Source organism: Pelobates fuscus, chromosome 3 (assembly GCF_036172605.1).
Source record: "Pelobates fuscus isolate aPelFus1 chromosome 3, aPelFus1.pri, whole genome shotgun sequence".
Taxonomy (NCBI): Eukaryota; Metazoa; Chordata; class Amphibia; order Anura; family Pelobatidae; genus Pelobates; species Pelobates fuscus.
This window is the reverse complement of record NC_086319.1, coordinates 401,146,775-401,209,651: the sequence shown is the minus strand read 5'-3', so window position 1 is coordinate 401,209,651 and position 62,877 is coordinate 401,146,775. Positions and strand designations below refer to the sequence as shown.

The 62,877-nt window shown below is 44.2% G+C and overlaps 2 protein-coding genes across 2 annotated transcripts; both read right to left on the bottom strand.

Annotated features, from left to right (window-relative positions):
- Positions 1-3,786: 3,786 nt before the first annotated feature.
- Positions 3,787-13,181, bottom strand: LOC134601523 (1-phosphatidylinositol phosphodiesterase-like). Its single transcript, XM_063446033.1, has 3 exons — positions 13,139-13,181; positions 5,547-5,611; positions 3,787-4,982 (listed from the first exon to the last, which is right to left on the bottom strand). Exons 2-3 carry the CDS (start codon positions 5,580-5,582, stop codon positions 4,125-4,127), a joined length of 894 nt encoding a protein of 297 aa, XP_063302103.1. The 5' UTR covers positions 5,583-5,611; positions 13,139-13,181; the 3' UTR covers positions 3,787-4,124.
- Positions 13,182-29,182: 16,001 nt separating this feature from the next.
- LOC134601930 (vomeronasal type-2 receptor 26-like) lies at positions 29,183-30,917 on the bottom strand. Its single transcript, XM_063446437.1, has 2 exons — positions 30,893-30,917; positions 29,183-30,108 (listed from the first exon to the last, which is right to left on the bottom strand). The coding sequence occupies exons 1-2, from the start codon at positions 30,915-30,917 to the stop codon at positions 29,183-29,185; spliced, it is 951 nt and encodes a 316-aa protein (XP_063302507.1).
- Positions 30,918-62,877: the final 31,960 nt, after the last annotated feature.

The window sequence follows — 62,877 nt, the reverse complement described above, 5'->3', positions numbered from 1 at the left end:
GGTATGGAAAGGGTATAATCCAAGTAGTTGGTTTGGTAGCTGGTATGAATGGTTTGGAGGGCTTAAGGCAGTGGTAGGTGGAGTCCTACTGATTTTAATGTTGTGTCTAGTCCTGCCGTGTCTTATACCCTTAGTAGTTAGGTCTGTGCAAAGCCTGATAGGAAATATAGCAGAGAGGAAGGCTGCTGCACAGATAATGGCGATTTATAAGTATAAGGCTTTAGATCAGGGAGAACCAATGCAGGAAGATGAGTGTTAAAAGATTCACATCATAAGATAAGTCTGGTCTGGTTCAAGGTAACTTGCGGTGTATGCAAACCAAGGTTAAAGTGATGCCTCAAGTAATTGTAAAATATCAAGAGGCATCAAAGGGGGGAATGTGGTGGAATCTCGGTAAAAATAAATTTAGTAGGCCGAGATTACCACGTGGCATGTGTACGTGCATATGCTGACGTATCGATCAGTTGGTTGCACGAGGCAAGATACGATCAGTAGTGTACGGAGCATGTGCAAGAATACAGGATGTAGTATTCCCCCTCCTCCATTGTGCTGGACAAGCCATGCGGTCAAACAGGAAGTTAATTCTTATTTGTGTTGATTGGTTAAGAGAATGTGCGGGTGGAGCTTAATATGGGAGGAGTTATGTGCCTATATAAGGAGCCTGCACTATTGTCCGGGGCTCAGAACTTGTGGTATTTTGGTGACGTTAGTCCCTCTGAGTCCCGATCGGTGATCCAATAAAGAATCTCTTCCTTCCTGAAGAAACCTGTGTCCATCTCTCTGTGCTTGGCTTCCGTCAGTTTCTCCGGTATCAATAGCAGACACACATGGAGTGACAGACCATAGCAGACACACATGGAGTGACAGACCATAGCAGACACACATGGAGAGACATACCATACCAGACACACATGGAGTGACAGACCATACCAGACACACATGGAGAGACAGACCATAGCAGACACACATGGAGAGAGAGACAGACCGGACCCTGACCTCCCAACTCCCTGACATGCAGATGAAGTCCCGCCCTCCACTCTTCAAGGCAGTGGCAGAACTACAATAGAGAGAGCCTTGTACAAGAGTGGCTTGATCCCTGTGACGGATCGCCTGGCACCCCGACCGCGTACCTCCATCAATCGCTGCTTCCTAGTACTAAAAATATTTTACACTTTTTTTTTAACAAAAAAAAGACACTTGTAAGTCAAATTTAGGTTTAGGAGACACAATTTATTGAAATAGTTTAACAATTTAAGAACATTAAGAAAATATATATGTAGGACCTTCACTACCCAATGTGCTTTATGGAAATTACTCACTCCTAGCCTGGAAAATGTGTTTAAATATTTCAAACAAAAAAAGAATATAAAAGAAATGTAAGACCACGTTTCAATCCAATGGGATATCCATTAATTGTGTTTTTGTGCTGTTGTTAACTGAAAGGTTCCACGAAATGTTCAAATACATTTTATAATTTTGTTAATTTTATAAATAATTATGGGTGTGCATTATTATTTTATTTATTACATTGTGCTTCTCGTTTACTATTTACGTTCGTTGTGTAGTCCGTGTCTCTTTTAATTATTAATTAATCCTAAATTCTAATTTACAAACATTTGTCTTTGATCTTTCATATTTTTAAATTGCTTTCTGTGCTGTGAGTGGGTTAAGAATAAATGTGACTTTGCAAAAATCTCGAGTGATGGTTCTGAATTATTGTCCCATCTCCCCCATTCCATTTGCCTCCCTTGCTTCTTTCATCCACTGTCTCAGTATGTAATTTGACCACTAATGTTTTGCTAACATGCCTTTCCTTACCTTTTGTAAGCTCCAGTTTTGTCCTGGCATTTGTCTTTTCCCATTCACTTTACCTTGTGCAATTTACCAACCCTTTCCGTCATATCACATTTATCCGCAGTCATTTTTTTTATTTGACCTTATTGCTCACTCTTGTCACTTGCCCTTGCCCAAAATAAACTTTCTTAGTTACTCTTTCCACGTCACTGGCGCCAGCTACTGCCTGTAATTGTGAAGGTGTACATTAAAGGGACACTATAGTCACCAAAACAACTTCAGCTTAATGAATCAGTTTTGGCATATAGATTATGCCCCTGCAGTCTCACCGCTCAATTCTCTGCTGTTTAGGAGTTACATCAATTTGTCTATACAGCCCTATGCACACCACCTTGCATGTGACTTACAGAGCCTTCCTAAAGACTTCCTGTAAAGAGTCATCTAATATTTACACTTCCGTTATTGCAAATTCTGTTAAAATTAGAATTTCTTATCTTCTGGTCTCTTAATAGCTTGCTAAACATTGCAGGAGCCTCCTGTATGTAATTAAAATTGGTCTAGGATTTCAATACATTTTTAGAAGTTATAAAACAAAGATTGCAATGTGTGAATTACGGTCTTTAAGCTAAAACTTTACAAAATCTGGCATGCTGAGATTACAAATTTTATAGTAGTCACAGGATTCAAAACCGCTATCCAAAGGAATATATTTGTAGAAAGTACATTCCCCAGACTATGTAACTAGGAGCATTTTGACACTTTTCATTTTACCATTTTATCACAAACCTAGATCAAATTAGTACGTGTCCCACTAGTGCAAACACCCAATATTTGTATTCTGCTATTCTTCTCGAGTAATGATGCCCCACATGTATACCTTTACCCCCAATCCTGCTTCTAATCCTACCACTAGCATTGTACCTGATCTAACCCTTAATTGATTCCTTAATCCAACCAGTAATGCAGCCCTTAATCCAACCCTCTGTAATCAAATCTCTAATCTAAGCCATAAATCAGCCTATAATCCAATTTCTAATCCAACCTCTAATCCTCCCATAACCCAGCCCTAATCCTACCCATAATCCTACCTATAATCCAAGTCCTAATCCCATCCTTTAGTCGCACCCCCAAATCTTACCTCTGAGGGATTCCCTTGCAGATGTCAGTACTGCCATCATCAGAGGGTCTTCCCAACTCACACCATGCCAAGGGCTCTGTGAGTACTGTTTACACAATGAGAGGGAGAGCTCCTACAGAGATCGGCAAAGCCCAGCAATGATCCAGGAGCAGATGGACATGCAGGGAGACCTCCCAAGGTCTTTTCAGACCCTGGGGGTCTCCCTGCCACTGGGTGGGACAGTGGCAGGCTGGGGGACACAATTGCATTTTTAAAATTACCTCAGGTGAGAACAATTGCTTAGCCATGGTATTTAAATTGATTTATTGGGCTATGAGCAGCTTTTACTTTGAGAACGGCTCATATCTCTTCTGTCAGTCTGTGGCCACTAACTGTGGCCCCAGCTGACAGAAAGGAACCTCAGGTATCAGGTTTCTTGGTACAAGCAGGAATTTACTGCATGATGGTCCGTCATGTGGTCCTAAAGTGGTTAACAAATATTTGTGAGGTTTGTAAAATATAATGAAATGTAGAGATCCACTCCTCTACATTGGGTGTCTTCATCTTAACTCCCTGTCAATCATTGTTATAAACTCTGTCTTTTGCATCTGGCAGTCAGCATAGAGAAAGTATATAGAGAAGAGAAGAAATTAAGCAATGTTTCTCTTTCTCCTCTCCATTTCCAGTCGTTGCCTTGCCTGGAATATGATGTAATTTGCTAAATCTTAAAAAAAAAGAAAAAAAAATGTTAGAAAAAGAAACTGGAGTGTTTCTTGAAACCCCCCCCCCCTTCCTACTACCCTCACCCCCAAATTACAAGTTATTTTTAATGTTTTGTTCAGTGGTGTAAATTCTAGCGAATTGACAGTTCTCCTTTAACACCACCATAACCACCATATGGGTGCAGGGACACATCAGTGGAAGAGTTACAGAAGCAAGGAGTTACCAGCAATGCGGTAATATGAGGGGGCTTCCAAGAAAGAATAAACTGTTATATGACAAATACACCTCACTCATACATCTATCCTTCCACTATTCCACTACAATCTTGGCGTGCCGATTATCGATATTGACTACCAGGCTCCTCACATTTAGAGAGCTGCATTGTGTGAGTGAATTGTGAGGTTGTTTCCTCCAAAAGAATAACTGTTTCCTGCCCCTAATTAAAAATGTTAGAACTTTTACTATATTCATGATTTTCTCATATTCTCTGTTACACCCAGTTGTTCAAGATAATTTCCCTGACAAGGTCTCCTCCAGGATAGTCCATGATAACTACACCTACTGACCTCCTCCTATTTACTGATGAATTTTTAGATTTTAAGTGCTCGTTTGCTCTAGGGTTAATTATTCGAGCTAATGTTTCTGGTGGGTAGAGAAGCCAGTGCACTCCAGATGTATATGTAAGATAGGTTTTCTTTGTATCACCATCTATGGCAACATTGAAATGCCTTTCCACCTCCCTCCACTTAACATCAGCATCACTGACTTCATAGTCATCTGAAATACTCATTGATCCAGGATAAGGTGGGCCAAAATTTGGACCGTCTGTTGATGAGAATTGCTGTAGAATAATGATCTTTCCCCTGGCCTCTCCTAGGGTAGGAAGACTATTTGTCCTGAGGAACCAACGTTCTCCTATATTTCCTACCACTTCAGCCACACTCTTGTAGAAACTTCTTGTGTTCTGGTATGGCTCGTACTCTTCCTTCACACGCATCAGAACTGTTTCTTTTGGATATTGGGTTAGAAATGTCACCGTTTCACGGAGAACTTGTGTGAAATCAGTGCGTTGGTAGGAAACTCCATGGAAAATAGGTAGGTGATCTTGATAATGTCGACACCGGATGTCCAGAAACCGAATTCCAGCTTTGTACTGGTCACCTAGTCTCCAACTCTGGCACTGAGCAAGTGACCCACCATAAAAGGCCATAGTGTCATGGGTGCCTGGGATTGCCAAGGAGGAAAGTGGCAGGTGATCTGGGAGACTGGCCATCCAATTTGGCCACGTTAGAGAAGGTTTTTCTGTGTTGTCAAATGCTGGAGTCTGTTCTGCTAGTACTTCAGCAATCTAAAGATATATGGGTTGTAGATGTTAATGTTATGCTTTCATCTTTTAAAATAGTGCCAAGAAGAAGCAAACTCATGTTCCCATTGATCATTAACTGCAAGTCCCAGGATTCTCCACCAGCCTCTATGTAATAATCATATCTAGTAGGGGTCCATGGGACTTTTCCTTATTGCTATCTGGAGCTATGTATTTTGCCTACCACAGTCTTAACCAAGTGATTATTAACCATTGATCCAGTACTACCAATTCCCCAATAATAAGTACAATGACAATGATTTATCTGACAAATCTCTGTTGCAAGATCACACATCTAACAAACGTCTTCTTCAACCACTCATGACCCTTAAAGTTCTCACACGTCTTCAACAAATTCCTATCACAGCAACTTCACTGTCTCTCTTTGCTCACAGTCCTCTTACAACAGTCAACACTTTGTTTCATCCCCTTATTCAGAATAGTTTATGTTAGAAAGTCCATATAGTTCAAAGAGCTTACAATCTAATATTTAGAATACAGGTTTAGCTATCAATATACACACAATGGAATTCTGACTTTTTCACTTACCAGTAAGTAGAGTAACAATGTGAATGGTGGAGTCATGGTGATAGCAGAATATGTTACAGGAACCCCTGAAAGGACAGAGATAAATTACATGTATGTTATGTTACGGTATGTCATGGTGTAACGGTGTGAGGGGGAGGCTGGCAATGTATCTGTACTGTGCTTGTGCAGGTCATGATGGTGTAGTGCAGGTGAGGGTGTAATATACAAGCTGTATTCCTTCTATACATGATATCATATTGGTTATATCCCTTCACTGCATGGTGTAGTATAGAATGTAAATTTGTTTGAGCAGAACCCCCAACACTCTCTGTTTATGTGCATCCAGCTTGTCTTGTTGAAAGTACATGTCTGCTAATCCAGCGATTGTACAGCGCTATGGCATTTGTTGCAAATTTATAAATAATAGTAATAAATAATGTGCCCCTCCTGGTGCAGTGAGCTTTCAATGCATGTATATGCTGTGCTCTCTATACACGGTGTAGTATAGGCTGTGATCTCTATATATGGATCAGTTTTGCACCGGGACCCCATGGATTGTGTGTACGCCACTGGGCCAGGGACTAATGACAGTATTTAGAAAAATTGGGCAGACTAGATGGGCCGAATTGTTCTTATCTGCCATCACATTCTATGTTTCCATGTTTCTATAATCCCCCAAACATGAGCCAAGACTTCATGAAGGGGTAAAGCAATGTCATTAATGGTAGCCACAGCTGGCCTTTTATGCAGGTCGCCATGCAATGGGCACACCCCCCTGGACCTGAGAGTAGACTACAGTACAAACAATCACACAATGGCATTGGCTCTCAGGTCCAGGACACTCCCACATAAAATAGAATAATCCTTCCTCTGTACCTGGGAGATAATTGGGTTAAGTACTGTAGTAAACTCAATTATCTCCAGGTACAGAAAACATGAACTTTTTCACAAAACTCCAAAAATACTTTAAAATACACAATAACATATTTTGCATAACCGAACCCCCATAGTCCATACATCCCCAGATAGCTGGGATCTGAGCAACCAACATATCAGAAAAGCGCTCAGATCCCACGAACATAGTCGAATCGTCACTGGGGTAAGGATTTTACCGACCGCTCTTGAGAGGCTTGTCCAAAATAGTTCCATAGTTTCAGAGATAGCTAGTTTGAGAGTTTTTAAACAAATAACAAGGTAAATGGATAAAAAGGTGAAAGGGTCCCCTGGCTTATGGGGCAGTGTTTGTTAGGGAGATCCAGTCGAACAAAGCTGCTGAACAGCACACTCCTGGCTTACCGCGAACAGAAGCAGGCATTCGTATGTTTTCACCACTGTTCGGGGCATTGAGTGGTCGCCTCAGAGTTCCAGGCACTCAACAACTAAGTCCCGCTGCCTGCTTTTGTGCGACAAGATGGCCCATGTTTTCTCCTCCACGTGGCATTCGATTATACGAACAGTGGCCACACAAAGAGAGCACTGAATTCTTGTGGTTTGTTCGAACTTAATGAGCTAGGGGGGTGGTCAGTGTTCGGTACTTAGTCTCCTCGAATAGTAGTAGAATAGGGGAATAAAATATTAAGTAAATGTCCAAACTGACTAGGAGAATGACTCTGGGGAATGCAAAATAGAAGTTTTGTTACACTCTCTATATGCGGTCTAGTATGGGTTGTGATCTCTATACATTGTGTAGTATAGATTGTGCTCTCTATACATGGTGTAGTATTGGCTGAGCTCCCTACACCCAGTGTAGTATAGACTGTGCTCTCTCTATACATTGTTTACTATAGGCTGTGCTCTCTATACACTATGTAGTATAGACTGTGCTCTCTGTACATATGTAGTAGAGGCTGTGCACTCTATACATGGCACAGTATAGGTTGTGCTCTCTATACACTGTGTAGTGTAGACTGTGGTCTCTCCACATGGTGTAGTATAGGGTGTGCTCTCTACCTGATGTAGTAAAGGCTGTGCTCTCTATACATGGTGTAGTATAGGCTATGCTCTCTATACATGGCATAGTATACGTGGTGCTCTCTATACACTGTGTAGTGTAGACCATGCTCTCTATTCATGATGTAGTATAGGATGTGCTCTCTATACATGGTTTAGTACAGACCTTACTCTCTAAACATGGTGTAGTATTTGCTGTGCTTTCTATACGTGGTGTAGTATAGACTGTGCTCCCTCTATACATTGTGTAGTATAGGCTGTGCTCTGTACACACGGTGTAGTATTGGCTGTGCTCTCTACACACAGTGTAGTATAGGCTGTGCTCTCTCTACATGGTGTACTACAAGCTGTGCTCTCTATACATGGTGTAGTATAGGCTGTGCTCTCTACACACAGTGTAGTATAGGCTGTGCTCTCTGTACATGGTATACTACAAGCTGTGCTCTCTATACATGGTGTAGTTTACACGGTTCTCTCTATACATGGTGTAGTACAGGCTGTGCTCTCTGTACATGGTGTACAACAAGCTGTGCTCTCTATACATGGTGTAGTATAGGCTGTACTCGCTATACATGGTACAGTATAGACTGCGCTCTCTATACATGGTGCAGTATAGGTGGTGCTCTCCCTATACTTGGTGTTGTATAGGTTGTCCTCTCTATAATTGGTGTAGTATAGGTGGTGCTCTCTATACACTGTAGACTGTGCTCGCTATACATGATGTAGTATAGGCTGTGCTCTCTATACATGGTATAGTACAGACCGTACTCTCTAAACATGGTGTAGTATTTGCTGTGTTTTTTATATCTGTTGTAGTATAGCCTGTGCACTCTCTATACACGGTGTAGTATAGGCTGTGCTCTGTACACATGGTGTAGTATAGGCTGTGCTCTCTCTATACACGGTGTAGTATAGGCTGTGCTCTGTACACACGGTGTAGTGTAGGCTGTGCTCTCTATACATGATGTAGTATATTCTGTGCTCTCTATACATGGTGTAGTATAGGCGGTGCTCTTTATATGGTGTAGTATAGGCTGTACTCTATAAACATGGTGTAGTATATGCTGTGCTCTCTATGCCTGGTGTAGTATAGAGTGTGTGCTCTCTATACATTTTGTAGTACAGTCTGTTATCTCTATACAAGGTGCAGAATATGCTGTGCTCTCTCTATAAATGGTGTACTACAAGCTGTGCTCTCTATCCATGGTGTAGTATAGGTGGTTCTCTCCCTATAAATGGTGTAGTATAGATTGTGCTCCCTATAAATGGTGCAGTATAGACTGTGCTCTCTATACATGGTATAGTATAGGCTGTGCTCTATCTGTACCTGATGTAGTATATTCTGTGCTCGCTATACATGGTGTAGCATAGGCTGTGCTCTGTACACACGGTGTAGTATAGGCTGTGCTTTTTATACACAGTCTAGTACAGGCTGTGCGTTTTGTACATGGCTGTAGTATAGGCTATATCTATAAATGGTGTAGTATAGGTGTGCTCTCTACACATGGTGTAGTATAGGCTGTGCTCTCTATACATAGTGTAGTATAATCTGTGCTCTCTATACCTGGTGTAGTATAGGCTGTGCTCTCTATACATGGTGTAGTATAGGCTGTGCTTTCTCTATACATGGTGTAGTATAGACTTTGCTCTCTATACATGGTGTAGTATAGGCTCTGCTCTCTATACATGGTGTAGTAAAGGCTGTGCTTTTTATACACAGTCTAGTCCAGGCTGTGCTTTTTGTACATGGCTGTAGTATAGGCTATATCTATACATGGTGTAGTATAGGTGTGCTCTCTATACATACTGTAGTATAGGATGTGCTTTCTATACATGGTGTAGTATAGGCTGTGCTCTCTATACATGGTGTAGTATAGGCTGTGCTCTCTATACATAGTGTAGTATAGGCTGTGCTCTCTATACATGGTATAGTATAGGCTGTGCTCTCTATACATGGTGTAGTATAGGCTTTGCTCTCTATACATAGTGTAGTATAGGATGTGCTCGCTATACCTGGTGTAGTATTGGCTGTGCTCTCTATACATAGTGTAGTATAGGATGTGCTCACTATATCTGGTGTAGTATAGGCTGTGCTCTCTATACATGGTATAGTATAGGCTGTGCTCTCTATACACAGTATAGTATAGGCTGTGCTCTCTATACACGGTATAGTATAGGCTGTGCTCTATACATGGTGTAGTATATTCTGTGCTCACTATACATGGTGTAGCATAGGCTGTGCTCTGTACACACGGTGTAGTATAGGCTGTGCTTTTTATACACAGTCTAGTACAGGCTGTGCTTTTTGTACATGGCTGTAGTATTGGCTGTGCTCTCTATACATACTGTAGTATAGGCTGTGATCTCTATACATGGTGTAGAATAGGCTGTGCTCTCTATACATAGTGTAGTATAGGCTCTGCTCTCTATACATGGTGTAGTATAGGCTGTGCTCTTTATACATGGTGTAGTATAGGCTTTGCTCTCTATACATGGTGTAGTATAGGCTGTGCTCTTGATTCATGGTGTAGTATAGGCTATGCTCTCTATACCTGGTGTAGTATAGCCTGTGCTCTCTATAAATAGTGTAGTATAATCTGCACTCTCTATACCTGGTGTAGTGTAGGCTGTGCTCTCTATACATGGTGTAGTATAGGCTGTGCGCTCTCTATACATGGTGTAGTATAGGCTGTGCTCTTTCTATACATGGTGCAATATAGACTGTGCTCTCTATGCATGGTGTAGTATAGGCTCTGCTCTCTATACATGGTGTAGTATAGGCTGTGCTCTTGATACTTGGTGTAGTATAGGCTGTGCTCTCTATACATGGTGTAGTATAGGCTGTGCTCTCGATACATGGTGTAGTATAGGCTATGCTCTCTATACATAGTGTAGTATAGGCTGTGCTCTCTATACATGGTGTAGTATAGGCTGTGCTCTCTATACATGGTGTAGTATAGGCTTTGCTCTCTATACCTGGGGTAGTATAGGCTGTGCTCTCTATACATGGTATAGTATAGACTGTGCTCTCTCTATACATTGTGTAGTATAGACTGTGCTTTCTATACATGGTGTAGTATAGGGTTTGCTCTCTATACATGGTGTAGTATAGGCTGTGCTCTCTAAACATGGTGTAGTATAGACTGTGCTCGCTATACCCGGTGTAGTGTAGGATTTGCTCACTATACCAGGTGTAGTATGATCTGTGCTCTCTATACCTTGTGTAGTATAGGCTGTGATCGCTATACATGGTGTAGTATAGGCTGTGCTCTCTCTATACATGGTGTAGTATAGACTTTGCTCTCTATACATAGTGTAGTATAGGCTCTGCTCTCTATACATGGTGTAATATAGGCTGTGCTCTCTATACATACTGTAGTATAGGCTGTGCTCTCTATACATGTGTAGTATAGGCTGTGCTCTCTATACATGGTATAGTATAGGCTGTGCTCTCTATACATGGTGTAATATAGGCTTTGCTCTCTATACCTGGTGTATTATAGGAAGTGCTCGCTATACCTGGTGTAGTATAGGCTGTGCTCTCTATACATAGTTTAGTATGGGCTGTGCTCTCTATACATGGTGTAGTATAGGATGTGCTCTCTATACATAGTGTAGTATAGGCTATTCTCTCTATACATAGTGTAGTATAGGCTATTCTCTCTATACATGGTGTAGTATAGGCTGTGCTCTCTCTATACATGGTGTAGTATAGACTTTGCTCTCTATACATAGTGTAGTATAGGCTCTGCTCTCTATACATGGTGTAATATAGGCTGTGCTCTCTATACATACAGTAGTATAGGCTGTGCTCTCTATACATGTGTAGTATAGGCTGTGCTCTCTATACATGATGTAGTATAGGCTTTGCTCTCTATACCTGGTGTATTATAGGAAGTGCTCTCTATACATGGTGTAGTATAGGCTGTGCTCTCTATACATAGTTTAGTATGGGCTGTGCTCTCTATACATGGTGTATTATAGGATGTGCTCTCTCTACATAGTGTAGTATAGGCTATGCTCTCTATACATAGTGTAGTATAGGCTGTGCTCTCTATACATGGTGTAGTATAGGCTTTGCTCTCTATACCTAGTGTAGTATAGGCTGTACTCTCTATGCATGGTGTAGTATAGGCTGTGCTCTCTATACATACTGTAGTATAGGCTATGCTCTCTATACATGGTGTAGAATAGGCTGTGCTCTCTATACATAGTGTAGTATAGGCTTTGCTCTCTATACATGGTGTAGTATAGGCTTTGCTCTCTATACATGGTGTAGTATAGGCTGTGCTCTCGATTCATGGTGTAGTATAGGCTGTGCTCTCTATACCTGGTGTAGTATAGCCTGTGCTCTCTATACATAGTGTAGTATAATCTGTGCTCTCCATACCTGGTGTAGTATAGGCTTTGCTCTCTATACATGGTGTAGTATAGGCTGTACTCTCTATACATACTGTAGTATAGGCTATGCTCTCTATACATGGTGTAGAATAGGCTGTGCTCTCTATACATAGTGTAGTATAGGCTTTGCTCTCTATACATGGTGTAGTATAGGCTTTGCTCTCTATACATGGTGTAGTATAGGCTGTGCTCTCGATTCATGGTGTAGTATAGGCTGTGCTCTCTATACATAGTGTAGTATAATCTGTGCTCTCCATACCTGGTGTAGTATAGGCTGTGCTCTCTATACATGGTGTAGTATAGGCTGTGCTCTATCTATACATGGTGTAGTATAGGCTGTGCTCTCTCTATACATGGTGCAATATAGACTGTGCTCTCTATACATGGTGTGGTATAGGCTCTGCTCTCTATACATGGTGTAGTATAGGCTGTGCTCTCAATACATGGTGTAGTATAGGCTGTGCTCTCAATACATGGTGTAGTATAGGCTGTGCTCTCTATACATGGTGTAGTATAGGCTCTGCTCTCTATACATCGTGTAGTATAGGCTGTGCTCTCGATACATGGTGTAGTATGATCTGTGCTCTCTATACCACCTGGTGTAGTATAGGCTGTGCTCTCTATACATGGTGTAGTATAGGCTGTGCTCTATCTATACATGGTATAGTATAGGCTGTGCTCTCTATACATGGTGTAGTATATGCTTTGCTCTCTATACCTGGTGTATTATAGGAAGTGCTCGCTATACCTGGTGTAGTATAGGCTGTGCTCTCTATACATAGTTTAGTATGGGCTGTGCTCTCTATACATGGTGTAGTGTAGGATGTGCTCTCTATACATGGTGTAGTATAGGCTATGCTCTCTATACATAGTGTAGTATAGGCTGTGCTCTCTATACATGGTGTAGTATAGGCTGTGCTCTCTATACATGGTGTAGTATAGACTTTGCTCTCTATACCTGGTGTAGTATAGGCTGTGCTCTCTATACATGGTATAGTATAGACTGTGCTCTCTCTATACATGGTGTAGTATAGACTGTGCTTTCTATACATGGTGTAGTATAGGGTTTGCTCTCTATACATGGTGTAGTATAGGCTGTGCTCTCTAAACATGGTGTAGTATAGACTGTGCTTGCTATACCCGGTGTAGTATAGGATGTGCTTACTATACCCGGTGTAGTATAGGCAATTCCCTTTCTGTATATGGTATCATAGAGAGTAGATGCCTTTTCTGTATATGGCATAGTGAAATTTGTGTCTTACCTGCAGTATGATGTTTTCGCTTCTCTCTGTCCACTGCATTTGCAGGCTTTGTTTTAAAACTTGCTGTTATCAGCAGAGGCCGGTTTTAGGGAGGGTTACATGGGCCAGGCCTGGGGGAGATAGAGAAAGCCAGAGGTGGTTTTAAAGCTCGGGGAGGGTGAGATAAGTGGTCGAGTTTGGAGAGATATAGTATTTGCAGAACAACATATGATCTTGCTGTATATTAAACGAACATAATGTGATTATTTTCATATATCTTCATTGTGATATCAGTGTAATGACAGTCATTCTCCATATTTCTTTCATAGCGATGAGTTGTGTATCCACATTGGACTATAACTCAGATCTTCCTCTATGTTTCATTAGCACACTAGGTTGCTGGAGTTTGCAGAAGACTATCTGTTAATTTACAGTCTCTTCCAAAGGTTGTTGGGCATGATGAGAGTTGCAAAACATGTTTTTTTAGGAGATGGGAAAGAATATCAACTCTCAGTCATTGAGTGATAATCCTGTGATCCTTAAAGACTGCACTGGCCATCACTTCCAGCAGGTAGTACAGGTCCCAGCCTGCTCACTCAATGCTTGGTGGGAGTTGTTTTCTTGTAATCATGTTGACAGAGTGGATATTGTTGGTTGGCAGCTGGCTCGCCTGGCATGGGAAGTTTATCAAACCAATGTACTGTGTATGCCCTGCCCTGGTCATATCAAGGGAACTGTGACCAGAGGGACTGGGTGTCACGTTCCGTTCCTGGCTGCGGATCATTCTGGTAATGGCTTCTGGTATCCAGTACTCCTTTTGCTATTCTTGTTTAATATTTCTTGGTTTTTGGTTTTCTATTCTATGTCTGGTTTTCTTTATGCTGGGATTTCTGGGTTCATTCCTATAGTTCGTCCCTGGATTTCCCAGTCTCCAGGTTTCCTTTAAATGTTTGTTTTATGTGCCACACCTGTTTGTTTCCATCTTTCATTATGTTTCAGTGTTCCTGCAGGCAGCGGCTCAAAGCTTCTGTCCTTTCTTGCAGGTAAGTGCTATATATGTGTTCTTAATCTGTGGTTATTTTAGCATACATTAGGCAGTGTAGGACCTGCCAGATATGGGGTACATTGGCGTTGTTGGCAGGCTTATGCAATGTATGATCATATAGTGTGACTAAAGCCCCATGATTTCCATATGTAGTACTTAGTTATTTCTCCTCTTGTTTTGCCTATGTTATCTTGTCGTGTCTTAGTTTGTATATACCTGTCCATGTTCAGTCCTGTCCAGTCATGCCCATGTTTAGTTAATGTTCCCTTATGTATTGTCATGTTTTGGGTTTAGCTTCCTATCCTTCTCTGGTTCTGGGTTCTACTAGTTATGTCTTGTTTTCATGTTTGGTGCCTGTTCTAGCTTTGTCTTGTTTCTAGTACTGGATACACCCTTGCTGCAGAGCCTCCCTATTCAGCTCCTGGGAGGTCTGCTTATTTCCTAGCTCCTAGTTCCTTGGATCAGCAGAAGCTGAATCAGGGTTCTGGTTGTGGCTGCACAAACGCTGGTGCTCAACACCAGGGGGCGTGCGGTTACCCTGCACCAGACCCTGCTAATCCACCTCCACGCTGAAGACTCCCATTTAACATCAGGCATATTGGGTCCCGGTCCATGCGCCGCCACCTAGACACTGTGTCTGGGTTCCGGGCACCGGACTACCACCCTGACACTGGGCAACCCTTAGCTCAGTGGTTACCAAACCAATCCTCACAACCCAGTAACAGTCCAGGTTTTGTCAGTATCTCCATTGGACTGAAAAAGTGAAATACGTAAATCCTGGACTGTTGCTGGGCCACTAAGACTAGTTTGGGATTCACTGATTTAGTCTAATAGCTAGTAAGAGGTTCATACTAGCCTTCATACTCATATTACCCTCCACTGTGCCACCCTGGGGTAAATAAGGGAAGAGGCCAGTTGCCCGATCCCTACTTAGTTATATGTTACCCTCCACCCAACACACATGGGTTGGAGGACACCATTACAGAGCCACAGTCAGTACAGAGAGTGAACACCGCAGCTTCTCTCTGCACCCTCATTGTATAGAATAAAAATTAAAATCAAGTATGTGGATTTCTGTGTGTGTGTACGTGAATGTGAGTGTATGTAATCTCTCTGACAAAAGGGGATGAGCAGGTGTGCTTCTGTGTGGACATGTGAATTGCGTTAAGCAAAATTCCTGAATATTATTGTTTAGAACTTAGAACCTTATAAAATACTTAAAAATATATATTTATTTAATTACATAGTTACATAGCTGAAAAGAGACTTGTGTCCATCAAGTTCAGCCTTCCTCACATATGTTTTTGCTGTTGATCCAAAAAAAGGCAAAAAACCTAGTCTGAAGCGCTTCCAATTTTGCAACAAGCTAGGGAAAAAAATTCCTTCTTGACCCCAAAAGAGCAGTCAGATATCTCTTTGGATCAAGCAGCTATTACCCCACTAATTAGAAATTATATCCCTGTATGTTATGTTTTTGCAAGTATCTATCCAATTGCTGTTTAAACATCTGTATAGACTCTGACAAAACCACCTCTTCAAGCAGAGAATTCCACATCCTTATAGTTCTTACTGTAAAAAAACCTTTTCTTTGCCTTAGATGAAATCTCCTTTCTTCCAGCCTAAATGTGTGACCTCGTGTCCTATGTATAGCCCTGTTTATGAATAGATTTCCAGATAATGGTTTGTATTGGCCCTGGATATATTTGTATAATGTTATGATGTCCCCTCTCAGACGCTATTTTTCTAAACTAAAGAGATTTACATTTTTTAACCTTTCTTCGTAACTAAAATGCTCCATTCCTTTTATCAATTTTGTAGCTCGTCAATGCAATTTTTCTAGTGCCATGATATCCTTCTTTAGAACGAGTGCCCAAAATTGCACAGCATATTCAAGGTGTGGTCTTACCAGCGATTTATAAAGAGGCAAAATTATATTTTCATCCCGAGAATTTATGCCCCAATTTATACATGACAAAATCTTACTGGCCTTAGCAACGGCAGATTGACATTGCATATTGCTGCCTAATTTGTTGTCTATATCAATTCCCAAATCCTTCTCGTGTGAGGTTATCCCTAATTAAATACCATTCCTCTCTACAAGGAGAGGAATATAGTAGTAGTTATACGCTGTTTTTTTTTTTTTTTTACTTCAGCACCACCACAACTTTTATACATTTTATAGCTTCAACCTAAATTAGCTGTATTAATGCATGCCCAATTGTTTATCATTTAAAAATATTTTTTTTTCAAAATTACTTAAAGGGACATCCATCACATCGAGATAAATAAGTCCATGGATCCTGATGGAATACACACCAAGTAATTAAAAGAGTTTAGTGGTGTACTAGCAAAGCCATTAACAGATTTATTTAACCAATCATTGTTAACAGGACTAGTCCCAGAAGATTGGAAGTTAGCGAATGTTGTGCCCATTCACAAGAAAGGTAGTAGGGAGGAGTCGGGCAACTATAGGCCAGTAAGCCTTACTTCAGTAGTGGGGAAAGTAATGGAAACCATGTTAAAGGATAGGATTGTTGTACATCTAAAAACACATGGATTTCAAGATCAGAGACAACATGGGTTTACTTCAGGGAGATCATGCCAAACTAATCTTATTGATTTTGATTGGGTAACTAAAATAATAGATCAGGGTGGTGCAGTAGACATTGCTTACCTAGATTTCAGTAAGGCTTTTGAAACTGTTCCAAATAGAAGGCTTATCAATAAACTGCAATCTTTAAGTTTGGATTCCAATATTGTTGAATGGGTAAGGCAGTAGCTGAGTGACAGGCAACAGAGGGTTGTAGTCAGGGCCGGCGCATCCATAAGGGCCTTAGGGCGCACCGGCTCTGGGGGCGCCAGATTTCAGTGATCGGCAGGAGGGAAGCGCTCCCTCCTGCCAGGTCACCTTCTGGACCCCCGGCGGGCGGCAGCGTTCTAATGAGAGGCGGCGAGGGAGCTCTAACCTGTCTGCTCTGCTCCCTCGCGCGCCGTTTGCTGATTCTGCGGGAGCCGGAATATGACGTCATGGGGGGGGGGAGGGGGAATGCGTATTTGCCTGTGTAGCCAGAACGTCAATATGTGATATGGAAAAACGAATACATTTAGAGAATATAATTAGAATGTTAATCAGGTGGCCAACAGCTGCAAGAAATCTCACGATAAAACATAGGACGAGGGGGGTGATTTCAGAGAAGTGTTTATGAGTGATCAAGCGAAATTCAACAACTCTTTATGGATACTCACTAAACGAATCCAGTTACTCTTTCAATATGAAATCTCATTAGATGACGTAGAATCTGCGGAGCATGGATTGTTATCATTTTATATACATATATACATTCTAGCTGTAAAAGTTTAAAAGGTTTAAAAGGTTAACTCAGCAATGTGATGGTTAAGTTAGGACAAAGCCACATGTTGCCTGTCATTCAAGGGGTAAACAAAACATTGTTATACCCACCCTTGCAACTTTTTTGGAGCTAACAACAGACAGGGCAAACTAAAGTATCTGCTACTGCATCTATACAATACATTACATCCTATAGCAGGGAACAAGTGAAGAGCAACTATAATCTTTTTGGGACAAAATAAATTGTATATAATCAGTAAAGGGTTAACTGGAAATTGTCATTCATCCATACACCCATTCATTCATCCATACATCCATTTATTTATCCATACACCCATTAATGAATTAATGAATTAATTAGCCCATGCATACACCCATGCAATCATCAATACACTCATTAATTAATTAATTAATTAATGAATTAATTAATTCATACACACATTCATTCATCAATACACCCATTAATTAATTAATTCACCCATCCTTTCATTCATTCATTCATTTATTCCCCCACACCCCCATTCAATCATCCATACACCCACCCATTCATACATCCATAAACCCATTCATTCATCCATACACCCATCCATTCTTTCATACATTCAGTCATTAATTTATTCCACCATGCACACATTCATTCAGTCATACACCCATTAATTAATTAATCCATTCCACCATGCTCACATTCATTCATTCATTCATACACCCATTAATTAATTAATTCATTCCACCATGCACACATTCATTCATCCACACACCCATTAATTAATTAATTTATTCATTCATTCCACTATGCTCACATTCATTCATCCATACACCCATTCATCCATCCATACACCCATTCATTCCACCATGCACACATTTTTCTGCCATTCTTCATGTCATTTCTGATTGCTTGCTTGTTTTTTTTCTTTCTGTAATATTCACTCAATACACATATTTTGTATATTTGTCACTGTCTCATTTAACCTACACTAGTTATGCAATGTCCTTGGGGTCTTCTGACATTAAATTATTTTAAAGGATAATTAAAGTTTATCAGCTAGAGTGATTAACTAGAACAGTTTCTAAAATAAAATTTAAATGGGATCTCTACCCTCTAAACGCTATACGCTACGAATGACCGGGGTCAGACGTCTGCCGGTAGCGTCTATCTTATATGAAGGTAGTGTCAGGCCTAAGCCTCCCGATGTCTCCTCATGCTTCCGGGTTTGACGGAGCTTAGCCACACCCCCATTGCCGCGGTCTGCTATTTAATGCGACCGCACCAGCTGATAGACGCTGGATTATTGAAACGCGTACCGCGCCAAACTCACCGGCTCACACACCTCGCTGAGACGACCACTCGCTACTAGACCGGACTGGAGGAATATTCAAGTCCCCAACATCTCTCCTCATCAAAGACAGATACCAGCACTCTCGGCAACCATTCACTGAAGCAACCGCCTCGGAGGAGAGCTGGGGACACAATCCCTCTACTTCTAGAAGTTAAGTAACTTACAGTCTCTGAGTTAAGAGCTAATAATGCTAAAGCTTTATTTCAACTTACTAAAGTCTGCTATCAAGTTCTCCAGCAAGCCTGTTACAGCTTTCCTCAAATCAAGTATTATTCAAGTTCAGCTGTACCTGTCTTGCTACAGATAATCTTATTTCTTCATACTAAAGTCTGCTATCAAGTTCTCCAGCAAGCCTGCTACAGCTTTCCTCAAATCAAGTATTATTCAAGTTCAGCTGTACCTGTCTTGCTACAGATAATCTTATTTCTTCATACTAAAGTCTGCTATCAAGTTGTCCAGCAAGCCTGCTACAGCATCCCTCAAAACAAGTATTATTTAGGTTTTGCTGCACCAGTCTTGCTACTGATAATTCCAATGTATATAATCTCATATAATTTGAACTGTTAACAAGAATAACGGACTCTAATGAATACTGAACCTTGTCAATGCTAAATGAAACAAACCGTTTATTATTTAAAGAAACAGTAACTGTATTTCTGGAACTGAAGTCTCAGTTCCATCTAAGTGTCTTAATAAAAGATCAAAGTCCTAAGAAATCTGCAGTTGTGTTCCACATCATTTACTGTGAACGTGACAGGTAGCCATAGAGGCCTATATTGAAGAGCCTGAAAATCGACAGAAACAGGATTTCCTTGCAAACAAATGAATTCCTCCCAGTGCCGCTCATTGCTGCCCGACAGTTGATCAGGTAAATGCAGGAGCAGTAGTTAAAAGTAACTGTCTCAAACCAACATTCATGTACTACGTCATGTACTCTCATACTAAAAAATGTACGTAGAGAGACACTCAAAGCACCAAACCCACTACATCTCATTGATTTGGTTATGGGGCTGTAAGTCTATGGGCAGTGTCACCATGTTTTCTGTAATATATTTTTCTAAGGCCTCTCCCAGGGAATATTTAGCCATCTCCTCTGACATTGCATGTATAATGCGGAAATTAGCCTTCCTCCATATTATCTATATAAATACATTGTTATTAGCAAATAGATAGACTGGCAATACTGAGGTGGGTTAGCCAGATCTCATAGATCTCATTGGATGTCTATACATTGACATCCATGTATAGATTTCTAAGGGGTGCTGGGGGGAAGCCTTTTTTTAAGTCAAAGTGCGCAAAAATGGCCTCAGATAAAACTGGCATCTGGCCCCGGTCATGCTTAGTTTATAGTGTTAAGGGGACAGAGATCCTGTTGCAAGTTTATATTAGAAACTCTTTTAGTTAATTATTCTAGCTGATAACCGTTAACCCCTCCCTCCATGACCACCACAGTGCCAGTTGAGCAGTCACTATTTGGGGTCTCTGCAAAATATGACCCCAGAAGATGACATAACCACTTTCAATGATAGAGAATACAATTTCAGCTATATATTGTGCTAGCAGAATTGCTCGCAAATGTCTAGATGTCTCTGAAGCTAAAAACAGCCCTTTCTTCCTCATCTCAGACAGTTCAGTCTGTGGCGTAACTGTGCCAATCAACACATAGACTAAAAGGATGTTTTCAGAGAAACCCTACTCTGGGCATCTCTTGAATTCAACCTAAGGGAAAGCAATGACTGCAAAGAGAGTTAGGGAGAAGAGACAGGTTATGTGTGAGAGCAGCGCCAGAAAGGAGAGAAAAAGTCACAATAATTTATTGCAGCAACCTTTGACAGGCATTCTGAGTATGGAGAAAGATAGCAACACATTTTTATTTACACAAAGCCAACATAAACTTTTAGAGACTTTTAACTTGTTATGTGAAGCAAGTCTTTTCAAGGGAGGTATGTCTTACAGCAAGTGTAACACCCACTGAAACATGATTGGTGGCCTCAGCAGGAGACAGGGGTAATGGAAATAAAATATAAGCATTTAATAATATTAAGGTAAACATGAGGCAAACCTTTATCTGTCATGTCAGGTACACTATAAATTCACATGACCTTTTATCCAAAGAATGCACTCACTTTTGCTTCTATTTCGTTAGTTTTTTTTGTTTTACGCCAATATAAATAAACTTGTTGGACAATACATGTTGGACAGTATAAATCCTTTTTTTTTTCAAATACCAATTTAATATTAGCCAATATTCAAAGGTTTATTTTTTCCCTTAATAATCTGCTATATTCAAGAGTAAGGCTGGAATGAGGTCCAATTTAGATAAAACACACTATTAGGAATTAAATTCAGTTACTCATTTGTAATAATTAAATGAACAATGTAGCAGAATGGGTTGTAGTTCAGTACCCCTTTTTGTGTGTGTATTTTGTTCTGTTTTATTGTATCCCTCCATTGCAACACTGTGTTCCTGTGATATTTCGTTTAGTTGTTCAGAACAACCCGGCCACCCAGGAGGGGAGTGTGGCACCAATTGACCCTATTAACCTTCTGCATATTTGGTTAACCGCAAATGCCCGAACCCCTGTGTGATCTTCAGGGTGTCCGTCGTTCGTATAGACGAACACGTGGCGGCGGCCATCTTGGCATACGAATGACACCAGCGGGGTTTGGTCGTCAAGTGTCTGGAATCCAAATCGGACACTCGACAGCACGAACACCGCTAAAACCTTCAACATCATAGAAGTTCTTGAAAACCCACCCAAATAGAGCGGTATTCTCTGAGAATAAGTATACGAACGAGGGGATTATGCCGAACCAAGTCACAAACACTCTAGCCCTGGGATTTCGCATGTTTTGGCTACTCGAACAAAGACCGACCGCACAGCCCTTTCCTGTGGAACTATCTTGGGCATACATCTCGTGTGCGGTCGGTAAAACTAAGACCTCCAGGAAATTGTCGAACCCCTGAACCAATCTGGGTGATTTTTCAGTATGTTGTTCACCCAGATCGGGGCTATCAGGGGATATGTAAATTATGGGTGTATGTTATGGTTTTGGGGTACATGCAAGAATTGGGGAAAAAAATATTGTTTTACAACTTATAGATAATTAAGTTATCTCTCATGCTGAGGGGAGGGAATATGTGTACTGTATCTGTGGCAAACCTAGCCACTTTTGGACTATAATATGGAAAGGTTGTCGGGAGGCTGTAATATGTGCCATGTATATTTGCTGTGTGTAGGTTATGTTATGGTAATTCGCATGCTGGCAGCCGTAAGCTACCAGCATACAAGTACTTCGTTCGGCGAACAGCGTTGATCTAAGCCGTTCGCCGAACGAATAAGGGCCCCCCGGGTAGATCACACACTTAGGGTCGTGTGGCACTTGTTAACCGATTGCAACAATGTTGGTAATTATAGGCTATTCTGGGTGGCCGTCGTTCGACTACCGACCATGCGGCGGTCGGCCATCTTGGATTCGTCTATTTCGCAGCGGTGTTTGGTCGTCGAGTGCCTGGAACTAAAAACGGCTACTCGATGATGCGAACACTTCCAAGCCATTCGGGAGCCCGGTTTTCGGTAGAATCGTTCCCCTAGATGCGTTCGACAGATTGAGGGGAACTTCTATACAAAACTGTATTTGTGCGGCGTTCGGTCATTTCAGCTGGGATCTGAGCGGTATTCTCACAAAAGGTGCGCTCAGACCCCAGCTATCTACCGAACGTTCGGTCATCTCAAAGTACCGAATAATGTGTAAAATGTGTATTTTAAAGTAAATTGTCGGTTCTGCTGCACGAGGGGATAATCCACTTAATCGTCCATTTTAGTGGGAGTATCCCTCTCGTGCAGCAATGCCTGTTGGGAAAAGAACAATGCATGTTGGGAGAAATCCCCTGAATTATCTATACAGAAACCCCTTGCATGGGGAACTGCTTAAATATGCCAGCTTGTGAATAAAGCCAGTTAGTTGACTCCCAAACTGTGTTTCGTCCGGTTATTGGGAGGATTTGAGGACTTGCCTTACTTTTCAGCGCTGACTGTGGATTTACTCTTGGAACCAGCGGAGATCGTGGTCTTTAATACCTGCCCTCTGCTACAATTGGTGGCAAGCGACGGGATCCGACCTTACAGCCGAAAGAGCGCAATTCGTGCAAATTGTAACTGCCGAATGAGAAAAAGGGAATGGCAAGCAGAATCCAATGAAAGAACCGACTACCGAAGTGAATGGAGACGGATTATTCTAAATTAAAGAGACAGACGCTAAAGGAACTACTGGAAGCCAGGGGTAAAGTAGCCAGCAGCAAACCTAAGGCTGTACTAATTGCCGAGCTGATGGAGGGAGACCAAGCCCGCAGCGCTACACCCCCAGCAGTCATGGAAGAAACTCTCTACGAGAGAGAAATGAGGACCAGGCTGGCATTTTTACCACAGCCTATATCAGTGGACATGTTGAACTTAGTAATGGCGAATGTGCAGGAGTACGTGATGGCACACAGCCCGCAGTATGCAGCATCTCGAGCAGGGACCGCGACGGAGTAATCCCACAGCCAGGTAAAACCCAAAGTTCCTTATCAAGCATTTAAAGTATTCTGCGAGGAAAAGGAGGAAATCGATGGGTTTTTACAAGATTTTGAGAGGCTATGCGATTTACATGACTTAGCACGGCCCACGTGGGTCCCCCTGCTGGCAAGTAAACTAGCAGGGCGGGCAGCCGACGCATACCGCGCTGTACCCAGCAAGGACAGCAAGGACTATGAGAAAGTAAAACGAGCGATACTAGAAAGGTATGCCATCACTCCAGAGGCATACCGGCGGAAATTTAGAGACCTGAAGAAACCAGATAAAGACTCACATGCCGAGTGGGCACACAAGCTGGACCAAGCATCCAAAGGGTGGATACAAGCGAGCCAAGCCACGACCATGGAAGGATTGCGGCAGTTACTGCTGCTGGAGCAATTCTTTGACGGGATAGCTCCAATGACCCAAGAATGGGTACGAGACAGGAAACCTCTCACCCTAACCGAGGCGGCACAATTGGCCGACCAGCATTTTGACGCAAGGAGGCATCAGATAACCCTCTCCAAGAGTTACCCGCGACCCACGGGGTCACCCAGCGTTCACGTTACCCCGGGTCCCACTACAACCCCTTTTCGCACGGCCCCAGGGAATATACCACCTGCTTCCCGGTACAATGGGCGTGCCAATATCCAGTGCCACTCTTGTAAACAGTGGGGGCATATAGCCCGGGAATGCACCCAAAATCGGGGCAGACCCACCTGGAACCAAGCCCGACCAAATCCAGCACCAAGGGCTGCAGCCCACTATTATCAGCGGGAACCAGCGGCCCAAGAGATGTGGAGTGTTCAACCAGAGGAACCACTAGGGGTATTACATGAGGTGATGTCGGTCAGAGCCACTGACAACAGGCAGCATCATCGCCAGCTGGGGAAAGAGTTACAGGGGCTTCGCGATTCCGGAGCCACACTCACCTTGATTGCACCCCACCTAGTTTCCGGGACCGCTCACACTGGTGGATCAGTGGCCGTGAGGGTAGCAGGGGGAGCAGTGTACCGTTTGCCCACTGCTAAAGTACATTTGAATTGGGGTGTGGGGGAGGGGGTTGTGGAAGTAGGTCTCATGCAAAACCTACCTGCCGATGTGGTACTGGGGAATGACCTGGGCCAGATGACATCTGCTTTTGTCCCGCAAGCTCCCTACCAAGAAGCACAGCCAGTCACCACCCGGCAACAAGCCCGCACCATGGCTCCACCTACACACTCTGAGGCTCAGGTAAGAGACCAAGACCCTCACCCGACACGTATGTCCTGGGATACCCCAGCTAAGTTTGAAGCCGAGGTAAAGGCAGATCCCACATTACAAGTGTATAGAGACAGGGTACACACTGGACAAGCGGGGACAGAGGGGGAGCGGTATACGTGGGAAAAGGGGCTACTATACCGCACTGCAGAACGGGGAGTGGGGGGGTCCGCCACAGTGACCACCAAACAGTTAGTGGTTCCCCAGAAGTACCGTCCCGAGCTACTTAAGATTGCTCACGATATTCCCTTATCCGGACATCTAGGAATGACTCGTACCCGATATAGATTGACACATGCATTTTTCTGGCCAGGGATTTCTAAAGATGTGAGACAATACTGCACGTCCTGTGATATATGTCAGCGAGTAGGCAAACGAGGTGACCGCCACAAAGCGAAATTATGTCCCCTCCCGATTATTTCCGAACCGTTCAGTAGGGTGGCCGTTGACATAGTGGGGCCACTATCCAAACCCAGTCCCTCCGGTAAAAAGTACATCTTAACTGTAGTGGACTATGCCACCCGATACCCCGAGGCCGTAGCTATCTCGAATATCCATGCCGAGACAGTAGCCGAGGCATTGATGAAAATATTCTCCTGGGTGGGGTTTCCCCAAGAAATAATATCCGATAGGGGCACCCAATTCACCGCCGAGGTCACCCAGCAACTATGGAGAGTATGTGGCATTAAGCCCATAATAAATTCCGCATACCATCCCCAGTCCAATGGCTTATGCGAGAGATTTAACGGTACGCTAAAACAGATGCTCCGTACGTTTGGCGAGGCACACCGAGACTGGGAACATTTTCTGCCCCATTTACTTTTCGCCTATAGAGAGGTACCCCAAGAGTCCACAGGATTTTCCCCTTTTGAATTGCTGTTCGGGACAAGGGTGCGGGGACTGTTAGATCTCATTAGAGAGCATTGGGAGGGAGAGAGTAGCACAGATGGAACCCCTATTGTATCCTACGTACTGGAATTCCGGGACCGCCTGGAAGCGCTGACTCAGGAAGTGCGCACCAACCTCCAGGCGGCCCAGCAACGCCAGCGCCGTTGGTACGATAAGGGAGCCAGAGACCGCAGCTTTCAGGTAGGGCAGAAGGTTTTGATTTTAAAACCTGTCCGCACAGACAAGCTGCAGGCCATCTGGCAAGGCCCATACCAGGTGGTGGAACAGAAGTGTGACACCACCTACGTGATTGGCCCCTGCTCAGGGGTAGGGAAGAGACCCATGCTCCATGTGAACATGCTCAAACCCTACCATGAGAGGATAGAGGACGTGGCGGCGATATGCGCCTCAGCCTCGGAGGATCAAGAGAATTTACCCCTACCTGACCTGTTGGAACAGGAGGAGCAGACCGAGCCCTCCAAGGGGGTTCAGCTGGGGGAGCGGCTAAGCCCACAGGAGCGTGCCCAGGTACAAGAGCTGATCGTAGCTAAAGGGGCTACCTTCTCCAATTTGCCGGGGTACACTCCGCTAGCCACCCACCGAGTTGAAACCCCAGGACAGCTACCCATGCGGCAGACTCCGTACCGCGTTCCTGAAGCAGTCAGGACTCACATGGAAAAAGAAATAGCGGAAATGTTGCAGCTAGGGGTGATCGAACATTCCGATAGCCCCTGGGCATCGCCGGTAGTGCTGGTACCCAAAAAGGACGGCACGACACGTTTCTGTGTCGACTACCGGAGGCTAAATGACAAAACGGTGTCTGATGCCTATCCGATGCCCCGGATAGACGAGCTGCTGGATAAGATGGCACGGGGTCAGTATCTCACTACCATAGATCTATGTAAGGGATACTGGCAGATTCCGCTAGCCGAGGATGCCATCCCTAAGTCGGCGTTTGTCACCCCGTTTGGCTTGTATCAATTTCGAGTCATGCCATTCGGGATGAAAAACGCTCCGGCGACGTTTCAGCGGATGGTAGATCGGCTACTGGATGGATTCCAGGAATACGCCTGTGCCTACTTAGACGATATAGCTATATTCAGTCAGACCTGGGCCGAGCATCTACAACACATAGGGGCCATACTAGATCGCATTGGAGAGGCAGGGTTGACGCTGAAACCCAGTAAATGTCATATAGGGATGGCAGAGGTGCAGTACTTGGGCCACCGGGTTGGAAGCGGGCGACAGAAACCCGAACCAGCTAAAGTGGAAGCGGTAGCTAAATGGCCGACCCCTAGAACGAAAACCCAGGTGTTAGCATTTCTGGGTACCGCCGGGTACTATAGAAAGATTATACCCAATTATAGCGCCCTGGCCAAACCCCTGACTGACTTGACCCGTAAGAATCTTCCTCGACAGGTTGTCTGGGCCCCAGAGTGTAAACAGGCATTCCAACAACTAAAAACTGCACTAATTAATGCTCCAGTACTTGCTGCTCCTGATCCAACTAAACGATTTCTTGTCCACACAGACGCTTCAATGTTTGGATTGGGGGCAGTGCTGAGCCAAGTTGGAACTGATGGCGGCGAACACCCCGTAGCATACTTGAGCCGAAAGCTATTACCACGAGAAGTAAGCTACGCCGCCATTGAGAAGGAGTGCCTGGCCGTGGTGTGGGCCCTTAAGAAATTACAGCCCTACTTGTATGGACAACCTTTCTCCCTACTCACAGATCACAACCCGTTGGTGTGGCTTAACCGTGTAGCAGGGGACAACGCTCGGCTGCTGCGCTGGAGTTTGGCGCTGCAGACCTTCGACTTTACAATACACTATCGCCCAGGGAAGCAAAACGGTAACGCCGACGGGTTATCTAGACAAACTGAACTTGAAAAGTGATCTGTGAGTACCTTCCCGGACCTCCCCAAGCCGATCCGTTGGGATCAGACTGTGTATGCCAGCTTGATTCTGGGGGAGCATTGTGGCAAACCTAGCCACTTTTGGACTATAATATGGAAAGGTTGTCGGGAGGCTGTAATATGTGCCATGTATATTTGCTGTGTGTAGTTTATGTTATGGTAATTCGCATGCTGGCAGCCGTAAGCTACCAGCATACAAGTACTTCGTTCGGCGAACAGCGTTGATCTAAGCCGTTCGCCGAACGAATAAGGGCCCCCTGGGTAGATCACACACTTAGGGTCGTGTGGCACTTGTTAACCGAATGCAACAATGTTGCAATCGGTAATTATAGGCTATTCTGGGTGGCCGTCGTTCGACTACCGACCATGCGGCGGTCGGCCATCTTGGATTCGTCTATTTCGCAGCAGTGTTTGGTCGTCGAGTGCCTGGAACTAAAAACGGCTACTCGATGATGCGAACACCGCTGCACTTCCAAGCCATTCGGGAGCCCGGTTTTCGGTAGAATCGTTCCCCTAGATGCGTTCGACAGATTGAGGGGAACTTCTATACAAAACTGTATTTGTGCGGCGTTCGGTCATTTCAGCTGGGATCTGAGCGGTATTCTCACAAAAGGTGCGCTCAGACCCCAGCTATCTACCGAACGTTCGGTCATCTCAAAGTACCGAATAATGTGTAAAATGTGTATTTTAAAGTAAATTGTCGGTTCTGCTGCACAAGGGGATAATCCACTTAATCGTCCATTTTAGTGGGAGTATCCCTCTCGTGCAGCAATGCCTGTTGGGAAAAGAACAATGCATGTTGGGAGAAATCCCCTGAATTATCTATACGGAAACCCCTTGCATGGGGAACTGCTTAAATATGCCAGCTTGTGAATAAAGCCAGTTAGTTGACTCCCAAACTGTGTTTCGTCCGGTTATTGGGAGGATTTGGGGACTTGCCTTACTTTTCAGCGCTGACTGTGGATTTACTCGTGGAACCAGCGGAGATCGTGGTCTTTAATACCTGCCCTCCGCTACAGTATCCATCTATTGATTGGCTGATTCTTAATTCTCTGTGGGTGCCTCTCTTGCATGGGAGAATTGTATAAAAGCTAAGTGGATTAAAAACCAGTTCTGCTCCTGATACTGAGGGTCGTCCAGTTATTAGGAAGGGTGATGGGAGATTTGTGGATTTGCTTGCTGCTTATGCTCTTCTTCTTGTAATATCCTGCTTGTTCCTGAGTAGCTGTTGGAGTACCAGCGGAGGAGAGTATATGCTGAACTAACGCAACAAACAATAATTAGTGTTTTATATATATTTTAATATTCTAGGACAAATGATAAAGGTACTCTCAGAATCCTTTTCAACATACATGAGGTTGGGAGTTACTACACATCACCAAAACTCAGTTTTATTACTTCTTTCTTTGGTTCCGAATTCAAATTCAAAGGGATACTCTAAACACCATGATAAGCTGAAAGCACTATGTTAACGAAGCCTTCTCAGGCTATCTTTACTGTCCAAACTTCACTTCTGCATTATCTGACCTGCAGCAGTTAGACATAGCTTTAATCAATGAGAGAGCCACATTTTGTTTATTAGATTGTTTGTAAATGGATTGCACCCACAGACCTTTCTCACCGTAACTACTAGAATGAGATGTAGTGGTTATGATTAGAAGAGTATTGCTTCAAAGAACTATGTCCTATCTGAGTATTTGTTTTTCATTTAAATTCATGAGGATCCTAAATTCTTCCTTGAATGTCTTCTTTGGTGACCAGAAACCAATTCCCTTGTGTTGAGCTGGGGCTGCAGAAGAATAATATAGCATTTTGGAAAGAAGATACAAAACAGAAGTCCTGCACTGGAGGAGAGGATGGCAAATATTTCTGTTGCCACGGACAGTTTGCCTTGTGTGCTGAGGTATGCTGGAACAAAAGACACCCAGACAATCAAGAACACCAACATGCTGAAGGTGATATGAGTTGCTTCATTGAAGGCTCCAGGTAGTTTTCTTGCCAAAAAGGCAACTAAAAAACATATTGCAGACAGAAGACCTAGGTAACACAGCATGAGCCAGAAGCCAAGGCCATCATTACATTGGATTATTACTTTTCCCAGTTGGCTTTTAACATCATGCTCTAGAGAAGGAGGATCAACACTGATCCAAAAAAGACAAAGAATGAACTGGAGAAAAGTGCAACTTAGGGCAATCAAAATGGGCCAGCGAGGTCCCATTAGCACTCTGATACATCCCCCAGGTTGGTTAGCTCGGAACGCTAGGACAACAATGAGGGTTTTGGCCAAAAGGCAAGATACACATAAGGTGAAGAGCACTCCAAAGGCTGCTTGACGCATGAGGCACATTTGATTGCCTGGTGGGAGGAGTAGGAGGACAGGGCAGAGGAAACAGAAGGTGAGACCAGCAAGTAGTAGGAAGCTGAGGGCCCGGTTATTGGCTCGGACTAGTGGGGTATCTCGGTTCTTGATGAAGAGAAACAAAACAAATCCTGGCAGAGCGGAGCCAAGAATGGATGTCATTGCCAGTGAGATTCCTAGAGGATCACTGAAGGACAGTAACTCAACCTCCCGTGGAAGACATTGATCACGTGCCAAATTGGGCCATTTGTCATCTGAGCACAGGAAACAATCTGAGGAGTCTGAAGGGAAATGAAAATGAAAATATTAGTACTATAGGCAGGGCACCATGAGCGAGTAGAAACCATTAACATAAAGGGCCCAGGCATCAACCATCGAAAAGAACACCAGGTGTGTATTTATAAATTTCCTCAACTGTACTATGAACTTGAAGTTAAGTAGGTCACTACATGCTACTGTTGTATTGACTAGGGACACAACAGCAGTACCTCCAGGAGCATTTGTAATTACATGGGGCAGGATGTCGTAATTAGCCACTTACCCTGTCTGGAACTACAACTATCACACATATGCTGTACTACCTGAGCCAGTTATTTGAACAGGCTCAGAAAAATGTGAGTGTGATACTTTAAGAGAATAATATTATCCAAGTATTACCTGTGATTACTATACTACCCTATGAGATTGTTTTCTGTTTTCTTATTTTCTGCAGGGATAATTATACCAGATTTTGGGGTAAATGTGTGCTTTTATTATATTTTATAATACATATGTAGAGACATTTTAAAAGGGTTGCGGATTAAGTAAGATATAACCCACCATTACAGTATTTTATTGTGCGCTGTTCACTTTGTTTGTTTGCTGTGTTCTTTATTGTGTCTCAGTAAGTATGTATCTGTGAATCTGTACCTGTGTGCCTCTATGTGTGTATCTTTGAGTGTATATTTGTTTGTGTGTTTGCCTGTATGTGTGTATTTGTATTTATGTATGTGCGTATCTTTGAGTGTTTATTTTTTTGTCTGTGTGTGCCTGCATGTGTGTATTTGTATTCCTGTATGTGTGTACCTGTGTAAGTTTTTGATGTCTTCATATTTATTATTTTTGGATCCGAAAGAAATTTGAATTATTGAAATTTTCCTCCCAAACCCAGAGCAGCTCATTACCCTGCTAAATCCCGAGGAAGCCACCCTCCTCCAGCACAATGGTAGGCATGGAGGAGAGTTCTTCCCAGCAAGATATAAACAAAGTAAAGACAGGAGCACTAATAATAATTCACAGTCTTTACATTACCGTTTCGACCCACCTGGGCCGGTCAAAACGTTGATGTAAAAATTGTAATTTATTTGAATATATATTGGAAAACCGAGAGAGTGCTCCTGTCTTTATTTGTTTATATTAATATTTCACTGGGAAGCACCTGGGTACAGTTTACTTTATTATTTTTGTTGGGGTTGAGTGCCAGAACCTGGACGTTTACATATATAAATATATATATATATATATGAAATAAATAATATATTGTAACAAACCCTCCATCAATCGATGCTCCTAGTGCTTACCATGGACCATCAGCACTGCACCATACACCATAAGCACTGCAGACCCCACGAACAGCCGTAGCTTGTTTGGGGTCTCGCCGTCTCCTACCCACCCTGGACCTACGACAAGGCTCCAGGCTCCAGTGGGTGAACCTCTCTTTCCCCAGAGAGTGAAGCAGGAACAGGAAGAAGCTCTTACATGAGCTTAGTGATTATTCAAGGGAGTATGAAGATCATAGCAATCCCTTGTAGCCGTTTCCCCCAATAAGAGACAGGACTCTAGATTGAGGGTGAAGTAGAACTGAAGGTTTAATGGTACAGCTGCTTCTTTTATACAGTATTTCCCCACAAGGTTACTGCCCACGTGGACCTTGTGGAGCACAGGACACGAAATGCACAATCCAATAAAAACAGAGTTTTACATTTGATCACTCCCAGTTACTGTACACAAAACCTCCCCTCTGCCTGTGATACAATTAACAAAGACAATGGACTAACTCAATTAACTTTAGCAGAAAAAAACATACATTTTTACAAACCCCAAAAAGTACCCCAAAATACAACATATCCCCACAAAAAACACATCCCCTGATCTGGGCGAACAACATATCCAAAAATCACCCAGATCGGTTCAGGAGTTCAGGAATTTCCCACCGTGCACATGGTCCTATGCCCAAAACAGTTCCATACACTCAACGGCAAAACACTGCTTGACAATTTAAGATGACCTCTGCCACATGTTTGAATCTGTTCTGATACCGGAGAAACTGACGGAAGCCAAGCACAGAGAGATGGACACAGGTTTCTTCAGGAAGGAAGAGATTCTTTATTGGATCACCGATCGGGACTCAGAGGGACTAATGTCACCAAAAATACAGCAAGTTCTGAGCCCCGGACAATAGTGCAGGCTCCTTATATAGGCACATAACTCCTCCCATATTAAGCTCCACCCGCACATTCTCTTGACCAATCAATACAAATAAGAATTAACTTCCTGCTTGACCGCATGGCCTGTCCAGCACAATGGAGGAGGGGAATACTACATCCTGTATTCTTGCACATGCTCCGTACACTACTGATCGTATCTTGCCTCGTGCAACCAACTGATCGATACGTCAGCATATGCACGTACACATGCCACGTGGTAATCTCGGCCTACTAAATTTATTTTTACCGAGATTCCACCACATTCCCCCCTTTGATGCCTGTTGATATTTCACAATTACTTGAGGCATCACTTAACCTTAGTTTGCATACACCGCAAGTTACCTTGAACCAGTCCAGACTTATCTTATGATGTGAATCTTCAACACTCATCTTCCTGCATTGGTTCTCCCTGATCTAGAGCCTCATATTTATAAATTGCCATTATCTGTGCAGCAGCCTTCCTCTCTGCTATATTTTCTATCAGGCTTTGCACAGACCTAACTACTAAGGGTATAAGACACGGCAGGAGTAGACACAACATTAAAATCAGTAGGACTCCACCTACCACTGCCTTAAGCCCTCCAAACCACTCATACCAGCTACCAAACCAACTACTTGGATTATACCCTTTCCATACCTGAGTAGGCACATGCGCTAGTTTAACCATATGGCTAGTAAGCTCAGCTATTGCTTGCCCTTCGTCATCTATTTGAAGACAGCAATTGCTCAGGTTAAACTTCCCACATACACCTCCCTCTACTGCCAAAAGGTAATCCAAGGCTAATCTATGTTGGTAGACTGCTGTCCTCATCCTGGTATTATGCTTCGCTAGAAGATTGAGCGCTTGTGATGTCTCGTTAGTAATAATCTCAACCACCGCCTGTAATCGTATAATACGGTTGAGCATATAAATAGGGGTTCTATAACCAAAGGTACCATCCTCTGCCCACGTGGCTGGCCCATAATAATCTATAATAATCTCTATGGGTCCCCTTTTCTTCCTATGATTCACATCATACACTTTAACACCTAAAGTCTCACCTGTTTCAATAGGTAACAAGAAGAAGGATGGTTTGAGCATACCCAACACACATGCCCCTTCCCAGTCCTGTGGCAACTCCGAATAGGCTTTCTTACCACAGATCCAGTACAAATTTGCTGGGGCTCTCCAGGTAGATGTGATAGATAGGTCAAACCACACATCCTTTAAATTGGCGTATCTAGCAAACGGGTTAGATGGTTCTGAGACATTTGAAGCCGACCACCAAGTTGTATTCTTTGTATCATCATCATAAGCTTTTTGCCCTAGACAAGTTAATTCTCCTACAGAAGTATTATACATCATTCCTTTCCTTGCTATGCAAACATAACCTATGATGGAGGTCTTTAATCTCCACTCAGATTTACCTCTAACACTCATATGATAATCGGCTTGTGTAGATATTAATTGGTCAACTGCCTCAGAACCGGACATTACCTCCTTTGCTTCCCAAGGCCATTGGTCTCCCATGTTAGCACCTCCACACACATAGCAGTTGGTAACATTAAGACTACCGGCAATACTTTCGGCTAAATCAATGAACAGGTTTTTAGCATTATGGGGGATCTTATTATCTATACTCATCTCTTCATAAAAGGAATGGTATACTTGATGAGTCTGGGAGGATACCGTATCAGTCTCTATCCCTATAAACAATACTGTCCCAGGATCTAAACCCGTCCCATATATTTGAAACCCAAATAAATTACCATACTTGTCTAAGAACTTGTCGGGGTTATTTATAAGTATATGGACTGGATTGCATTCCATAGACTTACAATATGGGCTGGTAGGCAACTTAGTCACTATCATGTCCTTGTCTACTGTCTGTCCCCAAGTTGCCCACCCCACACAAGACCAATATGGGCAAAAGTTATAATCTCTATTTGGGCATCTAGGACTCACATATTTATTTTTACTACTGGGACAAATATATTTATCGTTAGACCCATACGTCCTCTCCCATCTAAGATCCCCACATACATTCCACGGCTTTCTACCACTTGATATCGCCTTACACGCATCAAATAGCAGAACACCCGAAGAATGTACGGATTCTAATACTGTCTTGTTAATTAGGGTCCCCTGAGGATCTCCATTCCTGAGAGTCAACCAAATTGTACGAGGTTGATACTCCGGACTGAAGCACTTAGGTTCTCCTACTCCTAAATGGCACACACTATATTCTATATTTAGGTATCTACATCTTGATACATCTCCTTTACACTCGTATTGTGAATGCCAAATTAGGGTTTGGGAAATATGGTTACCTGTTCTTGTAGTCTTAATGCATACCTCACAGCTAGGAGTGTCGGTACCTCTACCTTCCTGAATATAAAAATACACATAAATAAACATTATCAAGAACACATCTTTCGTCGTCATCCTCAGTCTTCGTCCGTGCGAAGGCACCTCAGCTTCCAGGATGTAAGGGCTGCAGGGAATGGAGTTCTGCTCGTCTTCACAGGAGTCCCTTCGAGACTTTCCCTGGCTTATATACTATACGTCGGTGGGCGGACAGGCTTTATTATGGCCTTCTCACTCACGTACCAAGTCTCTGAAACAAATAAAATTTTGTAATCCACAAAGTTCCTCGTCACTCCGACTGAGTCGTGCGTTTTAACCGGATCTTGCAGGGATTCTCTGGATCTGCTGTAACTTGCCAAGAATCGACTGCTGCTGGTTTAACCCTGGAGTGATGTATCCACAGAGTCACTTCGGCTACTTTTATCGCTGTAGGGGTAGACAAAAGAACAACATAAGGACCTCTCCACTTGGGCCCTAACGGTACATTATTCCACTCTTTAATCCACACTTGGTCTCCTGGATGGTAACTATGAACTGGGGGATAAATATTCACAGGTAATCTATCTTGTACCCATTTCTGTACCTCCTCCATAGTCTTACCCAACTCTACAACCTGCTGCCGGGTAATTCCTTCTCCCAACTGACTCAAGTCCCCCCTTAAGTTACCAAGTACGGGAGGTGGTCGCCCATACATGATTTCAAAAGGAGAAAGGCCCATCCTTCTGGTAGGGGTACTGCGGATTCGCAATAGAGCTATGGGTAAGAGAACGTTCCACTTAAGTTGGGTTTCCTGACACATTTTAGCCAACTGATTCTTAATAGTTCTATTCATTCTCTCTACCTTACCAGAACTCTGGGGTCTATATGCCGTATGAAGCCTCCACTTTATACCAAGCATATGAGTCAGTTGTTGTAGGCACTGATGAACAAAAGCTGGACCATTGTCCGATCCTATAGAGCAGGGTAGTCCATATCGGGGTATTATTTCTCGTAGCAGGAATCTCACAACTTCTCCTGCTTTCTCTGTACGAGTAGGACATGCTTCTACCCAGCCTGAATAGGTACACACAATTACCAGCAGGTAACGATGTCCACCCGATTTAGGCATCACTGTATAGTCTATTTGTAAATCGGACATGGGGAGTCCCCCCATAAACTGGACTCCTGGTGGCTTTACTGGTCCTTGCCTTGCATTATTTTTAGCACACGTTACACATCTTCGTACAATGGCCTGAGTCAAGTTGGACAATCTTGGTATGTAGAAATGTTTTCTGAGAGATTCCTCTGTGCTGTCTCTCCCAGAATGTGTCCCGTTGTGATAATTTTGGACAATTTCTACCGCTAGTGATGCTGGAATGACTATTCTTCCATCTTCTAACTGATACCATTTGTTCTCCAAATACTTTCCAGGTTCAGTCTTTAACCACTCCTCTTCTTGAGCTGTATAAACTGGAGTCCATTGAGACAGTGGAGTTGGTATAAGAGCAGCTATATGCCCCACATATTCCTGTCTTCCTGATTCAGCGGCACGCTTAGCTGTACTGTCTGCCATCCGATTTCCTTTGGTTACATCACCATCTCCTCTCAGATGCGCTCGACAATGAATAATACCGACTTCTTTCGGCTCCCACACTGCTTCCAATAGTTGTAGGATTTCAGCTGCGTACTTGATTTCTTTGCCTTCTGAATTCAATAGTCCTCTTTCTTTATACAAAGCTCCGTGGGCATGAGTGGTTAAAAACGCATACTTGGAGTCCGTGTAGATGTTCACTCTTAAACCTTCAGCCAATTGTAACGCTCGTGTCAGTGCTATCAATTCTGCCTTTTGTGCTGATGTTCCTTTCGCCAGTGGCCGAGCTTCTATCACCTTGTCTATTGTTGTTACTGCATATCCTGCATAGCGGATCCCTTCTTTCACATAACTACTGCCGTCGGTGTAATATTGAACATCGGGGTTCTGGATGGGAAAATCACGAAGATCTGGTCTACTTGAAAATACTTCATCCATTACTTCCAAACAATCATGTTGACTTTCAGTAGGTTGTGGCAAAAGGGTAGCTGGATTTAAGGTGTTTACAGTCTCTAAATGCACTCTTGGGTTTTCACACAACATTGCTTGATACTTGGTCATACGGCTGTTACTAAACCAATGATTTCCTTTGTAATCCAACAACATCTGTACTGCATGTGGGACTCGTACATAAAGTTCTTGACCCAGAGTGAGTTTATCGGCTTCAGCTACTAGCAGGGCGACTGCAGCTACGGCTCTTAGACAAGGTGGAAGTCCGCTGGCCACTGCATCCAGTTGCATCCAGTTGCTCCCACAGCCATTCTTCTTTGCTCATGTACATACAGGTAGAATGGTCGTGTGTGATCAGGTAGACCTAATGCTGGGGCACTCATCAAAGCCTTCTTCACATCTTCAAATGCCGTTTGCTGTTCTTGAGTCCATAAGAAGGGGTCGTGCTCTGTACCTTTGATAGCTGCATACAGAGGTTTTGCCAGTATCGCGTAGCTGGGAATCCATATCCTACAGAAGCCTGCTGCCCCCAAGAATTCTCGCAGCTTTTCTCTCTGGCCCCATAATTCTTTGACCTTCAGAGATATGGAATCCCAGATATTTGACAGTTGGCAAACACAACTGAGCCTTCTTTCTAGACACCTTGTATCCTGCCTTCCAGAGAATGTGTAGTAGATCGTGCGTTGCTTGCGGACATATTTCTCTTGTAACTGCTGCTATCAACAAGTCATCTACATACTGTAACAATACACACTCTCCTGGAATGGACTCGAAATCCAGTAGATCTTGACTTAGAGCTGAACCAAATAGGGTAGGTGAATTTTTAAACCCTTGGGGCAGTCTTGTCCAGGTCATTTGGCGTTTTGAGCCCGTTACAGCGTTCTCCCATTGGAAAGCGAAAATACATTGACTTTCTGCGGCAATTCGGAGGCAAAAGAAGGCATCTTTGAGATCTAAGACTGTAAAGTAAGTAGCCCCGCCCGGAATTAAAGCAAGCAGGTTATATGGATTGGGTACAACTGGATGTATACTAACAACCGCATCATTGACTGCTCTCAAGTCCTGCACAGGTCGATACTCATCTGTACCGGGCTTTTGAACAGGCAGCAATGGGGTGTTCCAGGGGGAAGTACAGAATTTTAGGATACCATACCGTATGAACTTATCCAAATAAGATTGGATGTTCTTCTTAGCCTTCTGCGGGATGTGATATTGTCTTAGGCTCACTGGATAAACCCCAAGTTTTAGTTCAATTTTAATAGGTGGAATATTGCGGGCCAGTCCTGGTGGGTTGTTCTCGGCCCAAACTCCTGGTATGTTGAATAAGGACTCATCACTCCTAGGGTTTTGGCTAGTCAACGCTGTATAAAGTCGCCACTCTTCTTCCTTTGGTACGGATAATGTCATAATACCTGAAGGTCCATTAAACTTTAAGGATGTTGTTCCATTTGGTAGGAACGTAATCTGCGCTTGTAACTTAGATAGCATATCACGTCCCAGCAATTGGACTGGACATTCAGGCATATAAAGGAATTGATGTTTTACTACGTGGCCTCCCAATGTACAGAGTCGACTTTTAAGAACCGGTTTTTCAGCACTTCTTCCAGTTGCTCCTATTACAGTAATAGTCCTTCCAGATGGAGGAGCAACTAGATTAGTCACCACTGAATGTTCAGCACCAGTGTCGATCATGAACGCACTCCTTTTTCCCCCTATTGATACATCGACCATAGGCTCCGCTCGACCAAGGGGGATGGAGCCCGGTCGGTATCAATAGTCCTCCATGACCGTGTCAGCCAATCCTACAAAGTCCCTACCTTCTCTATCGCGGGACCTTTGCGCTGCTGGAAAATACCTATCTTCCCTAACACTTCCTCTGTTCCCATTACTCCCTCTATTACCATTGCTCCCTCCGGGGCCTCCTCTACCTCTCGCTCTGCCTCTAAAGTTTCCATAACCTGTCCTAGGTCTGTCTCTCTCATACTGTTCTCTTCGCGGACACTCATTTCTCCAATGCCCTTCTTCCCTACAGTATGCGCACTGATTTCTACTTAGAGGTTCCTCATTCCACTTACTATCGCCTCTATCTGGGCCCCGTCTATCTACGCCTGCGATCGCTACCGCTAGCATATCTGCCTTTCTACGCATCTTGCGCTCTTCCTCTTTCTTACTCTCTGTTTCCCTGTTCATATACACCTTATTCGCTACCTCCATTAGTTGGGTGATAGACATACCTGCAAACCCTTCTAACTTCTGTAGCTTGCGCTTAATATCTCCGTAAGCTTGGCTGACAAAGGCGGAGTTCACCATTCGGGAATTATCTGCGTCTTCCGGATTAAAGGGGGTATACAAGCGGTATGCCTCCAATAATCGGTCATAAAAGACACTGGGCGCTTCATCACTTTTCTGAATCACCTCAACTGTCTTCGACATATTAATGGCTTTCTTTCCTCCGGCTTTCATGCCAGCAATTATAGCGTCTCTATAGGCTTTAAGTTGGACCATATCTGCGCCATTAACATTCCAGTCGGGATCGGTGTTAGGATAATGTGTTGCGGCCCATGCTGATGGATTGGCTTGATTCAAAGCACGGGCTTTATCCTCTAGCGCTTTAATGGCCGCTTGATTAATTCTTGTCCTTTCCTCATTATTGAACAAAGTCATTAATAACTGCTGGCAATCAGCCCATGTCGGGTTATGTGTCTGAACTATCGAGGTGAACAGATCGGTCATAGCTTGTGGTTTCTCGGTGTACGAGGAATTGTGGGTCTTCCAATTCAAGAGATCGGTTGTCGTGAACGGGACATATACGAAGACTGGGTCAGCATGTGCCATTTGACCTGCGGCGTCAATATAGGCTGACCCGGGATTCAGACGAAGAGGCATCTGATAATGTTTTAATTGTTGGGTACCGGTCAGTTGTCGGGTTAGTATGGGGCTACGTAGAGGGGCGTCAGTTAGAGGTTCCGGTCGGGGGGTAATAAAGCATGAGGATGTGGAAGCTTGGTTTTGGGAAAAAGTAGTAAATAAAACACTTCGAGCCGAGCTAGAAGAAGCTTGACCGGAAGTCTGAAGTGGCGCCAAATCAGGATATTCAGATCTAATGGGGGTTGGTTCTGGTTCCGGAAGGGGAGATTTAGTACGAGAGGGGGTGGATTCTGTACTGGAGGAGGAAGCGGAAGTGGATGAGGGCAATGAGGGAAGGGGTGCAGGACTTCCTGCATTTGCGTCACTTCCTCTTAAAGGAAAGTAAGGGGGCGGCAAAGGGATCTCGGACTCAGGGGGCGTGTCCAAAATGGGCCTAACACCAGTCCTAGTGGACAAACAAGTCCTAGCCACCATGAGGCGACATTGCTCCTCGTGGCATGTCTGAATCCATTTTGGCGAGTCATTTACGGCCTGTCTCCAACAATCAATATAAGGAAACTGCCCGTAAAGTTCAGGCCTACCCGATACTGCCACGTGTAAGCGCTGTACCAGAGTTGGATCCAAACTGCCACGTGGCGGCCATGCCGCAACTAAAGTAGGCCACTCCCTAGTACACAAAGTGACCAAACGTACAGGAGACATTTTAACCCCAAAATCACATATTTTGAATCCCTTTTTAAAATTCTTCACCATACAACCTAAGGGATCCGGAATCGTTGACTGCGACGCGCCCATACTTATCAATGGAACGTCGTTGACAACGAATACTATGCACGCGTACTATTCAACAGTCACACCCGTTTCCTCTGGCAACAGCACAACGTGGTACGGTTACCAAGTGAAACGTACACAATAACACAATAAACACTCAAGGAATTCCCGTACACGCACAGCTGTTACACCAGTCACTAGATAATCAATATTATGCCCTTTGGCGAAACTATACAGTCACCCACGCTATAATTCTCTATATATGAATTACCCGTCTATAACACACCCCAGTAACATCGTCTTTTACAAATAGCGGTTACAGTACGGTTAGCATAGGTCAAAGCACAATTTAAGGTCACAATACAATTATTAGTGGTTATGGTGTTAAACATGCAATAGACGACAATGATTAGTACTTATATACAGTGTCAGTAAATATACAGGGTTATGGTACCGTGCACTATAATACAGCAACACACTATTAACACTCTCGCTAGACGGCTGAGCTCGCGCTATCTAACAAGATATACACTTTACTAAACAATCTTTAACACATTTACAATTCCCAACTAAACTATTGGCCAGTACCTTGAATGGACTACCTAAAACTATCTACATCCGTTTTGGTTAGCCACACTGCCCAAGCACCACATATAGCGAGCTAGAGGACCGAATTTACACGCCTCTTAGTCGATTACTATCAAAAATCTAGTGGGTTCCAAATTTACACGCCTTCCCACTTAGCCAAGATAGGTTGAGAGCTAGCGAACCGAATTTACACAGACGCCGCTTAGTCTCCCGGTCCCTCCGACCTAGCGAACAAAATATACACCCTAGAACGCTAGTCTAGACAAGACACCGGTGTCCGGCTAGGGCTATTTACACCAGAACCCCGCCTGACTAACAAAATCAAACGGTCTGACTAAAGAGCGTTCGATCGAGCGGTGCGCCTTCGCTCCTTCCCTCCGACAGAGGGGGCAGATTCCATACACAATTCAAACCCCTTATGGGCCTACCGCACAATCGGTATACCCCTAGTGGGTCTGCCGTCTAAAACAGCAGTTGTCTTACCTCCTCGTTCCTGAACCTGAGTTCACACTCATCGACGGGGACACCCCAGCACTTCTTACGTAGAGGCCGATGATCTCCTGGACAACAGACCAGTGGCGCCGAGACGAAGGGAGGTCCACGCAGAAGTTCAGGGGTGAAGCCGTAGAGAACGTGGGCAAAGATAGACCGTCTCACGCCTCTGCCTCTCAGCTACCGTTGAACGATGAGCTTCCCGGCCAATGCACCAAATGATACCGGAGAAACTGACGGAAGCCAATCACAGAGAGATGGACACAGGTTTCTTCAGGAAGGAAGAGATTCTTTATTGGATCACCGATCGGGACTCAGAGGGACTAATGTCACCAAAAATACAGCAAGTTCTGAGCCCCGGACAATAGTGCAGGCTCCTTACATAGGCACATAACTCCTCCCATATTAAGCTCCACCCGCACATTCTCTTGACCAATCAATACAAATAAGAATTAACTTCCTGCTTGACCGCATGGCCTGTCCAGCACAATGGAGGAGGGGAATACTACATCCTGTATTCTTGCACATGCTCCGTACACTACTGATCGTATCTTGCCTCGTGCAACCAACTGATCGATACGTCAGCATATGCACGTACACATGCCACGTGTTAATCTCTGCCTACTAAATTTATTTTTACCGAGATTCCACCACAGTTCCAGTTAAAAGTCCAAGGGGCAGAAACAGTACTTTTTGAACATGGGTTATCACAGGGCCCATAGTCCCAGGGTAGGAGGCGGGCAAGCAGGCCCCTCCAAAAACCAGTGGCGAAGTGTAGTTCGTCACATATATTAATATTGATTTTTTTTCTGCTCCTTTTACTTTATATAAACTCTTGGCTTCAAGTTACTCACCAGTCTGGTTAGAGATTTCACCCGCAGTGCAGGGAATGCATTTAAAGCAACAATGAGGCCGCCCCTGCTGTGGGGCTTTCCAGAAGCCAGGTGGGCAATTTTCTGAACACTTTGAAACAGGCGGCTGAAGAAACAAAATATATACTCTTGAGACCAATACAATTTTTCGCATGCAAAGTGGTTTGAAGTAGGTCTGAGAAACTTTACCTGCTTAATACCCTTTGCCCATTTGATAGAAGCGTAGTCAATGATAATGTTTTGACCTTGAAGGACACCACTTTCATACATTCCCACACTCACCCAACTGGCGAGACCTGATGGTTCTTCCTGCCAATTGATGATGTCATATACTGCTGGTGCATTTCCAAGAGAATCAAAATATAAGTCATCGTCAACATTTCCTTTCAAGTGAACCCTGTGAAGGTGGTAGAGGAACTGGGGAATGGATGAAAGAAGATACATTTAGGACAATTAGAATAAGAGAAGCAAGACACAAAAGGTTACTTCTCTGCTTCTCCTTCGTTATACATTTTGGTCTCAGCAAAATAATTTGTCCCAGTTATCCTTCTGTCTTTTGTTTTCCTTTGTCATTAGATTTGCGTATTCGGTTTCAAATAAATTGTGATTCGTCAGAATTTTGGGCTGTTCGTCCAAAATCCTGGAGTCAGAAATCATGCATGGACGAATAACGTAACAAATGAAACCATTTATTTGTTTTATGATTCAGCATTCTGTCCATGGCATAAAGAAAACATGATTGATGAAAAAAAAAGGTGATTGAAGGTTAGAAGACAGCCAATAAATGTTGATTTTATTCACAGATCAAATTAGAAGTGACCGATAAAGGGGAAAAAAGGAGGGACAGCTAAAAATAAATAAATCTATATTAAAGGACCACTATAGTGCCAGGAAAACATACTCGTTTACCTGGCCCTATAGTGCCCTGAGGGTGCCCCCACCCTCAGGGTCCCCCTCCCGCCGGGCTCTGGGGAGAGGAAAGGGGTTAAAACTTACCTTTCTCCAGCGCCGGGCGGGGAGCTCTCCTCCTCCGATCCTCCTCCTCTCCTCCCATTCGGCTGAATGCGCACGCGCGGCAAGAGCTGCGTGCGCATTCAGCCGGTCTCATAGGAAAGCATTATCAATGCTTTCCTATGGACGCTTGCGTGCTCTCACTGTGATTTTCACAGTTAGAATCACGCAAGCGCCTCTAGCGGCAGTCAATGAGACAGCCACTAGAGGCTTTGAGGGCTGGATTAACCCATTTATAAACATAGCAGTTTCTCTGAAACTGCTATGTTTATAAAAAAATGGGTTAAACCTAGCTGGACCTGGCACCCAGACCACTTCATTAAGCTGAAGTGGTCTGGGTTGCCTAGAGTGGTCCTTTAATATATTTAGCAAATATATAATGTGTACATATAAAACTATAGCTTGGTTTTTAATGGCATTCTTCTATTTCCCTCTATTGGTTACTTCTTCGCAAACTAAATGACGCAAAAATATTTGATGTTAATATCAAATATTTATATTTTGTTTGTCCAAATAATTTTCCTGAAATTATTGCAATTTATGCAAACGCTACAAGAACCCCAATAAGCACTGACACTTTATTTAAAATGCCAATGGTCTGTCTTTATGACAACTTCACTTTCAAACCATTCTATTTTTCCCTGTTTAGCCTCATCTTCCCAATTTATTCATCTTCTCTAAAATGTTAGTTTATATTCTTTTATTCAGCGCAATTCTCACCCGCCAGGGCTGAAAATGTTGCATGTCTACACAACTTCCTCGATTGATTGATCCATCTTCCCTATCTTTGCAGGTTGCCATGTCGTTCAAAGCTTGGGCCACCATCCTCACAGCTTTATAGACATTATAAGTTACCCGAAGGTCATTGATATCTGAAAATATCTGCAAAGAGGCAGGGTCCTCCAGTCCAGTGCAAATTGGCAAAGTGTAAGAGCTGTTAATTGCTGAAGTGGAGACAGTGAATGGGGAGGAAGTTGTGGAGGAAAAGGAATAAGCAGAGAAGTCTGATGAAGTGTTAGTAGATATAGTCCAGTATAAGGACTCATTATTAGTGATACCCCACCTACAGCTAAATGCCAGTTGCCAAAACTCCATAAGGAACTGGTTCTCTGGTATCTGATTTGGGTGAAGCCCAAATACAAACTCTTTAAATCCGGGAGCTGCCCCATTTCTAAGAACAAGTCCCAGTGCTCCATGGAGAAAGTGTGAGAGCTGTGGATTCACCAGTCTTGGAGATGTAGACCAAGCCTCAGTGCATAACCACATTTTTGCCCTGGTGTCCACAGTCAAAGCAAGGTCCATCAGTACAGGATTCAGGTAAGATTCAAGTGAGAAGACAACTACTACATTAGCTGTGGACCGCTTGATAACTGATGCCACATTGCTTATATCTATTAGAGTAGAAGGAACATTTTCCCAGAAGGCCAAGCAGACCCTGGTGGTCTTCAGCTCCTCAATGAAGGTTTGAGCCACAGTAGAAACTCCCCCAACTTGTGAAAGAACTCCCACCCAGGTCCAACCAAAAGTTTGAATCAGTTGGACAAGGCCCTTGGCATGAGAAGAAAGGGCTGGGGCCACACTGAGTGATGAAGGAAACAAGACACGATTGTTGAACTGAAGTGGGGGAGTGAAGTAGCTGATCTAAGAATATAATTTGAAAAAGGAAAGGTGTTATTGAAAGCAGGTGTGGGCAGATTATTTTAAAACCGTAAACAGAAATCCCTAACACATGTTTTCTTTATCTTTGTATAGTTACAAATAGTTACATAATCAGCATGAAAACACACAAAATAGGTTTATAAGGTTCAAAACTGTAACGTTTAATGAAAACAAAGTTCATGATTATATTGAAATTAATGCAATAAGAGAACTGAGAACATTGTCGTGCTTGTTCTGCAAAATAGAAATGATAACTCTTATCCTCATCTCCTATATTTCAGTTTATGAGGCCCTACTGAGCATTATGTACTAACCTCGTCCCCTCATAAAAACTAAAATTAGAGGTTAAACGTACATGGAATCCAGCTATGCCTTCCACATCTCTTCTGATGTCAGCGGTGCCTGGATCGTTTACCTTGCTCAGAGCATATTTGTGCATTCTGAGCAGGGTAGTGGAGGGAGGGAAGTGATGGTCGGGGGAAGGTAATTACAAAATAAAGCAATATATGCTGCCTGCAAGGGAGAAGATGACCATGACCATGTTTACCGATGTACATTTTGCAGAATTTTAGCTTGCAAAAGTCACCTGAACCGGGTTTCGAACTAGCCACTAGCACAAAAGTTGAAATATCTAAGTATGTCCAGTGTTTCAAGCAGAAATGCTGCCCCTACAGACTACTACAATCAAAATGAATTTTAAATTTAAGGCTAAAATAGCTGAACTGGAAAAAAAGTCTAAAAGTCTGGAGGCGCTTACTGGATCTTAATGGACCTCTGGTCCGATATCGCTCTGCATGAGGACAGCCAGCGTCAGATTTTTCCCATAGGAAAGCATTGATTCAATGTTTTCCTATGGGGAGATCTAATGCACACGTTTTATTTGCCGCTCATGCGCATTAGTAACCCACCTGCTCATGGCGGGACGTGGGAGTACAAGGAGCCATGTCCCTTGGCACTGTGTTTTTTAACCCTTTATTCACCGGGTGGGGGGAGACGCGAGAGAGGTGGGAGGCAGAGGGAGCTATAGTGCCAGGAATACAGTTTTGTATTCCTGGCACTTATAGTATCCCTTTAAACCCATTTCTTTAACCTAATGACCAAATACAATTAATTACCTGTGGGTAGTTGTACATGCCAATCACGTTTGCCACACTTAGTGCAGATTCTGTCCCTGCGTCACTGAGCATGGCAGCCAGTCTGTAATGCAATCCCCAGCATCTGTGGCTGAAGGCTCCTTCTGGACCACCTGTGATGAGAGATGATGCCCCCCGCAGAGCCTCTCTTGCATCACTGCATGTGTCCAGCACCCTGAGACCTAACGTAAGATTTGGCAAAGCCCCAGGTGTCTCATTTACTTCTTTCACAGCAAATAGCAGGGCTAGAAACCAGCGGAATGATCGAAAACTGAATCTGATGGAGGAAAGAGATCTGACATTTAATATAGTACACACACTGCGAAACAAAGAAAATCTCCATGTTTTCATCTGTACTAAAGAATGTGCTTTTTAACCCCAACAAGCTGCTCATTCACACTGATAATCTGCCATATACCCTGAACACCTGCCTAACAATGTGCCAATCTATCCTGAGAACCTGCTCATCAGTGACGTAGCGTGGGTTGCCAGCACCTGTGGCAAGACAAGTATTGCACCCCAAGCCATAGACTGTTAGCACTCCTTGCGTCTTCCACCCATCAGATTACTAAAAAAGGTCACTGAAAATTTAGAATAGAAAATTAAATAAAAATAAATAAAAATAAATTACAACCTAGGGCACCAATACCATGTCCGTAGAGCATTGTGCACACATAGTAATTGCTGGCTAAACTCTGGCACTCCAGTTTTTGTGACCTGTGCTTCCAATAATTCTCAGCCAGCCGCTAAAGTGCCAGTGGCCAGCCATCAATGACCATACAATGCCGGGGAACACAACGGCTATAATTCATTAACTAATAGATTAAAAAATCCTCATGTATATGGATGCCTCTACACTATATAAGGCTGATGACCAGTGACCTTTATATTTAACCACGTCCCATGGTGGCTGGCACCAGGGGCTGGTTAGGCTTCAACACGGGCTTCCCATGCTGCCGACATCAATTTGTCCACCTTGTTATGAAGAGCAAAGGACTATGGGAGGATGTAGCAAAGGATTTCGGGAGGGAACACATAAAGCACGTCACAGCTGAGGACATGTCCACCACATAGTCACAGAGTGTCGGCATCACTGTAAAATGCTACATGGCAATGTCCATGTTAAAAAACTGACAGGGCCACAGAAAAACTACCAGTATTCTAACATTCTCTTAGAATGTTTAAACTTTGAGAGATTTTCGGTGTGAGGGGAAGGCTGCACTATTTTTATTTATTATTATTACTTTTTTGTTTCTTTTGACATTTTGCTCCCCTAAACATTTTGTGCTCATGGCAACCACCACGGTGGCCTTGCCAACACTACGCCAGTGCTGTCCATATACCTGAGAATCTGTCCATTTACCCTGAGAACCTGCCCATATTCATGTGAATCTGCTCATATATCTGAGAATCTGCCCATTTATCCTGAGAATCTGCCCGCTTACCAAAGATGCTGTCCTTCATTTCATCCTTCTGCAGTGTGTTGATTTATCATTCATCGTTTACTTAGAATATGCCCTTAATCACATGGATCTGCTGTAGAGACTATGGAAGTGAGCTAAACTGATAATAGATTTAAATATAACTATTTTTTAATTACAGGCTTATTTTAAATTTAATTGCGGGAAAACACACAGGTAGGAGAAAAAAAAGATAGACCTTTATAGGTTATCTTATTAACCAGGAATTAGCAAAGAAATTGCAACTTTTTAGTAAAAAGTCACTATCATACCCAATTCACGCTCTACAAGAGTCTTTGACAAGAGGACGCTGTTTAAAAATCAAAAGTATCCCTGCACTAGAACAGGATAAGATGGGTCTACATGCTCTGGGATTATGTTGGGTTTAGGGTATGTAGCAAGTCTCCTGATATCACTGATCTATTTTTCTATGCCTCTGTGCAACCATATCTGGTCCTGGCTTCCTCCATTTCTAGATTTTTGCTGCACTCTTTTTTCCAACATATAACCTCAATATTTCTATCTATAATCACCACTAATGCCTCTTTTACCCTTTCACTTCTCTCTCTGTAAATCTGTATTTTTGCTTCATTTTATTCTCTAAATACCTTAACCCTCACTCTCCTCTCTCTAGTTATCCTCTATCCCACCACATTCTGGCAACGTATTTATAAACTTGTTGTTTATAGTTTCTTACTGTTGGCAGGCAGGTGATCTTGGTGTCTCTCTGAAGGAGTGTAGGAGTGTAGTTCCTGGGCTGAGATGTAGTGGAAGAAGTCCCCCCAACAGAACATCGCCGTGTTGTATGTAGCCGTTGACCTGCTGTGAAGGCAGGACACATGCAGGCCTCAGATGGATGGGTAAGGAGAGGAGAAGCAAAAGACTAATGGCTGGAGTTAGCATTGTCCTATATACGAGATCCGAGCAGGTTATGGGTTCTGTAATGTTTCTGAAGTTCAAGTTTTATATAATTATGTATAATTGTGGAAACTTGAATGCATACACCCTGAGAGAGTCTACTAGCGACCAGCACATTGCCTACCCATCTGAGGGTCCCATAACCAGTACTTGAGTCCTCTTCTCTGTAGAAATAGGCCCATGCTAGAAGAACAATGCTGTGTAAGTCAGTACTCACTTTGGCTATGTTAAACTGTTGTAGAATTATAGAATTTATGAAATCAGCATAAGAGAATACTTTATCAGGGAGAAATGTGCGTCAGCGGAACAATGTGTTCATCAAGAATGAAACATTGTGGCCGTTGAGCAACATGTTGATCTCAATAAAGTATGTGTCAGCTGAATAAAAAATGTGTATCTACTAAAAAACCTTGAAAATTAAGCTTTGAAACTAATAATGCCAACTACTCAAAATTGCTGCCAAAGCACCCCTCCCATCGAGTGGACACCTCGTGCTCACTCCCGTGTCAAGAATGTCACCACCTCTTGATGGGAGGGCATTTGACTAACCACTTAACACCTAAACCAATTAGTAATGTTTACTTGTTGTTATCTTGAATTCTTCAGTGATGTAATAATGCCTTTAAAAGGGTCTGCGCACTCATTTTTTGGATTAAACCATTCCGAAGTTCTTTCATTAACCTTAACCTTGTGTCTCAGTGTGAATTTACTTCCGCGTGCACGCAACTTTACTATTTTTAATTTGGACAGGAACAGATAGTCATTCAAACGTATTGGTTTGCAGAAAAGAATCCACATCAAAACTAGTAGATAATATATGTGCCTACCAACGTTTACATCTATTTCAACAATAGTATGCCTTCCTTGTAATGAAAATAACATATCCTAAATATGCAAGGCTGTATATCTGCTGTGCTATCCACATGTGTGATGGGTCAGATATCAGTGTATCAGCTCTTTGTATATCCAGCTCCTGTGCCAGTCCTGTATATTCCAGACTAAATACCTATCTAAATATCTATTGTGCCAGTCCAGGTATACCCATCCGTATATCTCCTTTTCCAGTCTTTCAGGCTGTATATCTCCTGTACCAGTTTTAGGTATTCCAGTTATTTATATGTCCTGGCAGGTTGGACTTTTCCTTGTTGTTCAGATTTGTCTGTGAGCGTAGCTATGATATGCTTACAGGTTTAGCAGTATTTAAATAGGTCATACTTGGGGGAATACTGGATCCTAGAGACCAACATGCATTAAAGTTAATTATTGACAGAAAATACACATGGCAATCAAGGAGAGAGATAGATAGATAGATAGACAGCGATAGATAGATAGACAGCGATAGATAGATAGATAGACAGCGATAGATAGATAGATAGATAGACAGCGATAGATAGATAGATAGACAGCGATAGATAGATAGATAGACAGCGATAGATAGATAGACAGATAGATATGATTGATTACAACTTTGGAAACCTAATTCAAGTAATAGCTAAAGTCTTATTTTTAATATTAAACAATGTTCTTTTCTCTGGAATTGTGTGTTCATGTGTCGAGCAAACTCGGCCCTCTATCTTAAAATAGTTTGCGATCTTAGAATTACAGACCTGTAAGTGAACTATTTTTCTGACATTATTAATACATTTATATTATATTTATATTAACTGGAAACTGTTTTAGAAAGTGGTACTTGGTAGTTCCCAGACCTCTTACCCCGCTTGTGCAATTCTGACTTTCTTAGCCAACATGAATGGCTCCCAGAGCTATTATATATAGGCACTCACTTTTATAGTTCAGTTTGTCGGGATAACGCGTCAGGGTTGCCATGTTGCTTACTGTGGCGGTAGTGAATGGTAAAATCGTATGGTTGTAGAGCCAGACTCCATTGTAACAGCCTGGCATTGTCCCCAGCTACCTGAGTAAGCCACACTAAAGATTTGTGATCCATGAGGAACGAAAACTGTCGCCCTTACAAGTAGGGCTTACATTTTTTTTGTGCCCAACGTAAAAACAACAGGTCCTCATTTTCAATGGCGGGCGTAGCACACTTTCCTGGGCAGTAGTTTTCAGCTACTATAAGCTCCTGGATGCTCACTGCCATTTTCTCTGCCCTGGCTCAGCATGACTCCAAATACAAAACAGAAGTATCTGTGTGGATGAGAAAACATTTTGTTGGATCGGAAGCTGCTTGAAAGCCCTTTCTCACTTCAGAGACTAGACAGAGACCTGTTTCAGGAGAGTCTTTTTTGCCCAGTCTGTAAGGGGTTTTGCTATGGCACAGTAGTCCGGCCGTACCCAAAAGTGCCCAAACCTGTGTTTTAGCACAGGGGGTTGGCCTGTTTACCACAGCCTCTACCTTAGCTGGCTCTGGCAGCTGCTTTCCACACCCCACCCGGTGTTCCAAATATTTGACCTCCTCCATCCCTATGTGACACTTGTCAGGCTTTAAGTTTAGGCTGATATTCCTAATCTTGTCTAGCCCTGCCCAACAACCCGGGGCATAGGGTATGTATCTGACATGGTCTTTTCATTTAGCCTCTGATAGTTGAGTGGGTGGTCTTAATGCACTTTTGCATCCGAACTGCCGGGGAAGCCCAGAATTGTTTGAGACTTCAATAACCCTCAGTTGGAGCATCTTCTGAATCTCTTTGCACATTTCCTCTCTAACAGCTTCAGGGATGGGGTATGGGGCTCTTTTAAGGGATGCTATCTGGGGGTTTTAGATTACAACTTTTTCATTGGAAAAAATAGCTTGTTTCTAGTAGCTGCCAAATCTGGGCCCTCTCCCAAGGTTCTAGATATTTCCCTAGTTGTACATAGTCAAGGGATCCTGTTTGGTCACCCTCTCCTAGGAAGTCATGCAGGGGAAGTGTTACAAGATGGTACTATCTAAGCAGAAAATACTGCTGCTCTTGCCTTTACCTAGCAGACACTACGAGACCAAGTGCCCTGAAAGCCGACCACCCAGTCACCTTTCTGTGCAGATTTTATCTTCTGGAGCAGCCTACCAACTCAGGCCAGCTGAATGGATCTGTTATCAGCTCGTAACTCATGGCTGGTCAAACTTTTAACTGGGTGTTCATCCTACATTGTGCAAAGTATCAGGGCACCATTGGAACATTAGACAGCTCTCGGGTTGAACCACATATGAGGGGTTTACTCTGGGAGAACTGTGTATTTTGGAGTATTTTGTTAAGGCACCCTGTTGTTGGGAGGTTAATTCGATTAGCAGTACTCAATCTTGTTATTTCAGAGGTGTCTGGGTGTCAGGTGTCTGTGTATAAATAGGTGCACTGTAGCCCAGTAAAGCATTCCTGTTTTCATCCTTCATCAAGTTTCAACAGATGTTTGGGTGGGTGACTACGACACTCTGCGAGAAAAGGAGATACTTTATACTCTAGTCGAGTATTGGAGTTCTGCAACAGGAAGGTGCTCTAAATCATCAAATGCATAGGCAAAGATGGCTGCTACTTCCTCCTTTTGTTCCCTGTAGGGCTTAACCAATTTCACATATGTTTAACCTTTCATCCAAGCTCTTGGCTACTACGTAGGTAGTGTCACACTTTTGTTCCACCATCATGTAGGGGCCCTGCCAGGAGGCCAGCAGCTTGTCATGGTGGTCCAGTTTAAGTACATGAATCTTCTGCCCCACTTGAAAGCTGCAGTCCCTGGCTCCTCTATCATAAAAGACACACTGGCAACTTTGAGCGGCCTGGAGGTTCTTCCGCATGGGAGAGCGAGTGGTTACTGGACATAGTTTCTCAGTTGGTGGGATGAAATAAGCTGAGGTGAGCTGGCCTAAGTCATTCCTAAAGAGGTCCTCTTCATGGAGCTCCTTCATGATGTCCACTTCTACTTACTCCAGAACCAGCACACCAAGTTAAATGTATCCGGGTGGTGGGCAGCCGGTACACCCCTCACCCAGTCACTCAGACAATCACTGATTTCCCAGTCTTCTCTGCATCCTGAACCAGATGGTGCTTCATCTGTGTCAGCGTGGCTCCCATATGCCTCAGTCCTTGGGTTGCTTTGTCACTGATTCACACCGCTTGCTGGTGATGCTGCCTATTATCATCAGCAGCAGCATGTGCAGGGTCAACTTTGTGCTGAGTCCCCCACACCTGTTTGGTGAGCTGTGGATCCAGGCCCATTTGCGGTTGCAGTGGAGTTGGGGTGCCCTTGGTATGGAGGCAGTGTGCAGCCACCCGGGGAGCAGGGGTAGAATCGGGTCTAATCCAGGAGGAGTGGTTCCTCTCCATTGGACATGTGACAGAAGCTCCCATGCCATTCCGTGGAGTTTATCTAGGAATGGCGGGAGCCATGCAGTTTGGGGATGTCAGGTGGCAGCTATACTTTAGGCACAGAGAGGTTGTGTCTCTGAACATACTGATGCTTGTTGGCCAGCAGCACTGTCTCTGTCAGTGTGAGCCGGTAGCAGTCTCGGACACATTCCTGGACATCTGGGGACACACAGTTGTAAAATTCTTCCAGCAATATGAGTTGTACCAAATCCTTCATCGTGGTAGCTCGGCAACCTTGCATACAGTTCACCTCTGGTGTGATGACATTTCACGCCAAAAGTACTTAATTGACCCGCTCATAGTACCGCAGGTTGATGTCTAGATGTGGAACAGCTTGGTAAGCTTCTGTAGCACTTCCAGGCAGCTTACAAGCCAGGATGGAGACCCAGTCTACAGGGTCTACCTCATGTAGGGTACACTGCCGCTCAAAGTCGTACAGGCACCTGTCAATATCTCCCACTGGCTCGACAAAGGGAGGTTCCACTAACCCCTTAAATGTCAGTGGTTTTCGTTAGCCTTCCATGCACTTTCCCTCCAATTAGCACTCTCCTAGGTGTCCTGGTGTAGATGTGGTGGTTGTAGAAGGTTGTACCAGGAGCTGCCAAACTAGACCTGCAAGGGAACTATTTGGCTTACATTAGTAATACATTTATATTAACTGGAAACTGTTTTAGAAAATTGTACTGGGTAGATGCATGACCGTTGGCTGGGTGGGAGTACAAGTCGGTTTGCACGTTTCCCAAAATTGCTGTCTTTCTCAGCCAACATGAATGGATACAAGGGGTGGTAAATGGGCGCTCCACTGCCTGGAGGGTAGATGGACATAGGAAGCTGGATACCAGGGTGTGAAGTAGCTCTTTTTGCAGCAGTTGCATAGAGTCCGGTTCCAATCATTAGTGCAATTGAAGCAGACTCTGTCACAAAAACCATCTTGTTTACTCTGCACTGATGCACTCATGTCCATTCCTCCAATGTGTTCCTATTTAGCAGGGACAGTCTCTATTTTGGGCCCTAATCCCTCTGTCCATCTTTTCAAACCTAATGTTCTTCTTTTCTATCAGCTGTGCGTAGCTGAATAGAGATATCTGGATTATCATGCTATAGAACACAGGATGGGGTGAAGTCATCCCAGTGCATGGGCTGTAATGCTTGGAATGTTACATCAACCCTTCCAACTTCTCTAATAGGTCACGACTATAAGAATCATGCATGCAGTCAACACAACTGTGTGAGTGAGGAGAGAAAAGGTTAGTTTAAACATCTTTTCCATATGATCTAAGGGAGGTGGGGCGGGGCCTGAATAGTTAGTTTAGCATTATAGTGTCAGGAATACATGTGTGTATTCCTGACACTACAGTCTTCCTTTCAGTCTACTGAATAAGCCCACATCCAAGCTCTGTAGATGACTGGCTTAAAAAACATCTAAAGTTATAAACTTTGTCTACCACTGACAGTGGAATAAAATAGCAAAGGTAGTTTTCTATTTTTAGTTGGTATTTGTATAGCACTAAAATATTCAGTAGCACTGAAAAATAAGGGGAACACATAATTCTAATAAATCTGTAATGATAAAAAAAAATCTACAGAGGGCTCGCTCTGCCTATAAGCTTACTGTTACAAAAACTGTTACAAAAACCTTATTGCACTGTGTGCCTTTAAATGCTATTTTCGCCTTTCTGACTTATTTGCAGTCGTTGGTATGGTTCAGCACGAATCCTTTGTGTAAACGTATAGGTGGCCGCCATTTCGGGACTTTGTACGTGTTCGCGGCCATCTTACGTACGAACAGCGGTGTTTGCCAGCAATCGTCTGGAACTAAAAACGGAGACGCACACAGGCGAACACCGCTGAGACCCCCAGGATAGCATAACTTCGTGCTGGACCTACCGAACGGCCCACCGTTCGGTAGGACGATTACTCTTCGCATGGGGAGTACAGCGACCCCCAGGATAACTATGGATGGCAATGGGTTCGTGGAGTTTTACCGTACGAACGGAGACCGACCGCAAGGCCTAAACGTGTGGAACTATTTTCGGCCAGAAAGTCTGTGCGGTCGGTCAAAACTTTGAAAACCCCTAACTCCCGAACCGTTCATCCGAACGGGTTGGTTTTCGGATATGTTGCTCCCCTGAACAAGATCTGTACAGAGGTGTAGGATTTAAAGGGGTACCCCCTGGTTTTGGGGTACATCCAGAACTTGGTTAAAAATATGTACTGTATAATTGGGTTAACTGTTTATCTGAGGGGAGGAGATGTGTGGGAGGTACCCAATATGTGATTGGTGATTTTATGCCTCCCCCTGGGAGTATCCTGTTTGCATGTAACCACAATAAAAAGCAGGCTGGGCAGCCCAGTCCTCAGTTCTTACTTGACCCTCAAATCGCTGCTTTGACTCGTTTTGTGGGTAGAAAGGTATCCTAGCTATGCTATAGCTAGTGGGATGATTCTACACTTACAGGACTCGTATGGAATACTATGGAAATCGGTTCTCCCCTCTTCAGCAACTAGGAGTCCAGACGACTAAACGGTCCAGCTCTCAGCTAGCCTAAGGGTAACCGTAACATTTGGTGGCAGCGGTGGGATGATTCTGGATATCCTAGGAGAGGCACGGAACGGATGGAGAGCACCTACACGAAATTGAAACGTACAACCCTGAAAGATTTATTGGAAAGCAGAGGAAGGCACGCCAGCAACCGGCCAAAGAGGGAACTGATCGCAGAATTGACAGAACTGGATCAAAGCTCCACAATGGCGGAAACACCAATCACGGATGATGATGCAAAGGCAAGAATTGTTCGGGGGAGGCTTCCCTTATACGGGCCAAACCCATCTATAGAACTGATACAGCAATTGATGGTGGAGGCAGACGCGGATTTACAAAAGACCCGAGCCTACAACATTGAAATGGCCAACGCACAGCGCACTGCTGAAGCCCCACAAGTAATCGTTCCTGTTGAAACTGCTGGGAAGCCCAAAATACCCTTTGCGGCATTCCGATCCTTCCTGGAGAGCGAGACAGGAATTGATGAGTACTTGGCAGACTTTGAAAGGCAATGCGCCCTGCACCAGATTCCTACCAGAGAGTGGCCCACGATCTTGTCTGGGAAACTATCCGGGCGAGCCCTGGAAGCTTTTCGTACCTTGGGTGCTGAGGAAGTGACACAGTATGAACGAGTTAAAGAGACTCTGCTAAGACGATACGCGGTAACTCCAGACACGTATCGCCGGCAGTTTCGGGGCACGAAAAAGAAGCCTAACGATACACATATGGAATGGGCACACCGAATGCGGAGAGCGGTAAATCACTGGATGAACGGAAGTAAAGCTGTGACTGGTGAGGAAATTTTACAATTATTCCTCTTAGAACATTTTTACGATGGCATGGAACAAAAAGGGAGGGAGTGGCTGCGAGACAGGCGACCTTCCACCCTAGAAGAAGCGGCCAAATTAGCTGATGAACACTATGATTCACGTCTACACGAGTCAACAAACTACCGGGCTCCAGCACGGGTTGAGCCCAGAGAGGTTTACCGTGCACCTCCTCGTACGGAGTTCCGGGCCCCGGTACCCGCCGGGCCCCCCAGACACTCAGGGTCACCCAATAACAATTTTGATCGTTCTAGGCCCACTTGCCACCGATGCAAGCAACCAGGGCATTTCATGGCTAACTGCCCTCTTGGCCCGCACCAGACGCCCAGGAATTACAATTACCCCTCTGGGCCATACCGTCCTGCCCGAGCCCTCTGTGTTAACCAGGAGGCCCCTATGGAGGAATATTTGGGGCCGCTTCACGAGGCAGACCCGGTATATGCAGCTTCGGATAACCGACAGCACCATCGGCAGAAGGTATGGCTCGAAGGGCGATCTACCGAGGGGTTGAGAGACACAGGGGCTACCATAACACTGGTACAGAGTCATTTGGTGCCAGAACACAAGCGGTCAGGGCAGACCGTAGCTGTTAGAGTGGCGGGAGGGGATGTGTACAAAGTTCCGACCGCCAAAGTACATCTTGATTGGGGAGCGGGGAAAGGAGCTGTGAACGTGGGTATAATGGACCATTTACCTGCTGAAGTACTACTGGGCAACGATTTGGGCCCCATGACTTCTGCCTATGCGCCAGCATATAACAACGAAGCGAACCCAGTGACTACCCGAGCACAAGCCCGGACGGACCGAGAACCCTCACCAGTGCGGGAGACCCAGGTAAGACCAACCCCGACTTCTCTTGACCTGTTAGACCCCATACCCTGGGACACCCCAGTTACTTTCGAGACCGAGTCTAGGACTGACCCGACATTACAAAAATACCGGGAACGAGCAGAGACCGGGGGGAGCGGGGCAGATAACGAAACTTTTCTATGGGAAAAAGGGAAACTGTACCGCTTGACAGAGAAAAAGGGACAACGTAGGCGACAGCTGGTAGTACCCCACAAATACCGTCGGGAAATCCTCAAAATAGGACACGACATTCCCTTGGCAGGTCACTTAGCTATAACACGTATGCTACACCGCATTACCCACACATTCTTTTGGCCAGGAGTACACGCTGATGTTAAGAATTACTGTAATACTTGCGATGTATGTCAACGAGTGGGAAGGCGAGGCGATCACCCTAAAGCCCATCTAGTCAATATGCCCATTGTAGAGGAACCCTTTAGCAGGGTTGCTATTGACCTAGTAGGACCACTGGCCACCCCTAGTCCCTCCGGTAAGCGCTACATCCTTACCGTAGTAGACTACGCTACCAGGTACCCCGAGGCAGTCGCCCTATCCAACATCCAAGCGGATACGGTAGCGAATGCCCTAGTACAAGTGTTCTCCCGGGTAGGATTTCCAAAAGAAATTCTATCCGACCGAGGCACCCAATTCACAGCAGAATTGACCCAACAACTCTGGCAGGTTTGCAAAATTAAATCCCTCCTGAGCTCACCCTACCACCCCCAAACGAACGGACTTTGTGAGAGGTTTAACGGAACCCTCAAACAAATGCTCAAAACGTTCACACAGGAGTACCGAGATTGGGAACGTTTCCTGCCGCATCTCCTATTTGCGTATCGGGAGGTGCCCCAGGAAACGACAGGGTTCTCTCCCTTTGAGTTGCTCTACGGACGAAAGGTATGGGGCCCCCTTAACCTGATCCGGGAGCACTGGGAAGGAGAGACGGAAACGGACGGTGTCCCCATCGTGCCATACGTATTGGAACTCAGAGACCGCATGGAGCAGCTAGCCAAATCAGTGCAGGCTAACCTCCAGTCGGCCCAGAGAAGACAGAAGGTATGGTACGATAGGGGGGCCCGAAGGAGAATCTTTACCGTAGGACAAAAGGTGTTAGTACTTAAGCCGGTGAAGACAGACAAATTACAAGCATCATGGCAGGGCCCATACCAGATCGTAGAAAAAAGGGGCGACACCACTTATGTTATAGCCAGTTGTCACGACAACAACCTTAGGAAGACATTCCATGTAAACATGCTCAAGGAATACTTGGAGCGACCCGAGAACGTGACCGCCGTATGTTGTCCTCCCCAGGAAGACCCCGACAGTCTACCCATTCCCGACTTACTGGAAAAGAGTCCACCCACAGGGGTAGTGACCCAGGTTCAGATAGGAGACCGACTTAGCCCCACTGAAAGGGAGCAGCTCAATACCCTCCTCCAGTCCAAGCACCTCACGTTCTCTCAGAAACCAGGGTACACCACCTTAACTACCCACCAGGTCGATACCCCCGGACAAACACCCTTACGCCAACCCCCGTATCGCATCCCCGAGGCAGTTAGAACCGGAATGAAGAAGGAGATAGATGAGATGCTCCAACTCAGGGTGATTGAGCCCTCCGATAGTCCCTGGGCCTCCCCAGTTGTCCTGGTACCCAAGAAAGATGGGACAACCCGGTTCTGTGTAGACTATCGGAGACTCAATGAAAAAACAGTGACAGACGCATACCCTATGCCCAGGGTAGACGAGCTACTTGATCGCATAGCCAGGGGAAATTACCTGACCACTATCGACCTCTGTAAGGGTTACTGGCAGATTCCCCTGGCCCCGGAGGCTATCCCCAAGTCGGCATTCGGCCTATACCAGTTTAAGGTAATGCCGTTTGGGATGAAGAATGCCCCAGCTACATTCCAGCGCTTGGTGGATAGACTCCTGGATGGCTTCCAGAGTTTTGCCTGTGCATACCTGGACGACATAGCGATTCACAGTGAGTCCTGGGAGGATCACTTGGCTCATGTAGGAATGGTTCTGGATCAGATCCGGGCGGCTGGCCTGACTCTGAAACCAGAAAAATGTCACTTTGGGATGGCCGAGGTACAGTACCTGGGTCATCGGGTGGGGTGCGGAAAACAGCGACCAGAGCCGGCCAAGATAGAAGCTGTTGCCAACTGGCCCACCCCATCACTAAAACCCAGGTTTTAGCCTTTCTGGGCACGGCAGGGTACTACAGACGATTTGTACCCGACTACAGCACACTTGCCAAACCCCTGACTGACTTGACCAAGAAAAACTTACCTCGACAGGTCCTGTGGTCTCCCCACTGTGAAACGGCTTTCCAGGCCCTCAAAAATGCTTTGGTTAATGCTCCTGTCTTGGCGGCCCCAGCCCTTAATAAACGTTTTATCGTCCATACAGACGCTTCCATGTTCGGGCTGGGAGCCGTCCTTAGCCAAGTAGGTGAAGATGGAGGGGAGCATCCAGTGGCCTACATCAGCCGGAAGCTCCTGCCCCGTGAAGTCAGTTATGCAGCGATCGAAAAGGAGTGTTTGGCCTTGGTATGGGCATTAAAGAAATTGACTCCCTATTTATATGGACAAGAGTTCACTCTGGTCACCGACCATAACCCGTTGGTGTGGCTAAACCGGGTCTCTGGAGATAACGGCAGGTTATTACGTTGGAGCTTATCATTGCAACCCTTCAATTTCACCATTTCCTACCGACCCGGGAAACAGAATGGCAATGCGGACGGGTTGTCCAGACAAATGGACCTCAGCCCAGCATAACCAGCGGTCTGGACAGCCTTAGTCTGCCCCGAAAAGGGGTCAGACGGTGTCTGCCAGAGTGTTCCACAAAAAGGGAGCACTGTTACAAAAACTGTTACAAAAACCTTATTGCACTGTGTGCCTTTAAATGCTATTTTCGCCTTTCTGACTTATTTGCAGTCGTTGGTATGGTTCAGCACGAATCCTTTGTGTAAACGTATAGGTGGCCGCCATTTCGGGACTTTGCACGTGTTCGCGGCCATCTTACGTACGAACAGCGGTGTTTGCCAGCAATCGTCTGGAACTAAAAACGGAGACGCACACAGGCGAACACCGCTGAGACCCCCAGGATAGCATAACTTCGTGCTGGACCTACCGAACGGCCCACCGTTCGGTAGGACGATTACTCTTCGCATGGGGAGTACAGCGACCCCCAGGATAACTATGGATGGCAATGGGTTCGTGGAGTTTTACCGTACGAACGGAGACCGACCGCAAGGCCTAAACGTGTGGAACTATTTTCGGCCAGAAAGTCTGTGCGGTCGGTCAAAACTTTGAAAACCCCTAACTCCCGAACCGTTCATCCGAACGGGTTGGTTTTCGGATATGTTGCTCCCCTGAACAAGATCTGTACAGCGGTGCAGGATTTAAAGGGGTACCCCCTGGTTTTGGGGTACATCCAGAACTTGGTTAAAAATATGTACTGTATAATTGGGTTAACTGTTTATCTGAGGGGAGGAGATGTGTGGGAGGTACCCAATATGTGATTGGTGATTTTATGCCTCCCCCTGGGAGTATCCTGTTTGCATGTAACCACAATAAAAAGCAGGCTGGGCAGCCCAGTCCTCAGTTCTTACTTGACCCTCAAATCGCTGCTTTGACTCGTTTTGTGGGTAGAAAGGTATCCTAGCTATGCTATAGCTAGTGGGATGATTCTACACTTACAGGACTCGTATGGAATACTATGGAAATCGGCTCTCCCCTCTTCAGCAACTAGGAGTCCAGACGACTAAACGGTCCAGCTCTCAGCTAGCCTAAGGGTAACCGTAACACTTACCATTTTAATTTAGCAGTAATCAACTTGCAAAAATTAATTTCAGGGAAGTAGCTTCACCAGAAATTGCAACACCCCCACGAGTGCGCCAGCACCGCCCACACGCACACTCCACCACTCCACACACTGCCATCACACATGTATGAACAAGGACATGCTATTTTATTATGACAGAACACAACTATTCAATAACATATTCACAACAATGTACAAACACTAGTAACACATGCACCCATCTGGACACATGCACACACAGATACACACTTACACAGATATACACACTGACACATACACACACTGGCATATACACACCTTGATACACAATCTGACGTAAACACACAATCTGACATACATACACACATGTTATAACAATTTGATTTGCATCCTCCTTCTTACCTTTTGTGTCTTGGAAGGTAGCTTGATTGGGTTCCTGGCTGAGGCTAATGGAAGATAGCATGGAGCTGCTCACTCCAGCCTCTCCTTTGCCTCCATGCTGTCTGTGATGTGTGTGTCTTCAGCCTCCTCCTCCCTCCCACCGACTGTCCTCCCAGCACGCAGATACTACAGCGGTCACGCTCTTAAAGGGCAGCTGCAGACGACCGGGCCCCTGCTCAGGAACAAATACCCATATGGTGGATAATGTGTAGGGGCATTTACCATATGTAATATCCTGGAAATCACACACACATTCTGACATACATTGAGCGCTTTATAGAGCGCTCAGGCGGCTGCAACATTTAAAGGGCCGGCGATGGGGGCGCAGGGCGCCCCCTCCTATATGGCGGCCTAGGCGGCTGCCTAGTTCGCCTTATAGGAAGCGCCGGCCCTGATTGTAATGTCATTTTGCATTTAAAGTGACCTTTATATCAGTGTTTTGCTATCATTACAATGTAATCACTGTCTACTATCTAAATTAGAAGCTGCACATTTAGTGATTAAATACCAGCTCCAGGAGATAGGTCTAATAATTAATTTCATATTGTAACGGCTACCCAGGTAGTGAGAGGGTATGCGCCGTTAGAGACGTCCTTTTTCCCGGCAAGCTGCTGTATAGTAGTGGAGTTGCTTATTCCCATCCACGAGATCCAAGTGAAGAGTCAGGCATAGCTATTAAAAGAACAAGGTGGTTATGCTGTAAATCCCCCTCCAAGAACGAGACAAGGCTATGTTTTGAAGGGTCAAGAAGAACTGTTTTAATGACATGCATTCTCCTTTTACGTGATGCTGTCCATGCAAGGGAGACACCTACATAATTAGGACAGTAACCAATAACAGATAAGGTACAACCCACACATCTCCTCCCCTCAGATAAACATAATTAACAAGCACACATTTTTACCCTAGTTTTGGATGTACCCCAAATATCCAGTGTCCTCAGATAGCCCTGATCTGGGGGAGCAACATATGAAAAAATCATCGCATTCGGTTAAGGGGTTCGGGAGTTATGGAGATTTAAAGTTTTTACCGACCGCACAGGCACAATAGCCGAAAGTAGTTCCATGAGTTTTGGTCTTGCGGTCAGTCCTCGTTCGTGCGGTAAAAAGTCCCGAAATGGCAGCCACCCAGGAACTTGAAACAAAGCGTTTGTGCGTTTCTCATAAGAGTTGGATGTACCGATCCGGGGGGTAAATTACCCCATAATTAGGTAGCATGGTGGTCCGGTGTTCGGTAGTTTGCATTTGTATGATGAATGCTGAGTCCATACCGCCTGGGTCGCATAAGGAAACAAATGCTTGAAAAGTCCCGAACTGTTATAAAGAATAATCCCCACGAAACAGGTAAGCACATGCAATTATATCCAGTTTGATGTCTTTTGCTGGATACACAATATGGCTTTATAATCCAAGGTCTCTTGTTCCTGTATATGTGCCCGGTTAGCTCTTAAAGGGCCGGTAGCAGTCAGTATTCCCAGGCATAAGGTAGGGTTTTGCTACACATATCACCTGTCATATCTAGTAATAGGAAACAGAATTATGGCACATCACTCCTTAACACAAATCAAGTCATATTGAAACATAATAATTATCTGGATAAGGTATCAAATAAGTGCCCACACTTTATGGTTAACCTAACTCTGCCAGTTAAAGGGACACTCCACTGCCCAAATACACACA

Coding starts and splice junctions, on each gene's coding strand:
- LOC134601523 (XM_063446033.1), bottom strand. CDS start 5,582: ATGACTCCACCATTCACATTGTTACTCTACTTACTG. Junction 4,983..5,546: donor CATTGTTACTCTACTTACTG/GTAAGTGAAAAA, acceptor ATATATCTTTAG/ATTGCTGAAGTACTAGCAGA.
- LOC134601930 (XM_063446437.1), bottom strand. CDS start 30,917: ATGAAGACATCAAAAACTTACACAG. Junction 30,109..30,892: donor GACATCAAAAACTTACACAG/GTACACACATAC, acceptor ATTTCCCTTCAG/ACTCCTCAGATTGTTTCCTG.